Raw genomic sequence first — 71,405 nt, 5'->3', positions numbered from 1 at the left:
TAATCTAATATTTTTTATGAATGCAAGAAAGGGGATTGATTACAACCAATTTCTACGTGGTTATTCATTGTTTTGTAGGATGGCATGTTATGGCCATATAAACTCATGAACATGCTGGTGTATGATTGTTCATGCCAAGCAGCTCATCACAAAAGAAGTGTTTCTGTTGTTGATGTTATAGGTATGCTATATGTAAAATGTGCTGCAAAAGTTTTTTCATTTTAGCTGGGATGGTTCAACACAATTATAATTTTGGATCTTTTTCAATTTTAGGCACCTTTTGTACTGTTGAGGTACACTTTTGCTCATGCTCTCAGAGTTTGTTCAACTTCTGCAATTTGGCCTTTGGGGTGGAACACCTACAAAACCAAAATTGCATTTGCAATTGAGTTTTTGAATTGATTCATTCTGTGCAGATGGAATGCCAGGCATCAATAAAAGCATTTGTCAGTCATTTGAAGAGTTTAATCATAACCACATATTCTCTTCTTATGCAACACCAAAAATGTATCCTGTCATTATAGATGCTTTAGAAGAATATAGGTAACTGCATGTAGGTCACTGATTTATTGCACTGCTGTACTACGTATGAATTGCTGGGAAAGTTGCAGTCATCTTTATAGCCTAAGAATCTCATCTTAAGAGATGTATTTAATTGGAGAAAATCAAAATGCTAAAGTTTATGATGGGAAAGGATTTTTCCTCAAGTATTACTGTCTTGCACTGTATTTTGTTTATGTCATTTGTTTAAGAGTGCATAATTGCTTTCTTTGTGTCATTGTTTTTTTCAGAATTTACAGACATAAACTAAACATGTTGAGCTGTGTTATTCCTGAGCTTGATGAAGGAAATATCTGTCCTACTTGTCCCAAAGTGAGTATATTCGTATTTCTTGTTTAACAATGACATTTTAGTGAAAAGAACATTAGCAATGCTATCTCAAACACCTTTTTGACTGCATCATTTGCATCATTGAACTCAAATACATTGCATGATTTTATCCTTCACCATTTTATTGAAGACTGATGGTGTGATCTTTGAGTCTCTTGATGCTCTATTTATTGGAAATTTTACAAGTTGTTGCTGTGTTTTCATTTTCTGGTAAAATCCCTTTTTGTAGTGTATTCCAAAACTGTGGTAATACATATGCCAGGTTAACAACATTATCTGAGATCCAACATCCAAGTACAATCCGTAAGTATGCCCTGTAATGTGTGGGATTGCTTAGGTATATTGATGGAATATTCTTTGTGGTTGGCTTAGAAAATGATAGCATGCTCTTGAAAAAGGCATAGTTATAGCTTGATATAGCCATCATAATCATTACAACCACGCCACAAACATTGCTACATGTTTGGAATGGATACGCTTTCGAACAATTGTCTGTGCACTTGTGTCCTCCTCTCCCCTAATGAATCCCCATGTGTAATGTTTTTGTCATTAGTATAGCAAAATACCCAATGGTTTCCGGGGTGCAAATCATTTCCAAGGAATGTGTTGCCATTGCTTTTTTTACCAACATTTATGGCACAACAGAATTTTGAAATGAATTCATATTTATCATGGTGTTGGGCTGTTGTGGGTGGTTTTGTTCCATTGAGGTACACATAATATGTATCTGTTTTCTTTTGGTTTAGGTTTGTTGTCAACCAGCATATGTGGTCACTTGACACCCATCTGTCAACACATAACCTGGACATCTCATTGGATGACAATCCTCGTTCTTTCATAATCTCACTGTATGGGGTTCTGTACAAAAGCTTCTGAAAGGCTGTGATTGAAGCAGCTGATGGATGTTCCACCACCCTGTCTGGTTTTTCAATGGTCGTGAAAACCAGGCAATTTCCTCTTCGACTTCTACTTGTATGCTTTTTAAGGTGTGAAATTTCTGCAGATTGATATCTAACCTTCCTTGTGATGTGTTGACAGATGCTCCTTTGCATGTACTTCATGCCTCAACTATTTTTCTCCATTGTTGCAACTGGTCCATACTTGGCATAGATGTTACATGGCAAGGATCAACAACTGAATCATCATCTGTACTGCAATTTACACCTTTGGTAAACCATTTCTCAATCTTTGGCAACAAAGACTCAAAAGCCTGACCTCTAGTTAGCTTGCTCAGTACGGGCTCTATCCTTTTTGAAGCTTTTTTGAGAGACAAAACCTCCAAATAAATTATGTACATATAATTAACAAAACTAGTTTCCACTTCTATATTAGGAATTTTTAAATGGAAGACTTTAATCCTATGTCATGTCAGGGTCTATATTCATGTTGCCTTGCACCCCCATCCCCATTGCACTGCAAAGGTCTGAACTAAATAACCTAAATAACTGCATAAAATTTGCAAGTAGCGCAATGCAGTGGAAGTTCCGGGGTAAGTCAGAATATGTTTATGTTTAGAAGCTTATTATAAATTTAAAATACTATAATAACAACACTGCTGATATTGTTATAATTATTGCCAATTATTTCCAAAATATTGCCAATACGGCAGTTGTCAAGTAGTTTCATGTATTCTGACTTACTCTGCAGCGAAAGTAGTGTTTGCAATTCAGTTAATGTATGTGCATATGCTTAGTGTGATGAAGCAATTAAACTTGCAATACCTTCGTATTGTTATTCCACATACCGCTTTTCACGAATAATAAAGAACTTAAAACGTTAAGATATTTAGCTTTATTATAAAGCAATACAATGGAAGGAGAACAAGAAAGTTGACAATGCGCATACGATGATGTTTCTTTACAAAAAAGTTAAAGTGGGTAAAATCGTATTTCACGACAAGACGATAAAACAATTCGCGCGCGTAACGATGGTGACATTTAATATTTATCTTTCAGTTCACGTTTCACGTGACAAATTTCAATATGACTTCTGTGCTCCGATCTCTCGATTTAGCTGCAAGTCCCAAATCATTGGTGTCTTATCAAAGTGATTATTTTGATGAAGAGAGAAGTAATAATGATAAATCTAAAGAAGGTGAAAAGTCAGTCGAGAGAACTGTCAATATGGATGCTCTAAAATCTAAGTTTTTTTAAACAGCGCGCCAATTGTTGATGCTAAGGTAAAGTGTAATAGTTTTTATCCAAAGTCCTAACTAGGCAACTACCAACACCAAGGTTAAATCTATGAATTGATTTGCTATGCTTTAAAGGAAGGAATTGATAAGACACATCGATCCTTCAATGAAAGATGTTACATTTAATGCAAAGTATGACGAACTCTTTTCTGCTTCGGTACGTTAATATTTTAATCATTGTCACCATTTACATGCACATGGACAAAATCATGATTTTGAAGAAGTCTACTATTTTAGATTGGACCACAAAATCCATTTAAAACGAAGCAGCAAAGAGCACATAAAAATATGTTGTCTGGCTATGTTGAGCCAGCTCATATCAGTAAATTTCAATTTGATAATCAACTAAAAACATTCTCAAGTTACGGTAAGAGCAAAAGCAAGCATAGTTTGAGAAAAAATGTATTTGTTAATGAGTTATGTGTGATCTTTTTGTTTTTAATAAATCACAGGTTATGCATTAGATCTAAGTGATGACACAGCTCACATTGAAGAGAAGTTAGTTACAATATATGTATATAATATTGTTACAATGTGCTTATAGCATAACTATGATATAGCATACATCTTCAACCATAGTCATGTTAGTGCAAGAACACACATCTCTCCAAAATTTTATGTGTTTTACATTGTGGAGATGATTTATTGTAGTGTAGATTGATACTAAAACCCAATACAAATCAACTTTTTCATCGTTTATTAGTTTCCAGACTAACTTTTTATACATAATTCACAATATGTAGAGGGTATTAAACATTCCTACATCAAACGTGTTCCTCAGTGAATGCATCAAGTCTGAAATAGAATAATGTTAAAGTATTATATCACTCAATTACTTTGAAATGATTCAAGCTGATAAATGTTTATTTGAGTGGAATATGATGAATGTGCTTTGTCATGAACTTACCTTAAAAACATAATGTAGTACATGGCTCTTAATTATTAGTAAATAGGCTTGGTAATGTTTTATGTATATATCAATTGTTATCCATTAAGATTTGTTGGGGATGTTGAGAAAGCAAAGGATAGCAAGGGATTGACTGTGTTTGAAGCTACAAAACAGCGGGTGGGATATAAGAGGTAGAGAGATGGTAGGGGAGATCCTGGTGTGATTGATGGATACAAGGGTATGATTACTACAATAATTATAACTTTTGAAAGGTTGTCCTACTATTTCTTCCTCTCTGTTATCCTATTACACCATGGAGCAAGTTTGTTGATGAAGAAACTATTGCTAAACCATCTGAGGTATTTCATTTACCAAAATAAAGAGTTTTATAAAGATATTTTTCAAATGAAACAATTATTTTTCTGGTGATCTTTGAAATCAGCCGATAGTTTGAAATTTCCATGATTCAGCGACAATCATTGATCTCCACGCTAGGAGGTATAAATGTAATTAAAATAAGTTTCTTGACTGGGATTTTTAATGCACTTTAGCTTCTATATTATACCTACGTAGTTATTAATTTATTATGTATTTAACTACGTTTAATTAAGGCTCCTTGAGGATCAATTTTTGCTGAATCATGGAAATTGTAAAAGTCAGATAATTTCAAATATTGTCAAGGTTGAAAAATGAGACATCACCATGAAGTATGTGATAGTCAGTCAACAAACCAGCAAAATCAAAGTGAAGCACCTTTCATGTAGATGGAAAAATGCTCAAAGGTGAAAGAGTGTGAATTTGACCAAAATTTTTTAACGCGCTTGCATTTCATTCATTTTCCTTCCAAATCTCAACAAACAACATAGCATTTCATTGCTAGAACCTAGAACTCTTTTTATAAATATTAAAAACTACAGTTATTTATTCAGTAAGTTACACACATCAGCTAATAAAAGTTGGTTTACCTTTTTTTGAAACACCCTGTATCAAGAACTTAGATCCCCAGACCGTGGGGTTTCCCTTTGGATAAATCAACTTAAATGTATATTTTATTAAATACGTGTATAATTTACGAAAAATAGAAAATAAGAATCAAAGGAAGATATCAGAATTCAGCCCTTTAATAACACCATGACAAGTTGTAGTGTATAGCAAGTCTACCAGTGCTATGAAAATAAATATTTTGTTGTTCAATTACTTTTTCGTTACTCACTACACTACATATGAGATGACACACATAATTAAAGTAAAAGCTCCATTTTTCTTGGCTACATCACTACCTAAAACATACATAAAGATAAATTACATTGTCAGGTGGTCACCAATGCCACATCTATCAAAACGCTTGTCAGCAAAGGATTTTAACTGTGTTTAGTCTTTGCAGAAAGGAATGGATTAGTAGCTCCATTTCAATGAACAAGATGCTTTGTTAGCCCTGGCTTTTGGGTATGTTTTTTTTCTCCTTTAGCTGACCAGCAACAGTTGTATTTTCAATTTCTGTAGGCAAAGGTTTAAATGGAGTGTTTGTTTGGTTCTTTTTGTTGTTTATTAAGAAAAATCTTAACATGTACATTATCTACATGAAAAATTTATAGTGCTTAGCAAGTTTTCTAAAAAGCCCAAACACTGGCTTTGCTGTGTAAATATACAAATTTCTGTTCAATGTGATAAATGGTAAAATATAATTTGTATTTAAAAGAATTGTGTGTGGAGAGAAGGTTAAAGTTTGGTTACTTGATTCAACATTTCTTTCCACTAACAGTTGGAGATTTACACCTTAATTGTTGTGACAATGTTCCTTTTTTCGCTTACATTTAAATGTAGTAAATTTCATTTTTAATTTATATTTGATTTTCTTGGGATCGGAGGTAACTACAAAATTTTCTAGTGTGATTTTGTAGTAAAATCATTTATGTAACTGGGAGAATCAGTTTCAAAGCAATGTAAAGTATAAACTAAAGCAAAAGCAAGACATGAATGTCATAGCAATGAAAATGACTCATTACTGTCAATATCAGTAGTAAAGACACCATTAGAAATTACTCATTTACTGTTCTTATCATTTATAAAGACATTAGCCAAAAATGTCTGGTCATGTCATTCATTCCTGAACATGGATACATACTTTAAAGGAGGATGTTGCAATAGAAATATATTTCTAATATAAACTTTTTATAGTTTGTACACAATTTCTCTAATATTCAAATTATGTTTTGGAAAAAAAATAATAACAAGTTTCTTGCAAAATGAAATACCAACTGTTACACACAATGCCAGAGATTTTCAAGATGCCCTCGGAATAAATGACATAGCAGACTCTATTTTGGGTAGGAGGCACATATTCATATATTCATGTTCTGCTAAATTAAGTTCCTTTGAAATCCTTTTTTTTAACAGATTAATACATGCATATATAAATTTGTGCTTCCCCCCATATTTAATAAGTTTTCTTCGCCACTGCTGGGATTTTTTATATATTAGTAAATCTGGTAGTCGGACAGTTAAATGTGTCATTTTCACTTTTGTCAATTCTATGGCAATGATATCCTGCTTTTTCTTCTTCAGGTTATTTATAACTTTTACTTTACATTGCCTTTATAGTTTGAACTATAATAAAGTATTATTGAATCAATCATTAAATAAATATTTCCTCCAAAGTAAAAAAACAAACATTGTCACGACAATTAAGGTGTTAGTCCCCAAATCAAGTATGATTGAATCAAATAACAATAACTGCATGTCCATTTCAAACAACTACAATTTCCATAAATAGAAAGTATATTTTGTAAATTATATGAATAAATTGAAATAAATATAGAAAAGACTGTATTCATACTTATATAGCAAAGCAAATCTTGTGGGCTTTTCAGCATTTCAAAAAGAGATGTTACATGATCATGGTTGCTGTAGGATCAGTATTTACTCTCATTATACCAGAAAATGACCCAACAGCATTCATTTTAAGGAACTTCACAACTTCTGAATAGCTAGATATTGCAAACTAAACTCATAAATATACTTTGATAGTTCCATACAAGTTTCTTAATAAAAACTGTTCTAGTAAATAAATGACAGTTGAAAACTTGAAAATACAAATGTTTGAATATTGTCAATAATATATTTATACCTTTTATAAATATACAACTGTTGTTATTTGAACTTTTGTTAAAAGAAATCTACAATACAACTGTTTCTAATCATCTTTAGTATAAAGAAGACATACCTAAAATGAAAAGAGAAATTGATTTTCTTCTTCATTGAAAATGAGGTAAAAATTCATTTCCTCTTCTTCTATCTCTTTGTACGTTTTCACAAAAACAGGAGTATTTTATCTTCTAGCAAATAAAAGATAAATAGAAGTTCAAATGCTTCAGTTTCAATATCTATAGTTTGTTTAAAACCAAATGAAGATTGTTGTATATTTTTGCAGTACATGTTCAGGTCCAAATACTTTTGTTTGAAATTCTATCGCTCTAAACTGAAAATACAACTGTCTTTTCTTCCTTTATCTCGTGAAACGTTTCTCAAATACGAAAGACTTTTAGCTGTTAGCAAATAAAAGATAAATATAGAGGTCAAATGCTTCACTTTCAAGTTCTGTCACTCGTTATAAACTTTATTGTGTTGGTTTTTCGTCTTTTTCCTATCACAGTAAATTACAACGTGATTCATTTCTCGTAATATTAACATGGTCAGGTCCAAATGTAATTTTCATCGCTCGTTCATGAAAATCTTTTGCTTTTTCGTACTCTCCCATATTATCGTAAACCAAACCCAGATTGTGGTACGTTATCGCAATATTAGCATTGTCAGGTCCAAATGTCTTCGTTTCAATTTCTATCGTTCGTTTATAAAAATCTTTTGCTTTTTCGTACTCTCCCATATTAAAGTAAACCAAACCCAGATTGTTGTACGTTGTCGCAATATTAACATGGTCAGGTCCAAATGTTTTTGTTTGAATTTCTATCGTTCGTTCATAAAAATCTTTTGCTTTTTCGTACTCTCCCATATTAAAATAAACCGAACCCAGATTGTTGTACGTTGACGCAATATTAACATGGTCTGGTCCAAATGTTTTCGTTTCAATTTCTATCGTTCGTTCATAAAAATCTTTTGCTTTTTCGTACTCTCCCATCATATCGTAAACCGAACCCAGATTGTTGTACGTTGACGCAATATTAACATGGTCAGGTCCAAATGCTTTCGTTTGAATTTCTATCGCTCGTTCATAAAAATGTTTTGCTATTTCGTACTCTCCCATATCTCTGTAAACGAAACCCAGATTGTTATACGTTGTTGCAATATTAACATAGTCAGGTCCAAATGTTTTCGTTTCAATTTCTATCGCTCGTTCATAAAAATCTTTTGCTTTTTCGTACTCTCCCATATCATTGTAAACCAAACCCAGATTGTTGTACGTTGTCGCAATATTAACATGGTCAGGTCCAAATGCTTTCGTGTTAATTTCTATCGCTTGTTCATAAAAATCTTTTGCTTTTTCGTACTCTCCCATATTAAAGTAAACCGAACCCAGATTGTTGTACGTTGTCGCAATATTAACATGGTCAGGTCCAAATGTTACTGCTTGAATTTCCTTAGCTCGTTCATAAAAATCTTTTGCTTTTTCGTACTCTCCCATATTAATGTAAACCGAACCCAGATTGTTGCACGTTGCCGCAATATTAACATGGTCAGGTCGAAATGTTTTTGTTTGAATTTGCATCGCTCGTTCATAACAATCTTTTGCTTTTTCGTACTCTCCCATATCATTGTAAACCGTACCCAGATTGTTGTACGTTGTCGCAATATTAACATGGTCAGGTGCAAATGTTTTTGCTTGAATTTTCATCGCTCGTTCAACAAAATCTTTAGCATTTTCATACTCTCCATTCTTACAAAGCAATACACCCAGCTGGTTGTACGAATATGAAACATGAATATGATCAATACCTAACACTTTAGTTTGAATTTCTGTTATTTCATAAAGTACTTTAGTTGCAAGTTTATAGTTGCAAAATCTTTTCAAAACATCTACAAAATATTTGGCAAATTTCCAATTTCTTTCATCAAGTTTTTGTTTTGATGATTTTACATCGATCAACTTATTTAGGAAATGTTGAAATGATGAATTTGTTATGAATTTAATTAGATGTGGAATTATTTTGATTTCATCTTCTCTGTCTTTAAAATGATTTAGTGCCCAAGCAACTTGACAGGCAAGATCAGCTGCAGACTTTTTAGAATTATTTTCGTTTTGTTTACAGCCAAAGGTCTGCGATGAATAATTTATGATGGCTTCGTGTACAACGCTGTGCAGGCGGATGTCGTTGTTTTCCGTTTGAAGGAATAAAGAACAATGCTTTAATTGAAGACAGACATCTTCTGCAGATATTTGTGGATCAATGCTTTTAATAAATGCTATTATAACATCTTGTGGTAAGGGATCGAAAGATATTATTGAGAAAAGTTTAAAAACATGTTCCAACAAAATGGATTCTTCGGCATTTTTTTGTACTGCTAACATAACAGTTTTCATTCCTAAGTAAGCTGAGTTTATTTTTTGTAATTTGCCATCCATGTTCTGTCGCTCTCCTTTATTCAACTTATCAAAATATTGCTCCCACGTGAATGTCGGATTTGATTTTTTTACACTACCTACGTAGTAAGCAGCGTTTGCCAATACCAAAGGTTGACGATCTAATTTGTCTGATAAATCCTTTAAAAATTTTTCATCTTTCTTATGAATATCAGAAAAGAAAGATAGAAGTTGTCGGCATTCTTCATTGTTCATACCATGACTAACTGAAATGTGTTTATTTAGACTTCCATCTGGTGGTATAGCATCTGTATTTTGGACAGTTACTACAATTTGACCATTTTTCCAGCTATGATCACCAACTTGAGGTAATAATGGATATATTTTATCAAGTTCAACCACGTTATCTACAACAATCCACCATGTTTGCCAAGATTTTAGCTGTTGTGTCAGCAATAATTGAAAATCTTTAATTTTGTCTTCGCTGCTTTTTGCTTCTTTTGAGATATTTTCAATGACAGTTTTATTATTGTTTAAACGTTGATAAAGTTCAGCATAAGTTTTCAAAAGAGAGTCGATATCTTTTCCTTCGAGTGTCATCACAAATGTTGTTTTATTTTCCCAGTCAAACGACTTATACATTTCTTCACAAACTTGTCTAGCTAATTCAGATTTACCACTGCCAGGATTACCAGAAATATAGTAATATGTTAGTTCATTATTGTTAGTACTGCGCAAGTTATTGAGATCTGCTGTGATTTCATTAACTAACTCTGTACGTTTAACGACATCGTGATTTGGTTTGCAAGGAAGTTTTTGAAAAGAATTAAATGTGTTTCGTTGACATTTAATTTCATTAATTTCAGTGAATGAAAATGCTAGATCTTTAAATGACTTTTCAATATCACAAAGCATTTTGTCAAATTCGGTATCAGATTTTCTTCCTGGATTTACATGGGTGAAATCGTTTCTTACATCACGAAGTTTTTCCACAGCAGCTTTAACTTTTGGATCAATTTTTGTTCCAATCGAGTGGGTAAACAATATTGCTTTACATATTGTCGTGCAATCCCATTTACTGCTGTCACCATCTTTAAGTTTTGACATTATTTTTTCATCACGAAATATTTTTTTTGATCTTTCAATATTGAACAACTTCTGACCACTAACGTTTGTATTATCCCATACTCCGTGGGATTTTTTGTAATTAATGTCCCACTCTTGGATAAAAAGATGAACAAGTTTCTTTGTAACAACATCTGAAAGTATTTTCTGAATGTAACAGTTATTCCTTTCTTCTCTTGACTCCATCTACGAATTATAAAAGGATTAAGATAAATATGGATATAGTTTATTAACCATTTATGGACAACTGAAATTTGTTGAATATTATCAGTTCGTAAAGTTTCAGTTGTATATGAAAGTGGTTAATGAAGATGGTAGCTAAAAACAACCCTGTGAATATTTGTGTTTAAAGTTGTCTTGCATTTAGGCATTTCTGTGGAAGTTAGACAAATTATTGAAATCCTTCATAAAAAATCATAACTTGTATGCCTCCATGGTCATTCTACCGTGTCGTCAAGAAAAGTGAAGCAAGTTTAGTTTATAAGTTTTAGTTTATATAAGTTTAAAACTTACGTAACGACTGCGTATAGAAAAATAGACCAGGCAGAGAAAGGTTATCGTCTCCCAACGCGGGAGTTCACTTGAGTAGACCTTTTGCTCAATATGGGGGCGTTGATTTCAAAAAACGATGTCATACGGGCAATTTTGGGGGCTTCAAGCTTCCTTTTCATAAAAATTGTTATTTTAGATTTATTTCCAATAGACGTACACTTTGACATCGTAAGACGTTTAAATATATCAAAAGAACAAAAAAATAGTAAAGAAGGCCCAGAAGAAAAATAGAGAAACGTTTTACCTTGAGATTTGTCTAAATGTTTAATGCATTCTGGTGAACGTCATTTCCTGGCGTACGTCTGCAAAGAATTTTTTTGGAAACGAACTTTACCAGGGGCACCAGAGCCACGGGGGCAGATGGTTGCCCCTTTTCACATCTTGAACAAATAGTAGACATATATCTTATTTTCCGATATGCAAGCTCCCCACTTACAGATTCTTTGACTTTTTCTGATTCGAAGTCTTGATAGCGTGTCTTAAATTCACCTGTAATTTAGCGCGTTATTCATAAAACATTTTGATTAATTTGTAAGGACGAAATAAACATTAATTTTGAAGGCAGAGAATGTAATGTGAAAAATTTACATGTTAAATTAGTAACGTTTTTGTTATGAGGAACATAAAATTTGGCGTTTGTGAGAACGGCAACTACACAGTCGAATTTTGCTGCAGAAATTTTAATTATTTGTGTTAAGTCATGCTCATAAAGTACAAAATACTTTAGGGAAATAGAATGTACATAGTTGGGTTTACCAGTGTATCCGTTCCCATACGGTTAACACACAAAAAAAAACTTTTTGACGTCATACATGACGTCCTTGTGTACCATATATAGATTAGATATAAGATAGAACAACTATTTGACCAATGATAATATTTGTTATTTGTAATGAATACCATATAAATATTGCTTTGTAAAACAATAAAATCAGTTCGTTCAATAAGTAGAAATTTGGAGCAATACCACGTGCTTTACAAGTAAAGAAAGATGCAAATAAAAAGAACAAGACAATTGCTGATACGAGTGGTCAAACTAAAATAGCACCATTCTTTCATTCTCAAGAAATTGGTGGAAAATTGACACACGATAACGAAATATTAGAAAGGAAGGATGCACCCCCATCAATTTGCAGTACTGACTATGCTTTCGAAAATGCTTGCTGACGCCCAAGATTTATGCAAAAACTTGTATGTCCTTGCTGGTGTAAGCCCAAAAATAGGGTTTTACCTTTTCCAAACATCCAGAAGAATTCTCATAAGTTTATATTTGATAAGAACGATAGTTATTATTAATTTGAATAACTGTATAACTTGTTTCCGAAAAATACAGCAAAGTGAATGACTATAGTTTTTGAATGAAAGTCATCTTCGGTTGAATTGAAATTTCTATGCAGTGTGCACATAAAATTATCATGAAAATCTTTAACAATTGATCATTCCATAGTTATATAAATCAAAAATACATCGATAACATTTGCACTAAACACTTATGTTGTAAATATATCTTGTTTAATTACTGTTAACAATGCAGAATATGGTCAACTTAAGATTTTGATAAAAAAGTAATAATTGAAAAAAAAGAAATTGTTTTACTTCTTCACAAAAGCCATGACGTAAAAATAATGCAACAGTACATAAAAACATGTATATAACAACTGGAATTCTCTGACGTGTCATTATTCTGACTCATGTTAATTTTGTAGCTTTGCTATATTGATATAATTTGAAATAAATGGTTGCAGTAAATTGGTATTGATGTGGGAAAGGTCGGTATTTTCACAGTGTAAATCATTCAAAATTTATCTGTGTTTGACAAAACCACCAAACTTAAGTCGATATAAAGTTTGTCTAAATGGCAGTAATTCCAGGACGCTTTAATTTCTACGCAGCCTACAAATATGTCATTGAACTGTCTGAGACAAATTACCCTGCATTTTAGGGAGAGGTCTGTAGCAACAAAATATTGAAGGCTCAAATTTTCGACAATTTTCAGATGGATGATAAAAGTCTTTACAAACTTCTACTTTACCAGACGTCATTTCAATGTAGAGTACATCTGTGGAATCTTATTTCTTAACTGTAAATGGTGTTGAGTCCTCTAAGAAACATGTTAGTAGAGGAAGAGATACTAAAATAGAATAGGATAAACCCATGTGTTTCCTGCCCTTTGTTACATGTCTAGCATGTGAAGAGTTTTTTCTTCATAATTTCACAGCCTTTACGTGGAATCCATAATTGTTTAATTTGTGATTTTTTAATCTCACGCAAATAACACATTTATTAACATTTATTTCTTATAGAACAAATGTAAATGGTTTTAGAGTTCCAATGGATCATAATGAATCATAATGGATCGCCATTTCCACTATTCTGGTCAGGATCACCCTACATTACGGTCAGAATCTTCTTTGTTGCATTATTTATTAGTTTGCTGTCCTTATAGCGATTGTTTTTGAAAACGAATAAAGTTGGAATATGTCGAATTGTTCATCCTGTTCATAAAAAAATCGTGAAGTTTTTTAATTCTGTGGTAAATCTGTAAAAGTTTGCCTTGATTTAACTTTGTTTTTGACATCCTATCATTAAGCAACGGATTTTTTATTGCATTAATTTGTTCAAAGATATTTGCTACGGAGCTAAACCACTGCATATTTATGCATCACGACACAGAAAATAATAACGAATAATTTCCTTTGTAAACATTTTTCACTCCTCCTCCCTCCTCCCTCCCCCCAAATTAACGTTCTCGTTATTGTCTTGGATTGATGAAAATACAAAGTTTGATGCTAATGCTGCTTTTTAGTGTTTATATTTTACTGTAGAAATGAACTCTTCTTATATTTGATACTTGGTTTGCCAATAGTGTCTCTTTATACGTTGGTAGTTGTACACAAAAACATTAAAGGTTCCTACACAAGTGTACCTTCTGTTAAGATATCTATTCTCTGATGTTATCATAAATTATGTTGATTTTATATGAAGTATTCCACATGTCACGTGACCATGAATATGTGCATTTAATATACATGACAAGTTTTTTTAAAATAGACATGTTTCGACATCTCATGATGCCATCTTCAGTATGAGTGAAATATTAGTGATACAGGGTTTATATAAAGTAATATGATACATAAATTACAACAATAAAAGGATATAAGTTAAATTAATGCGGAGCGTCCGAGCGTATTATAAACTAAATATTGTATTGAATTTAAAAACTTGAACATTAAGGTCAGGGTTAGTTTTGTTGATGTCGAGTGCTTCTTTGATTTTAAAGTGCTTCTATGACGAAAACTTAACGTTAAAAAATCATCGATTTTAGCATTCAATAGTTTAAACACATATGAATTATTGCTTTCGTGAAATGTAAGCAAAATTAATAAGATAACGAGGGAGTTATGAACATTTGAAATGTTTAATTTTCCTGTCCGCCATTAAAATCGGCCATTTTGAATATATGCAATCAGCAAAGGTCTGTGACGTCATAGTCTTAACACAGCAAGAAGCGCACATTGGAAAGTATACAAAGTAATACATAAATAGAGCAAACAAATGTCTAATTCATCGAGTTCTAGCTCGCTCTCAGAGTCTTCGATCGAGACAAACGAATCGGTTTCTTCATTGGAAATTGCGACGGCAAATTCGAACGAATCTAATTCGGAAATTTTGCCATTTGCCGATAATATTGAACCGCTTGCTTCGTCCGATGAAATTGCTGAGTACGTAGCTGCAGTCGCAGAAGAACGGCGGGTTGAAGACATGCTGCAAGATCGTTTTGATGCTCGTGTTGATGTTACTTCATAGTAAAGGCTGAAACACACTGGGCAGTCGCTTCAGTCGCGCGTCCAAAGCGAATTGGTGCGCACGCGTCAGTCGCTTGAACGCTTGAAACACACATGCAGGGACCATGGCGACATTTACCGTGGCGTCTATTGAACATGGCGGTGATTTTAGTTTGTTACAGTCACAGATATCACTTAAACTTTTTATTTCGGCCTTTATTATAGCTACTAATATATGAATATTCACTCAGTACAAACTACTATGTTGTGAAAAGAGAACAAGCCAGCTAAAACACTCCAATATTATCATAGTCTATTACGCGTGTATCGTGGACAATCTTATTCTGTGCACTAAGGTTGTGCATTAGGGTTCCAGTTTGTAGCTCCTATTGTACATATTTGATAAGTCATATAAAAACTGAAAGTTTCCAGTGTGAATTCACTATATATTGCCTTCGTTTTCCAAAGTATAATCTATAAATTTCGTATGATGCTTAGGACAGGAAATATGATATGCATTTAGGAAGTTAAAATGTATCTATTGGCCAATCAGTGTAAAGCGACTGAAGCGACCAAAGTCAAAAGTTCAACATGTTGAACTTTCAAAGCGACTAGCTGACGCGACTACGCTACTAGCTTAGTAACCACGCAAAGCGGCAGTTTTAGACGAGAGACTAAAGCGACTGCCTAGTGTGTTTCAGCCTTTAAGGGTTGACAACAAGATTCAACGAACAATGGCCCCATACACACCTTTAATGGCCAAATTGTATGTTTCATATAAAGTTATCATAGGTAACGGCAGCCGATTCAGATCAAAGTAACACTCTAAAGGCTGAAACACACTGTGCAGTCGCTTTAGTCGCGCGACTAAAACTACCAAATTGCGCGGTCACTAAGCTAGTAGTTTTAGTCGCGAGTCTAGTCGCTTTGGAAGTTTAGAATGTTGAACTTTTGACCTTGGTCGCTTCAGTCGCTTGCATGTGATTGGTTATGTACTTGCTGAAAATGTCAATTTACGAAGTTAACGTGAACAAAGATGGCTGGTTACGAAGAAGTGCTCATAAATTCTTTTCGCAATTTTCCAGTATTATTTGATCTTGCGGACAAAAATTATAAAAATAAGCCGATGAGAGTGAATGCGTGGCATCAAATTCTATACGATCTGAGAGCTGTTGGCTTTACAGGAACAGGTAAGGAGCAATTTATTTATCTTTGATATTTTTCAGTGATGCCGTGATAAGAAATGTTGTTTGTTGAAATTTGGATTGTTTGAGATATTGAGCATATTGTTTTATTAATTTTATCAGTTGAGGAGCTCAAGGCAAAAATGAAAAGCCTTAGAGATGTATACGTCAGATACAAAAAGAAAAACGATGCTGCCATAAAATCAGAAGCTCCAGCCTCATCCACACCATCATGGGAGTTTTGGGGTTTGATGACATGGTTGGACGATTACAGAAAGCGCCGACGGTAAGGCATACATATTAACATTAATGTCTCTTGTTATTATTGTGTTACTGTATAGGGCTGAATGGGTTAAGTAGCATTATGATCGTGGGTTTCAAAAGTGTTAATTCTTTATATAGAACATCAACTAACATGTCTGTCACTGTGATTGAAGATGAATCAGTCAAAGAAGTTACAGATGAAAGTAACAGCATTGGTGCATTGACACTCGCAGTAGATGATCTGGAGAGCAGGCAGTTTTCTGAAGCAGTCGATCCGACTTCGCACTTAATCTCATTCCAACCCATATCATCACCATCACCTATTTCATCCATCTCAGCTTCATCATCAAGAGCAGCAACACCATCGGCATCACCTCCACGATCAAACAAAAAGAGAAAGAGAGCTCAAGATGATGGTCCTAACGAATACCAGCTGCAGTTGCTGAGCAGTTTGGAAAAAATTACTCAACAATCAGCATCTCCCCCAACTGAGTCATCAATGGGCGAGTATGAACATTTTGGCAGAAGCATAGCATTACAAATCAGAAAGCTTCCTTCTGATTACCTTAAAGCACTGGCTAAAAAAAGAATCCAGGATGTTCTTTTTGACATTGAATGTAATGAAAAATAATTGTGCTTTATCTATATTACAACAAAAAAGTAAAATAAAATTATATCAATGAGTTCTTTTCACATAATCCTGCTGCCATGAAAGTTGACCAACTTCTGAATTAAAATACATGGCAAACTTTTCTCTAATTTTGGATGCTTCAATACTGTAGTTTCTTTGTTTGTTGCGAGATAATGGTTCAAGCACACGGGTTGTTTTTTTTTTTGCCTCCAAGACCCTTTATAAACATTTCCTGATGGATCCACAGTATCTGTGAAACCAGCTGGACTGTAGGAAACATGGCGTGTTCGGAGGAAATTGTGCAAAATGCAAGTAGCCTTGACAATTTTGGACACATTTTCTGGTTCTGCTATAATGGTTGTTTTAAGTATTCGCCACTTGGATACCATTATACCTGATACAAATATCAATTGAAGAGAATATTGAAAAGTGTTTGATTCAAAACTCCATAAAGAAAATGAGCATATAAATACAAACCAAAGGTGTTTTCTATTGTTCGCCGAGCTCTTGACAATCTGTAGTTGAAAACTCTCTTTGAAGGCAATCCAGTACCCTTCCTGGATAAGGTCGCATCATCCAGGTTTTAAGAGGAAATGCCTCATCTGCAACCACAGTATAGGGAAGGCTTTCATTTGTTCCTGGTAAAGGCTCATCAGCAGGTAGATGCATCTCACCTATCAAATAAAATTTGTAAGGTGAATACTACTTTCAACACTGAATACTTTAAAGAGATATGATACCATTTAAAAAAAGCTGATCCAAATTGTGAATTAGCAAAAACTCCCCCATCACTCCATCTTCCAGCTTCACCAATATCCACAAAGATAAATTTGTACTGGGAATCGCACAAAGCCATTAACACCAAGGAAAAGTGTTTTTTATAATTGAAATACAAAGATCCAGAGTTTCTCGGAGCCTGAATAGCGATGTGTTTTCCATCTAGTGATCTAATGCAGTTTGGAAAATTCCATGTATAAGCAAATCTGAAAACATACAACAAACAATGATTCAGTGGCACCATAAGTCTACAATAAAGTAACTCATGTTTTAACTTTACCCTTCAGATATTTTCTTCCAGTCACTAGGTTGCGAAGGAGCCTTCATGTATGTGGGGACAAGAACTCTCAAAGTGCATTACACGTATCGTAAACAACCTCACGAACTGTGCTAGCCCCACGACGATAAGCAAATGCTATGATTTCCTCATTTGAGTATCTTGCCTACGAAGAGATGGACCAACCAAAGCCAGCAACTCATCAAATATTTGAGGGCTCATACGAAAATACAGATTAAACTGCTCCTCATCGGTTCTTAGTTCTTGAACCAAGTGCAGAAAATCTCCTTGTGCTCTCCTTTGCGTGTTTAATTGACGAACCAGCCACCTTTTCATTTTATCATTTTTTTTCCGTTTTTCAACCTCTTCCAGCTCGTACAATATGCAAACAGATGCTAGTAACTTAGCCTGATGACTAGACGCCATGTTGATAGTCGCTATTTGGTCGCAATGCTCGCTTTTGCATGTGTGTTTCTGACGTTCAAGCGACTAACGCGCGCGCATCAATTCGCTTTAGTCGCGCTACCAAAGCGACTGCACAGTGTGTTTCAGCCTTACGAATGACATCTAAGAGTGCCGATGCTTCAAATAGCAGCTTCGTTAGGTTTAAAGCCAGTTATGTTTAAATCTTCTTTGTTCATGCTGGATACAGACACTTCATTTTGTATTTCCTTTAAAACCTTAGTATAAATGTATATTATATATTCGAAGTTTGCCTGGATATATTATTGCTTCTCTCAAATTGTGTAAATCTATCATATGCAATATATGTAAGTATATAATAGTTCTAACTTGTGCTAACGCCGCTCTCTTGACGTTGTTGGTGTTGGTGATTTCTTCCAAATAGTAGGTACGGCACCAGGTTTGAGCCGTCTGGTCATACCACTCAAATGGAATAAACGCTCAAAACAATCTTCGAGAAGTGATTTGAACAAATCATTAATCGAATTTCGCGCGAACTCGGATTAAAATTTGCGCGCTTCGTCTGAACAAATTTAACCCAAATTCTTCTCAAAGACTCGTCATTTGGGCTTTTATGCAAAGAAATGCCTGTACTTCTAATAGTTTTATTACTGCAATCTTGCCCGAAACAGCGTGTTGGGATGTTAAAAAAATTGAAATATGTAACCTTTTAAATCTCTATTTGTATATAGTGTTATATTGTTAACAGCTGCAAGTTAAGACTATGACGTCACAAGCACCTTCCTTCTTGAAAAATCAAATATGGCGCCTTTTAATGGCGGCTCTTAAAGTTCAAGATTTATCGCTTCGTAACTCGAGCAGCATTAAATATATTGCGATAAAATTTCGCCAGAAGACATTTTTTTACATACACTATTAATCTATGAAAAAAAACGAGAGGCAAAATTTTCGTCATAGTAACACTTTAAGGGTGAATATGGCGTCGGCAGTGTCGATGATTTTGAAGCAAGAGGGTGAATAGTTGGTTTTACATGAGTGAGATTTAAGGTGTCGTTAGACATGAGAGTTTTTGTCCGTTGTGGTATGTTCCCTGATTCTGGTGGATAAATGGCGTGAAGTTTCGCCAATGTATCGGGAATTACATCCCGCGCAATTAAATTCATATACCACCAAAGATTTAATTGAATCAGGGATTGGGTTCTTGAATGAGAAAAAGTTTTTGATTTTGAACGATGTGAAAATTAGTCGAATGTCAATATCTGTACAGAAGCGTTTTATAATGTTTGTAAGTCTGCGTTGTGTGTGTCGTGAGTAATGTCCGATGTATGGTAGTTTGAAGTATAGAGTTGTTATTTTGGAATTTTCATTTGTGTTGGTTGTAATCGTCGTGTCAGGAGTTTCGGTGTCTAGTTTAAGGTTGTTGCTTTGTTTGTTGTCGAGATATCGTTTTACGGTTCTGTTAATAAAGTGTAGTGGCTAAGAGTTTCGTAAAAGAGTGGATGTGATGTTTTTTATGTCTCGTTGAAAGCCATTGTTCGTATTGTTAAGTTTGTATGCTCTGTCGATTAGTGTGCGTATAAGTCCGGTTTTGTATGAAAGCGGTGTGAAACTAAAATAGTTCGTCAGACGTCCTGTAGATGTACTACAGCTGTCATGGGATTTTGTTAGTAAAATGTCAAGAAATGGCAGTTGATCTTGTTGTTCAGTTTCACATGAAAATCTAATAATTGGGTGCTGTGAATGATGAAAAGTCGTCGAGGAAAGGGAAAGAATCTTTAGTGGGGTGGTCATCTGGTATCAGTGGTGTTAGTAGAGAACTAAGATACTTAGCTAAATTATAATTGTACGAGTTAATTGATGAAACTATCGGTCGTAGTGGAGGCGATTGTTCTGGTTCTCGTTTCTTGTGAAGTTTCGGTAAGCCATAGAAGCGTGAGGGCTTAGAACCTCTGGGGAAGATATCATTATAAACTTTGTTGTTAATCGAGTCTTTCTTTAGAAGCTTCCCTAACAGTCGTTGTAGTTTGGCTTCACGTGATAGAGTGACGTCTTCTTTGAGTGGGGTAAACTTTGCTGTATTGTTAATGATTTTAAGGCAGAAGTTACGATACATTTGACGATCCATAATTACGACGCCGTTGCCTTTGTGCGGTTTGAGAATGATAATGTTTGTATTGTTGCGAATGTTTTTAGGATGTGGTGTTTTTTGAAGTCAGCTGGTGTCGGGTGATAAGATGAGATAAACGAGTGAGCGATGTGTACCAGCTCTGTTTTGAGATGTGCGTAGTCTTTTTGATTGCGAATGTTGTGTTTTATAGTTTGGTGGAAACCAGCTGACTTCAAAAAACACCACATCCTTAAAAACATTCGCAACAATACAAACATTATCATTCTCAAACCGCACAAAGGCAACGGCGTTGTAATCATGAATCGTCAAATGTATCGTAACTTCTGCCTTAAAATCATTAACAATACAGCAAAGTTTACCACACTCAAAGAAGACGTCACACTATCACGTGAAGCCAAATTACAACGACTGTTAAGGAAGCTTCTAAAGAAAGACTCGATTAACAACAAAGTTTATAATGATATCTTCCCCAGAGGTTCTCAACCCTCACGCTTCTGTGGCTTACCGAAACTTCACAAGAAAAGAGAACCAGAACAATCGCCTCCACTACGACCGATAGTTTCATCAATCAACGCATACAATTATAATTTAGCTAAGTATCTTAGTTCTCTACTAACACCACTAATACCAGATGACCACTCCACTAAAGATTCTTTCACTTTCCTCGACGACTTCTCATCTTTCACAGCACCCAAACATTAGATTTTCACTTGAAACTGAACAACAAGATCAACTGCCATTTCTCGACATTTTACTAACAAAATCCCATGACAGCTGTACAACATCTACATATCACAAACCAACATACACAGGACGTCTGACGAACTATTTTAGTTTCACACCACTTTCATACAAAACCGGACTTATACGCACACTAATCGACAGAGCATACAAACTTAACAATACGAGCAATGGCTTTCAACGAGACATAAAAAAACATCACATCTACTCTTTTACGAACTCTTTCCCACTTCACATTATTAACAGAACCGTAAAACGATATCTCGACAACAAACAAAGCAACAACCTCAAACTAGACACCGAAACTCCTGACACGACGATCACGACCAACACAAATGAAAATTCCAAAATAAAAACTCTATACTTCAAACTACCATACATCGGACATTACTCACGACACACACAACGCAGACTTACAAACATTATGAAACGCTTCTGTACAGATATTGACATTCGACTAATTTTTACATCATTCAAAATCAAAAAGCTTTTCTCATTCAAAGACCCAATCCCTGATTCAATTAAATCTATGGTGGTATATGAATTTAAATGCGCGGGATGTAGCTAATTCCCGATACATTGGCGAAACTTCACGCCATTTATCCACCAGAATCAGGGAACATACCACAACAACAGACAAAAACTCTCATATCTACCGACACCTTCTTAAATCTCACTCATGCTAAACCAACTATTCACCCTCTTGTTTCAAAATCATCGACACTGCCGACACCTCATACACCCTTAAAATCAAAGAAGCACTCCACATAAAAAAACTAACCCTGACCTTAATGTTCAAGTTTTTAAATTCAATACAATATTTACTTTATAATACGCTAGGATGCTCCCCATTAATTTATTTTATTTCCTTTCCTTGTATCACTTATTATTTCACTAAAGTAAATGGTTTGAACCCGGGAGTATCGTTAAATGTTTTGAAGATGACTACCGCTAAGGTTGTCGAAACGTCAGTCAACAACAACAAAAACAGTCCTTCTCAGGACTTTATTAACCTGGACGATCATCATTTACAAACTTATTATTTCACTCATACTGAAGATGGCATTATGAGACGTCGAAACATAACTATTTTAAAAAAACTTGTCGTGTATATTAAATGCGCATTAGCAATAGTGCTTTTACGAAATTATCCATGAATATCTTATTTCCTCTACTACCTCGTGACCATGCACATGATGTGTATCGATGTAGAACATTACTATTATATAGTAGAAATTTATTTCTTTTATTATTATATAAAGATATAATAATATATCTTATATGTTTTATAAGATATATTTTGATTTGAGCTAGTTCCAAATCTCACCAAAATCAACAAATTTATCTTTATAAAACATTTGCATACGTGTACATAACGCGGAAGTAGAATATTTTACAGAAAAACAAAATAATCGATAAATGGACATGAAACATTAAATCACAAAATCAAAATACAATATAACAACGAAGGGTAAAGTTTAAAATCAACATACCTCAGAAAGATTTCAAGACACAACGAACTACATGATATCTGCGCGGCGTTCTAGTCGAGTTTGTGGAATAATTTAAATGATTTACGTTCCCGGTCACGTGAGATATGTTACCCCTACCCTAGGAAAAAGGCTCCTACAATATACCGGAACAAAAACCCTTTCGTTTTACCAACAAGCAAATCACTCTGAAGATGACTACCGCTAAGGTTGTCGAAACGCCAGTCAACAACAACAAAAACAGTCCTTCTCAGGACTATACCAACCTGGACGATCTACATTTACAAACATGTTACAAACATCAAACAAATCACCCATTCGTCTTATGAGACGTGGCTAAAAGCCGGTAAAGTACGGGTACAAAACGTCGGCAGGTAGTCGTGGGAGATACATACGTTGTACTTTGGTCGTTTAACTTATGTTATTGTGTCATTGGTAATATCGATAATATTTTCTCATTTGTGATTTTCTTGCTGGTAATTTTAAAAGATGCCAAGGTACACCAAATAACGGCCTTATAGCTTTTAGACTTTTCAACATTTATTTTCATTTTATAGATTTTTATGATAATTTTTGTAGGAGCAATAAAAGGTTTAAAGCAACTGTAGCTGTCACATATCATGATGAGGATGGCCATGTTGAGAGAGAGGAGGTGGATTTGTCAGAATTGGTTATTGAGAATCATAGAGGAAGCTGTTCTTTTAACAGTCCTGATAATTGTGGTGCATTGGAAGGCCAGGAAATGGGAATGGAACAAGATAACAGTGATCTTGAAAGTGATGTTCACCATGATTGTGAAGAATCATCTTCTTATTATCAGAAAGTTGAAAGAAAACAAAAATCATGGGAAAATTTGCAACTTTCAATTATAAAGAATACATTTCAGTTTGCTGGCAAAAATTGGAGCAATCTGAAGTGTATTCATTGTGATAAAGAAGCAAAGTTTAGGTGCAGAGATTGTGGTCCAATGGCAAAGTATTGTGAGAACTGTATGTTAAAGATGCACACAACCGTAAATATTTGTCATCATGTTGAAATATTTAAGGTAACCTTTATGAGGTAGATATTATAAATATGTTTACAGTTAACTCTCTCAACACTTGCAACAAAAAATGCAAAAATAAAATGAGAGTTTACATTGTGAAACATGCTACGAAGCACTAATCTAATATTTTTTATGAATGCAAGAAAGGGGATTGCTTACAACTAATTTCTACGAGGTTATTCATTGCTTTGTAGGATGGCATGTTTTGGCCATATAAACTCATGAACATGCTGGTGTATGATTGTTCATGCCAAACAGCTTGTCACAAAAGAAGTGTTTCTGTTGTTGATGTTAAAGGTATGTTATATGTAAAATGTGCTGCAAAAGTTTTTTCATTTTAGCTGTGATGAGTTTGTCCTCTACAGTGACCTTGCTAACAGCTGCGATAGTTTTATCTTCTGTAGTGGTGGACATTTTACAAGTTGTTGCTGTGTTTTCATTTTCTGGTAAAATCCATTTTTGTAGTGTATTCCAAAACTGTGGTAATACATATGCCAGGTTAACAACATTATCTGAGATCCAACATCCAAGTACAATCCGTAAGTATGCGCTGTAATGTGTGGGATTGCTTTGGTATATTGATGGAATATTCTTTGTGGTTGGCTTAGAAAATGATAGCAAGCTCTTGAAAAAGGCATAGTTATAGCTTGATATAGCCATCATAATCATTACAACCACGCCACAAACATTGCTACATGTTTGGAATGGATACGCTTTCGAACAATTGTCTGTGCACTTGTGTCCTCCTCTAACCTGGCATCTGCTAACAAGATCATGTGTCATTGTTACTGAGTAGTTGGCTATGCTGTCGCAAATATTATGTGCCTTGACAAATTTATCTAAACTGTGTAGAAGATTGTTCGGAAATTGCCAGCCTAATGAATCCCCATATGTAATGTTTTTGTCATTAGTGTCTACATAGCAAAGTACCCAATGGTTTCCGGGGTGCAAATCATCTCCAAGAAATGTGTTGCCATTGCTTTTTTTTACCAACATTTATGGCAAAACAGAATTTTGAAATGAATTCATATTTAGCATGGTGTTGGGCTGTTGTGGGTGGTTTTGTTCCATTGAGGTACACATAATATGTATCTGTTTTCTTTTTGTTTAGGTTTGTTGTCAACCAGCACATGTGGTCACTTGACCTGGACATCTCATTGGATGACAATTCTCGTTCTTTCATAATCTCACTATATGGGGTTCTGTACAAAAGCTTCTGAAAGGCTGTAATTGAAGCAGCTGATGGATGTTCCACCACCGTGTCTGGTTTGTTCAATGGTTGTGAAAACCAGGCAATTTCCTCTTCGACTTCTACTTGTATGCTTTTTAAGGTGTGAAATTTCTGCAGATTGGTGATGCAATTGATATCTAACCTTCCTTGTGATGTGTTGATACATGCTCCTGCTTGCTTGATGCCTCAACTATTTTTCTCCATTGTTGCAACTGGTCCATACTTGGCATAGATGTTACATGGCAAGGATCAACAACTGAATCATCATCTGTACTGCAATTTATACCTTTAGTAAACCATTTCTCAATCTTTGGCAACAAAGACTCAAAAGCCTGACCTCTAGTTAGCTTGCTCAGTGGGCTCTATCTTTTTGAAGCTTTTTTGAGAGACAAAACCTCCAAATAAATTATGTACATATAATTAACAAAACTAATTTCCATTTCTATATTATGAATTTTTAATGCAAGACTTTAATCCTATGTCATGTCAGGGCCTATATTCATGTTGCCTTGCACCCTCATCCCCATTGCACTGCAAAGGTCTGAACTAAATAACCTAAATAACTGCATAAAATTTGCAAGTAGTGCAATGCAGTGGAAGTTCCGGGGTAAGTCAGAATATGTTTATGTTTAGTAGCTTATTATAAATTTAAAATACTATAATAACAACACTGCTGATATTGTTATAATTATTACCAATTATTTCCAAAATATTGCCAATACGGCAGTTGTCAAGTAGTTTCATGTATTCTGACTTACTCTGCAGCGAAAGTAGTGTTTGCAATTCAGTTAATGTATGTGCATATGCTTAGTGTGATGAAGCAATTAAACTTGCAATACCTTCGTATTGTTATTCCACATACCGATTTTCACGAATAATAAAGAACTTAAAACGTTAAGATATTTAGCTTTATTATAGAGCAATACAATGGAAAGAGAACAAGAAAGTTGACAATGCGCATACGATGATGTTTTTTTACAAAAAACTTAAAGTGGGTAAAATCGTATTTCGCAGCAAGACGATAAAACAACTCGCGCGAGTAACGATGGTGACATTTAATATTTAGCTTTCAGTTCACGTTTCACGTGACAAATTTCAATATGGTTTCTGTGCTCCGATCTCTCGATTTAGCTGCAAGTCCTAAATCATTGGTGTCTTATCAAAGTGATTCTTCCGATGAAGAGAGAAGTAATAATGATAAATCTAAAGAAGGTGAAAAGTCAATAGAGAGCACTGTCAATATGGATGCCCTAAAACCTAAGTTTCTTTTAAACAGCGCGCCAATTGTTGATGCTAAGGTAAAGTGTAATAGTTTTTATCCAAAGTCCTAACTAGGCAACTACCAACACCAAAGCTAAATCTATAATGCGATTTGTTATCTTTTAAAGGAAGGAATTAATTGGAGAAGACACATCGATCCTTTAATGAAAGAAGTTACATTTAATGCAAAGTATGACGAACTCTTTTCAGCTTCGGTACGTTAATAATTTAATCATTGTCACCATTTACATGCACATGGACAAAATCATGATTTTGAAGAAGTCTACTATTTTAGATTGGACTACAAAATCCATTTAAAACGAAGCAGCAAAGAGCACATAAAAATATGTTGTCTGGCTATGTTGAGCCATCTCATATCAGTAAATTTCAATTTGATAATCAACTAAAAACATTTTCAAGTTACGGTAAGAGCAAAAGCAAGCATAGTTTGAGAAAAAATGTATTTGTTAATGAGTTATGTGTGATCTTTTTGTTTTTATTAAATCACAGGTTATGCATTAGATCCAAGTGATGACACAGCTCACATTGAAGAGAAGTTAGTTACAATATATGTATATAATATTGTTACAATGTGCTTATAACATAACTATGATACAGCATACATCTTCTACGATAGTCATGTTAGTGCAGGAACGCACATCTCTCCAAAATTTTATGTGTTTTACATTGTGGGGATGATTTATTGTAGTGTAGATTGATACTAAAACCCAATGCAAAGCAACTTTTTTATCCTTTACTAGTTTCCGGACTAACTTTTTATACATAATTCACAATATGTAGAGGGTATTAAACACTCGTACATCAAACATGTTCCTCAGTGAATGCATCAAGTCTGAAATAGAATAATGCTGAAGTATTATATCACTCAATTACTTTGAAATGATTCAAGCTGATAAATGTTTATTTGAGTGGAATATGATGAATGTGCTTTGTCATGAACTTACCTTAAAAACATGATGTAGTACATGGCTCTTAATTATTAGTAAATAGGCTTGGTAATGTTTTATGTTTATATCAATTGTTATCCATTAAGGTTTGTTGGGGAAGTTGAGAAAGCAAAGGATAGCAAGGGATTGACTGTGTTTAAAGCTACAAAACAGCAGGCGGGAGATAAGAGGAAGAGAGAGGATAGGGGAGATCCTGGTGTGATTGATGGATACAAGGGTACTATTACTACAATAATGATAACTTTTGAAAGGTTGTCCTACTATCTCTTATTCTCTGTTATCCTAAAGGACCATGGAGTAAGTTTGTTGATGAAGAAACTATTGCTAAACCATATGAGGTATTTCAATTACCCAAATAAAGAGTTTTATAAAGATATTTTTCAACTCAAACAATTATTTTTCTGGCGTTTTCTTGGTAAATACAGGAAGAGTCAGCAATCCTTGAGGAGTATGAATTATCAAAAAAAAACAAATCAAAGAAAGATGATATGAAACCTTCAGAAGAGAAATCCACATTACACAGTAAGTTAAAATTTTCATACTTTCTTGTAGTTTCCTAAACTTTACCAAATGTAATTATTTTTCAGTTAAAGATGCATATGACTATCAAGGAAGATCATATCTTCACATTCCACAAGATCTTGGCATTAATCTCAAGTCAGATACTCCTCCAGAACGATGCTTTCTACCAAAACAACATATTCATACGTGGTATGTAAACAATTCTCCGTTTAGTTCATTTATTCAAAATCAAAAAATGGAAGTTAAAATACCAGAAATGACGTTAAACACGCTATTGAATTTTAGTTGTTCTTGCTTTTGTTTGTTTTCTGTTACTTTACTGTAAAACAAAAACGGAAGAAATATGAAAGTTTACTTGCTAAAATGTAATTAGAAATGCCATAGAACGTCTGACTTAGAGTCATCAATATGCTTTAAATTTTGTAGATTTTAAGGAAAACACGCAATAATTGAATTAAGTTTAAAGACAATTTATGATATAATTCTTGATGGTATTGAGGATGTTCAATTATACATTACAGTATTCATTAGAGAAAGCGTCTCATCCAAATATAAACTTAAAATATGAGCGTTTTTTTAATATGGTGCTTCTCTTTGATTTGAGACGTTTAGGTGATCATTTGATATGTATATAAAATCATATTTATGAGTGTATTATTTATTATAAAGTAATGATTTGTTCTCGTTCTTCGTACGTATGTTTGTAGATATTGTATTGGACTTCCTTAGCACTTGTTTTAAGAAACACGGCTAACCTGACATTTACTTATCATTTGACCCTGAAGATGACTACTGCTAAGGTTGTCGAAACGTCAGTCAACATCAACACCAACAGTTCTTCACAGGACTCTACTAACCTCGACAAAAACGTAACGATACTTCCTGATGCAAATATTCACTTTATACAGCACTTTTTAATATCATTTAAGTATTTGTTTCCCTGTAGTTCATCCTTCTACCGTCGTGATAAAAGAAAGCAGTGGAGATATTCTTACTTATGTATTATTGTAGCTATTATTTTTTCTTTCTCTTAGGTCTGGTCACACTAAAGGTGTTTCTGCAATAAGATTCTTTCCGAAATCTGCTCATCTTCTTCTGTCGTGTAGCATGGATTTTAAAATTAAGGTAAAAAGTCATTTTCTCTGTCTTACATGTCGTTTTTCATATTGAGTTTGGTTGTACATCCTTGAATGTTCCTCCAAAATTATTGGAGATGAGAATTTTTAATAAATTACCATCACGACAAGCAATACATTTGAAACAATACATTTCCTTTCAGAAACTACAAGATGATATTCATGTAAGCGCCATTGGCTCTGTTTTTGCAAAATCTAACATAAGAGGAGGAATTTTACCCAGGTAATGTGGGATATTTCACATTCATTTGGTTACAGGTCACATTTTTATTGATTCAAAAGATTGTTGAAAAAATAACATTTGCTTTTTATTGTATATTTTGCAATGTACATAGCGTTCCTTCTTAAGTCTTTATTCTCCTAAATGGGTCTTGTTATCTTTGGCTATTATATGTTCAAAAAGTTTGATTTATTTTAGAATGTTAGAGGAGATATTATACTCACGTATTATGGTAAAGAAAGCTATGAAAGATTGTAAAGATGATAAAGTAAGTTGGTTTTATTAAATCTTTGTTTTTGAAGCGAACTTTGATGTTTTTATAAGATCCAGTAGCTAAAACGTCATGGACTTTTCATCATGTTCAATAAAGATGCCTTTCCACTCTTCGCTTGTTTTCTCTAATCATTCAATATCATAAATAAATCACATTTTAGACTCTTCTTCAACTTCTTGATGCTCGACGACTTGCTTTAAAGTTGATTCCAAATGTCACTTATGGTTACACATCAGCAAACTTCTCAGGGCGAATGCCATGTGTTGAGGTAACTTTGATCTTGTTATGATAGAAATTTAAACAAAAGATAACTCTCCCCATTCCATCTAAACACATCTTGTGCCGTAAACTTTGTATTCATGATAGAAATTGAAACAAACGATAACTCTCCCCATTCCATTTAAACAGACCTTGTGCCGTAAACTTTGTATTCATGATAGAAATTTAAACAAACGATAGCTCTCCCCATTCCCTCTAAACAGACCGTGCGCCGTAAACTTTGTATTAATTGATTGTATCTATATTATATATATTATATATTTACCAATACACATATATATTTTAGATACAATAAATATATAATATATTTACTACAGATAATTGGTAAATATTTAATATATATAATATAGATACATGTTTATTATTATAATTATCGTGAGCCAGGACTAAGTCACATGCTCAGATTGAAAATCTATCAAGTGCTTATTGTCATACTGGTTTTATTTTACTCTTAAAACCATCTGAATATTCTTTTCTGTTTTTCATCAGATTGCTAACGCCATTGTTCGTAAAGCACGCGAGACTTTAATTCATTTAAATCACTTAAATTGTATAAACCAACAATAACTCGCCCATTCCATTGTAACAGACCGTGCCCCGAAAACATTGTATTTATTAATTGTATCTATATTTTATATTCATTTATGTATTTGTTTTATTATTTATTAATATATATTTTTTACGTAAATATATACAATCAAATACAAAGTTTGGCGGGGTAATGCGAATTTTGCATTATTTTGGCCGCCTATGGCTAAACATTGTTATTTAAACATTCATATTTTTATAGCACAAATGTAAAGGGTTTTGGAGTTCCAGTAATTTATAATGTATCATAATGGATCACCATTTCGCTATAAGGAAACACGCAATAATTGAATTAAGTTTAAAGACAGATGGTATAATTCTTGATGGTATTGAGGAAGTTCAATTATACATTACAGTATTCATTAGACAAAACGTCTCATCCAAATATAAACTTAAAATTAGAGCGTTTTTTTAGTATGGTGCTTCTCTTTGATTTGAGACGTTTAGGTGATCATTTGATATGTTTATAAAATCATATTTATCAGTGTATTATTTGTTATAAAGTAATGATTTGTTCTAGTACTACGTACGTATGTTTGTAGATATTGTATTGGACTTCCTTAGTACTTGTTTTAAGAAACACGGCTAACCTGACATTTACTTGTCATTTGACTTTGAAGATGACAACTGCTAAGATTGTCGAAACGTCAGTCAACATCAACAGCAACAGTTCTTCACAGGACTCTACTAACCTCGACAAAAACTTAACGATACTTCCTGATGCAAATATTCACTTTATACAGCACTTTTTAATAACATTTAAGTATTTGTTTTCCTGTAGTTCATCCTTCTAACGTCGTGATAAAAGAAAGCAATGGAGATATTCTTACTTATGTATTATTGTATTATTTTATCTTTTTCTTAGGTCTGGTCACACTAAAGGTGTTTCTGCAATAAGATTCTTTCCGAAATCTGCTCATCTTCTTCTGTCGTGTAGCATGGATTGTAAAATTAAGGTAAAAAGTCATTTTCTCTGTCTTACATGTCGTTGTTCATTTTGAGTTTGGTTGTACATCGTTGAATGTTCCTCCAACATTACTGGAGGTGAGAATTTTTAATAAATTACCATCACGACAAACAAAACATTTGAAACATTACATTTACTTTCAGAAACTGCAAGATGATCTTCATGTAAGCGCCAACGACTCTGTTTTGGTAAAATTTAACAAAAGACTAGGAGTTTTACCCAGGTAATGTGGATATTTCACATTCATTTGGTTACAGGTCACATTTTTATTGATTCAAAAGATGTTGAAAAAATAACATTTGCATTTTGTTGTTTATTTTGCAATGTACATAGCATTCCTTCTTAAGTCTTTACTCTCCTAAATGGGTCTTGATATCTTTGACTATTATAAAAAACACTTGAGAAAAACGACGATTTTTTTGAGAGCAAACATGTTTCGACATTATCAGAATGCCATCTTCAGTGCAGAATGATTAGTGTTAAGTAATATGATACATAATATGATATGAATAAATTAATTACAATGAGTATTAAGTATTAATAACTATAACATAAGTTCTAAAAATAAGTATTAAGAATTTATAACAAAATTATTATTATAAAGTAAATATAGTGTTGTAGTGGTGAACTTGGATATTTAAATCGGGATTAGTTTCATTAATGTGTAGAGTGAGAAAGTGGATTGATCAGTGTCGATGATTTTAAAACAGGAAGGTGAGAATTTGTTTTTACATGAAGGAGAGGCTTGAAGATGTTTGTAGATAGTGGAGTTTTTGTCTGTGTGAGTATGTTCCTTTATCCTGGTAGATAATTGGCGAGAAGTTTCACCAATATAACGGGAATTACATCCCGCACATGAAAATTGATAAACTACCATAGATTTGGAGAGTTCGGGAAGTGGGTCTTTAAACGAAAATAAAGATTTTATTTTAAAAGGTGTGAAAATAAGTTTAACGTCAATGTCAGTGCAGTAGCGTTTAATGATTTGTGTGAGTTTGCGTTGTGTGTGTCGTGAGTAATCACCTATGTAAGGTAGTTTGAAATAACGTTTATTGTCAGGTTGTTTTATATCGTTAGTGTTAGTTGTGGAGTTAGATGAGTCAGTGCTTTTCTTGAACTAAAGTACATGGAACGCAACCTCAAGCAAATAATTAAAGACATATCTTACGCCAGACACGCGAGATCTTACCCCAGACACGCGTGTTTAATGTTTCGAGATTCTCTTGCGGAGTATTACATGATTGACTACACACGCGTGTCTGGGGTAAAATCACGGCTTAAAAAAGTTATAATGGTTTTGTATTACAGGTAGTGCTCCCTGTATTTTAGTTCAATGGGATATATTAATGCTGTTACCAGTTTTTTGTGATATTTTTTACATGTTTAATTTTTTTATTGTGTAACCAACATATAAATTTTTGCGACAAATATTTGAATAAGGCAAATTACGGTAATCATACGTAGTTTACAACAATTTTGATTAATGTGGCAAATTAGCAAAGATCATTCAATAAGAATAATAGTTTAACTAAGAATTAGTGTAATGTCCTATTTAAATGCTAGTCAAATAAAAGGACTTCATGCAGCAAAGCCATGGAATATGTCACACGAACGTATGATGTAAAGAGACATTGTTATGTATAGTAATATAAAAAATGTCGTGTGATGTTCTGATTTAACAAGTTACTCTTTGTTACCTAATCTTAAAAAAAAATCAGTGACTATTTTGATCAATGCGTATAACCTATTACTTTCAATCATAATTCAGGAGAAAGCACTAAAGTGAGAAGAGATGAAGAGGAGGTAATTTTTTTATTACTGATTTATCAAAGCAGCCTGCTTTCTATAGTAGAGAAATATAAGACGATTTAAATTTTTCAATCGCTCAATTTAACTTTTGCGATAATGTAGGTCTTGTTATGATTTAATTTATATACGTATATATATCACAAGTCTTTTCTACGTTGCTATACGAATCAGTCATTTTCTTCCATAAACTGATATAAAAGTTTCCTATATAATATCGTCATAAACTTTGTATGTTGTTGCAAAAAGGAAACATTCCACTATATGATAAAAGCAAAAAATGTAGAACTTTTACAAACAAATCTGTTTATAAAATAATAAGTGGAAAATATTTGCAAAAAGTGTCATGAAATTATTATTGTACGCGTAGTTTACTATTTCTTTACAGGATCAACAAAAAATCGTTCGTGCAATAGATAATGTTTTTAATTTTTTGTTTGTTCATAATTTATCTTGGAAGACCAAATGCATCGTTTTTGTATCTACTAATTTTCTTATTATTGAAGTTAAACGCGCATAGTTTTAAGTATTATTGCACAAATTGATGCATTAATTATTTTTATATTTTTTACGTAACAGGCCACAAATAATATGCGCCATGTGATGGACATGGACATGACGAATTGTGATGGTAAAAAATCTATTTTAATCATTTTCTCCATTTTTCCTGACAGGCTACAAATAATAAAACGGTCGATATGATTGAAACATTTTGTGAATACGGTAAGTATTGCAAACATGTTCACTTTATAGTTGTAATAAGCAAGCTGTATTGTAGAGTATTTTCTTTATATTTAACATTAAAGTGATGTCATGTTTTCAACGATTAGCTCGTTTCTAGTAATGTGCTATAGTTTTACCGTTTTTTTCCATATAAGTTAATCACTCGTTGTAATAAATTCGAATACATTGACATATTCCGTCATAAAAATCTCTTATCAATTGTAATTTTTTGAATATATATTTATGTTAACTCTCATGACTACGTCTCTGAGTTATTTGTACTCATTTAGTGTTTAGCCACTGATCTGATAATAGATTTTATATAGCTTCCATATGTACCAAAAGTAAAGCCTAATTATGTATGCGGAATTCGTTTCTGTTTACCCACTTGAGATACAATTGCTGTAGAAATATATGGCTGATAACGTTTACAAACAAATATTTTAAAATATTCAAGACATTTCGCGACCTTGTTCTTATGTCAAATATACGTCATAGATGAAACAAGTTATGTAAATCAATTTGACATCAAAATATTCCCGATATGTGAAAAATACCGGCCTTCGTATTCATTTGAAAATTGCTCGTCCAGGAAGACATGAATTTGACCCATCGTTGCCAAGATATGACAATTCACAGCTAGGTTGCTAAGTTCAGAGGCAGTAATGATCTAGAATAATATTCAATGCTTAAAATAATATTGATAATATTATTTTAAGCATTGAATATTAATTTATAACACAATTTTATGTCTGTGTATGAGTGCTGAATGCGGATGTTTTTTAACAATCAGTAATTCAATAACCGAGGAATAATCATTTTCATGTTATTCTTCGGTTGTAATGTGTCGTGTATTTTAGATTTGGAAGAAATGCGAGATAAGTTAGATAAACTTGAAATAACCATTAAATCGACGTCACAAGAAAAGGTCCCTTTTTTTTATTTATTGTTTTACGTTATTTTTGTATGATTCCCATTAAACGTCTTGTTTTTTGTTAAAGGACGATGTATATGAAGAGATGGAAAAATTAAAAATTGAATTAGAACGTGAGACTGCAGAGAAGAATGAGGCATATAAAAGAATACAGGAGCTTGAGGGCAAAGTTAACAGTGCTGCCATTCTTGTAAAGCAATTGTTAATGTTTTATGATGTCATATTTTTGTTTCATGTGGAGATTTTTTTATTTCCTAGCTTGAAGCTCACAAAAAAGTCTTGGAAAAACTTGAAGAGATCGTCGAAAAATCTGGTGGGAAGATTCCTGAACATTGCAACGTTAAGCATTTTGTCAAGAATAGTACAGGTGCCCCACCGGAAATTCCTAATCTTGAAGCACATGCTGGTCCGTCTCCCCCTTCTCCGTTACCTGCATTACTTACTCCTGGAGTACCATCACCTCCTAGCGGACCATCACTACCACCATCTTTATCAGGAGTGCAACCATCACCTCCACCTTTCGGGGGTGCAATACCAGGTGACATTTTTATTTGCGTAAAATAATTTTGATTATTGTGATGTTCTGAACTGAACATCTATCATTTGCTCTCTCTTGTTTTTCTAGGTCCACTACCACCCCTTGGACCCCCAGGTGCCCCTGGCCTACCAGGCGCATTACAGGGAAAAGGAAAGAGAAATGTACCAAAGCCTTCGCGACCTTTGAAATCATTTAATTGGTCAAAACTGCCTGATGTAAGTGAAGTGTTATGTTAGGCATTGACATTGTCAGCGATGTCATTCAGTGACAATGTATATTGCCATGCATGTCTCTTTATGTACAAAATTTTAATTTCTAGACCAAAATAAAAGGAATAGTTTGGACGGTAATCGACGACTCGAAAGTACCAATTTTTGTTCAGTTTCGAATGTTTTCAAAGCAATACTTTCTTGAAGGTTTTCATTCAATTTATTTAATTTTTGCTTGATCAGATTCATGAAATCATGGATTTGAACGACTTTGATCGCATGTTCTCGGCATATCAAAAATCTAAGAATGACCAGGTACATTTTGTGTTCGTTTTACACTTTCTTCAATGGTCTATATCCTTTGTTGAGAGCAATTTTAATTGTTCATTTTAGAAAGACGGTGGTGCAGAAGCTTGTGTGGCTCCGGAAACAAATGGCAAAGAATTGTCATTCGTAGATAGTAGAAAAGCCGAGGTTCCATGATGCTATCAAATATGTTGAGTTGAGAAGTTGTTTTGCATTCAAATTTGCATCGAGATCTTGTTTTGTTTAGAACTGTCAAATTTTGTTATCAAAACTAAATACTTCTAACGAACAGTTAGCGCAAGCTGTTCTCACCATGGATAAAGATGGCGAATTATCTGTAGAAATGCTTGAACAGGTTAAATTTCCCTTCGACTTCTTACATAGGAATTAAGCATTTTTACTAACGAATCTATCTTCATCCTCTTTGTTTAGCTCTTGAAGGTCGTACCCACTCCCCAAGAAAAAAATCTGCTCAATGATCATAGTAAGGAGAAAGAACAGTTTGCCAAAACAGACAGATTTTTATACGAAATGTCCAAGTATGTCGTATATGTGAAGTGACTGCTTTTAATTTCGTGTACGTACCAAACGTACAAATCTTTTTTTTGCTTTTAGAATTAACCGTTACGAACAACGATTGGCAACTTTGTTTTACGTCAAACGTTTCCCAGAACGAATGGGTGATATAAAAACAAAAGTTAAAGGTAAACGATCATAGATTTTCTGGGAGGATTTCCAATCTCCATACTTACATAAATATTAGCAAACGCAATTAGGATTTGTTTTAGATGCAGCAAACTTTCAAAGAAATTATCTCCAATTATGAGGTAGGAGTAAAATAGTTTAAAAAAATAAGTCTGACATGACACGGTGACATCCTCAAAGCACCTTTTGAAATCTTATCCGAACGATAGCAAGCCGTGCATTTCTTAAAAAGATGTAATTTTATTGTTTGAAGTAAATGTCTGTTGTACGTGACTACAATACCTTTATTTCAACAGCTGTGATAGACGCATCTAAGCAAGTGTTCCGCAGCAGAAAATTCCGTGATTTACTGGAAGTTGTATTGGCCTTTGGGAATTATATGAATCGTGGAGCAAGAGGAAACGCTACAGGGTTTAAAATTGCCAGTATCAATAAGATCATGGACACAAAATCGAGTTCGAACAGCAAATTAATCTTTTAGATTACTTGGTCATGCTTTTGGATCAAAAGGTTTGTGTGGAAGAATTTATACTTTACATTCACTTTAGATTCACATTAAAAAAATAGTTTTGATTGTCTCGTCTTGGGTTCTTGCAGTTTCCGGCCGTACTGCAGCTTGAGGAAGAAATGGGAGATGTTAAGACAGCTGCTAATGTCAGGTGAGGATAGAATGGGATCATAAATTATGGATTACCATCATTGATAGGAAAGATTGCTTGCTCCAACGACATTTTTTTCCAGTCTTGTAGAGTTACAAAAAGACGTAAAGAAATTCAAAACAGAACTCAAAACAGTTGAAAAGGTTTGTAATTTGTCCTTAAAAAAATGTAAATGTCTTTAACTTACAACTGCTCCAATTTTTCTTACAGGAGTATGATTATCATGGTAAAAATAAGGATAAATTATCTGGTGATAATTTCGTTCAAGAAACTGGAACTTTTCTCACAGCTGCACAAGCGTCGTTCAATGAACTTGATGATTACTTGAAGGAGATGAAAACAAGAGTGAGAATTTTGATTTATTTTTATCTTCGGCCATGAAAAAGGACACATTAAATATGTTTCTACTTTTAGTACGAGAAATCTGTTTCGGCGTTTGGTGAACAACCGAAGACCATTACCTCGAAAAATTTCTTTGGCATTTTTTACACGTTTTTAGTATCTTTTGCCGTAAGTCTCTTTTTGTTGTTTTAGTTCTGTCCAACGCATGCGCAGTAGATATAAAATAACGATAAATTGACAGAACTAAATCTTAATTTCAGGAGGCGAAGACTGAGAATGAAAACGAAAGAAAAGAAACTAGAGGAGGAAAAAAGCGAAAGATGAAGCTTAGGTTAGAAACAGTGGAAGTGTCCTTTTATACATTGAAGGGAGCTATCATAACGATTTCAGGGTAGACATGGGCGTCATTCCTGCAATAATAGGGGGACCATATTCATATATTCTGTTGTGCCAGGCTGATTTCTTTTGAAAATGAAATTGTTTTGAAAAGAACTTAGACAAGCATAGCAGAATATATGTCACCTATTAAGACAGGACATTGACGCCCATAAGGCAGTGACGCCCATGAGGGTGGATGATTTTGTCATGTGTTTTCTAGCTATAGTCTCTGGCCATAGGTCTGACATACTGTATTTTGTGGCTTACAACCGACGAGTTGGTTTGATTCAATAATTAGGAATGTTAAAGAACAACTTTGAAAACATCACATTTTCATTACATGTTGGTACACGTTGTGACTGTACATGCAGACTTGCGCAGCCCTAAAAAAGGACTTGTAATGTTGGTATTAACTTCCGTTTCAATGTCTTAGTGTTAAACATCGCTGGTCATTTTGACTCTGAAAGACTGCACTAACTACACTAACTCTCGCTTGTCTCACTTGTCTCACTTCCGTTCCACTCATGTTTTCTATATTGTTCCTTATCGTCCCCGACGTACTCGAATGTACAATTGAAACCCAGGTTGGCTCAGCAAACTGAGTCATGAATAAATATCTATTTTTGTAATTTAGGACCTTGAGAAAGTTGCCTTAACTTTGTTAAAAACTGAAATGAAATTCATAAAGGTCTGATGCTTATAAATTCAAATATTTAGAGTAATCTCTGCTTTGTTTATCGTAAAATCATTCCCAAAATTCCCAACGTGAAAAAATCATATTAGTGAGTTGCTTCTTTTTTAAGGAACAAATATTATTTATGCCACTTTAGCAGTCTAAGCTTGTTATTAAAATTACATAAAAAAGGCAGTTACAGTATTTTTCACAATGTACTTGCTTATAGTGTATATGTTTGTAAATATTGAGCATTTTCATTTACATATGTTTACGCAGAACTTTGTTCTTAGGTCTGGAGAGAGTAAATATCGAACAACAACCTCGTTTTTGCTCTAAAAATTGCAAAAATACTGTTTTTCTCCAGATTGTGACTTTGATACCTAAATTAGCGTATATGGTTTGCTTTCATTCAAATACAAAAAGTTACTGGTACCAGTTACATATGAAAGTTATTTTACCTAGAAAATGTGAAAAATCACTGTGGGATTTTTAACATGTGAAAAAACATCTTAAAATCTGTCTTTGTGCAAATAGACAAAGTAAATGTAAGAATTCATTGTGTGTAAAAGATATCGAGCTCAAATCAGCTTGATAAGGGCACTATTTGATCTATAGATTAATTGTACATTTCATCATTTTATTTAGGCAAAAAAGTTATTCCATTATCTTAGGAAGAAAAGTATGTTCAGAATCTTTTTTATCTCTAATTGTCGGAAATTATGTAAATAAGTTATGATTGTTATTTGAGACTAGGAACTTATCGTTAAAGCGGAATAAGGAACTTATGATTGTTGAGTATTTTATAAGGGTCAAATTAAGACGGCATTGTCTTTTGTTGATGCCTGTGAACAAGTAAGGAGCATGAATTGGAATGGATGTATAACTTTGACTAGAAAATTAAATTGATGACATTTGAGAGTTGTTTTTGACTGCGCGCTAGCTTTAGATAGTATACAGTCCCATAGAGAACCGGCGGACGCATAACTGCTTTGTGCTAACGTGCAAAGGAGAAATTTGCTACACCAAGAACTAAGGTACCTATACGTACATCGCTGCTTTTTATCACAGAAAACATATTTCGCAATTGTCAGTACGAATTTTAAAAAACTCAGTCTGCAGTTTATTCAGTTGAAAAAATAGTAAATTGTATATGTGTCCAACTTTACGGATTCAAAACTTTGAAATAAACTGTAGAATCCCAAGATAGAGAACAATGAAAAAGACATCAATTTATTAAAAAGATATTGCCATGTCTTTCATGAGAAGAATTATTGTAAAGAAAAAAGACACATTTTGACAACAAAATTCCCGTTTTCGGTCCATGCCTCACGATATCCCGAGATAATTGAGAACTAGACTTTAAATAAGGAAATAGATAATCGTTGTTTTCCATGAAGCCCATGGATGGTTTGCTCGTGATACATGAGAAAAAGTAAGTATAAAACGTTTAACGTCGTCCTAATAAAGGCACAGTGTCAAAAGAAGTTAGTTGAAACGTTGCTTGATTTATTTAATAAGAAGAAGTTTTGTAAACAAAAAGATAGAACTCAAAAGCAAAAAACCCCCGTTTTCGGTCCATGCTTCCCGATACCTTCTTAAGCGTAAGGCACTAGAACACTGCATGTTAACGTTTCGGTAGGAGATTTCGGCCCCTTCCACGCTATCCTACTTGGGGATGTCAATAGCAAGCTTCCGCCCATCAGACGCCGAGATCACCTGCGATAGGCTTTGCTCGGGTACGCAGGGAGAGTGCGGTCGCGACCCGAAACGTCTGGACCCCTAAGCCACTGCATACATATCGCACCCAGCTTCCACTGCTAGTTGACATATATTAAACATATATTTAGCTTTATATTTATATACATAAATTCAAAGCCTTACGAGAGTTGTGGTATTATTGAAGTCACTACTGCGCATGCCCAGACGATTTCTTCAATAATTTGCGACTAAGTGAGCTAAATGCCACAACTTTAGTGCAAGTACATATGGTTAGTCGTTGCCATGACTATAAACAGTTAGTGGAGTGGACTGCGCATGCGCTAAAGCACTCCGGATGATTTCTTCATTAATTTGTTACTAAGCATGCTATTTAGGTCAAAATCGGTGCTAGTTGATGGAGTGTGGATGCAGTTGGTCGTTGCCATGACCATCTACTTGGGCAGTTGGTCAAGTTGAGTGCACATGCGCAAATGATTCATCTGAAAATATGTGACTGAGCGAGCTAATCCTCGATAGTTGGTGCTGGTACATACAGTTAGTCGTTGCTATGAACATGAACATGAAGAGTTGGTAGAGTTGACTTGGCATACGCGGAGAAGGGTCGCTAGTGTCGGGCCTTTTTTTTTCTCCTCTCGTATGTTGTGCTGCGCATATCGGCAGCAATTTTTCCAGCAAGATATTTAGGGCTCTTCACTTGTTCCCAACTACTGAAGTGGTACGACGTCATTTGATATACTGAAGTATTTTTGATTTTATTGTGAAGAAATGACGTCGTGTAATTGCAGTGGTTGGAAACAAGTGAAAAACCCTAATTATCTTTCCGGAATGATGGGGGACCTGAGAACGCGGTGTACACTTCTAAAGAGTGGCCCTTCTGTTTAATTTTTATCATGTGGTAAGACTCAACATACTATATGCAACTTTAAGTACATATTCTTGGATTCCAACCAACCTCCAGGGAATTATCAAATAATGTGGCTCACCAACGCAGGCAACAATATCATAAAATATTCATTTGCATTGATCCAAACATGGCAGTCTTGACGCAAAATAAGCACCAAGAATATTTCATAAACAAATTCTAAATAGGCAGATTGCGCCAATAACACTGTCGTGGTCTTGTCGAATTTTTCACAGATGGTTTAAAAAATTGTCCTTGGTTAAAGCGGTTTACATGTTCTCAACCGATTTAGCCAATAATTTACTTAAACTAAGACATCGTTTACATTGCACTGGATTGCTACCAAGGAAGGTTTAATTTTCTATGTGTTAAAAGTCGGTGATATGGTCCAATACCCCAGACACAATTAAATAAATTAAATCTATCAACTTAATAAGAATTTAATCCAAACAGTTACCCTTTAAAGCAAATGAAGATGTTGTGATGAGCAAATCCGAAATAGCGCAAACGCAGCTTAAATGAAAGAAGGCAACTGCGTGTCGGAAAAATATAGTGACGACTGTTTGCATTGAAAGACAGTTTAATGAATAAACACTCATATATAAACATTTTATGATTAAACTGTTACAATTTGACTTACAGCTAAAATTATTCAACGTGGAATTATATCCCTCGTAATATTTATTATTTTTTTAACAGTTCATCATCGATTCACACATTATACAGGCAAGCATAAAAAACAATCGCGTCATCCTTAGCCAAATTCTCCAGTCCTTACAAATAATGAAAACTAATGAAACAGATTGAGAAAAGGACAAAATGATAAGGATCTGGAACTTACATTAATGTGCTATTTCTGCACTGGTTTTCAGATGACATAATTTGTTGTGATTTGAGTAAGTTCCTTTGTGGCAGTTAGTCAGTAAAATGCTGTTTTAGTTGGCTGGAAAGTGTTTCAAATCCGATTTTTACAACAATTCGCCAATCGTATCATCCATAAAAACCAATTTATTGATAATCATGATTTATGTATTCATACTGCAGAACAATGAAACACAACAAACTACGACAAAGTATGTCATCTGAAAACAAGTCCTATCGCATTTTTCTCTGTTGTGCATAAACATTGGATTCGTCTACAACAATTTGTGGGGCTCGTCAGTTTATCCTAAAGAGTAATGAAAAGTTTAGATCTTTCCTCTGATTCCGTAGATGAATAATCTGTTTTATTATCCTCAAGTCCATTAGCATCTCTCATAACAAACTCATGTGGCGTAAACATATTTTCGTGTAAGTTTGTGTCCTTTGAAAATTAACGGGAAATTTCATCTTCATTTTGTTGCCTAGATAACAAGGCAAATTCGTCATGTAAGTCTGACTCAAGGCGCCCAACAGAACCCATCCTATCCATCAGGGGCGGATCCAGGCTGGTGCAACTGATGCGAGTGCATCAGTCATAAAATTGAATAATTAATCTTTCACAACATATTATAACTTACAATCGATACGAGCAAAATGCAAGAAATATATCAGATTGGAACGTTTATAGTTTCTAAATGCTTTAAATACCTTAACACTGACAATATATTGACAACAAATGCAGATTGATGATTGAAAATTATTGTTAAAAACCTTCGTCGATTGTTTACATGTGAGTATCATTTTGATTACAGCCGCATATATAGCGCATATATATGAGTGTAACTCCAAGGCTGCAAGTATCAAGAAATATGTTGTGTACCGGTTTGCTAAATCTCATATATTTTAGTCATAAAAATATTAATTATGTAAATTTTAGCCCCCCTCTAAAAAAGACCAAAAGGTGGAGTGTAAGGCAAAGCATCCTTTCCTAATCCTACTCCTTACAATTGTATAGATTTGTGGCTTTGTAGGTATCGTTCGAATTTTAATTGGTTGCAAAAAAGATTGTTTTAATTGCTTACTGAATCTGTTGGCACTAGTACTCTATATAATATTTTATTTGCAACAGTAGATTAAACTAAAAAAATGAAAAGCAAATAGCAGTTGATCTCAAATAGCTCTAATTTACAACGAAATGACAGAAGAAAAAGTCAAAAACGAATTATTTATTCATGAGCTAAATATTCAATAGTGCTAAAATGCAAATATGAAGTATAAATTTTTACCTTGCGCCACCATCTTGAGATTTTAACGAGTCACCAGGCTCTGTATTCTCATCAAGACATCATTATAATACATAGTGAATGCACAAGTGAACCATGGAGAAAATACGCTTTATTTAATATTTTGATGTGACATTGGATAAACACTATTCCAGACATAAGGAAAGTTAAAGATAATTTTTAGTTTTGATTTAAATCTTCTTAAATCATCAAAGAAGATTAAAGAAAAAAATGATTAAAGAATAAATACCATCCCTGAAACAGATTAAATTGCAGCTGTGCGAATTTTGAAAACTACAGTTTCCTAAGAGTCAGAGAGAACGATCAAAATAAAAGGTTCCTTTTCTTAATTATTTTATGTTAAAATATTTATGAGTCTTCTATTGTTTTAGGCTAGAATACATGATGATAGTATATTTATGATTCTTGGTAACTATATTATGCATTTCTTGGTCTGGCAAAAAATTGAATAATGCACGATGAATTGATTAATTGTGTATTTTACAGTGTTTTCAAACTATAATATACCTAAGAAACCTGACCATTAACCTTAAAAAAGAAATTGTCTAACAAATAAAGTAACATTATTTATGATTATAGATGTCATGAAGTATATGTTAGTAATTGGTGCTTGTGTTATTTTATACACAGGGTCTCACTATGTTTTCATGTGACATCAAAGTGCTATGATATACTACCTATATAGTTTTGACTCTCGACTGTGCAGTAAATCCACTTACTATTTTAAACTATTTGGATTTTTATACAAACATCTTCAACCAGCTCCACTGAAAACACCTTATTCATGACATTTTCTCTGATTTATCAAAATATGTGTTTATAACATACACCAAGTACTCTCATCATTTTTATGTAGCTTGAAAGTAAATTTAAATTTGGTATTTATCACTTTCTTTCTTTGAATATTGCAAATACTTCTTTATGTTTAGTACACTGGCTGAATGCATGCTCCATTTCAATGGTAGGGAATGAAATTTTTTCACTCTATCTTTGTTGCCTTACCAGCATTGAATTTTTTCAGAATGCAGAATATTATGCTCACCATCCATTAATTCATAGAATACATAAGGATGGGGCATTTACATGTTTTCAAAATGTATTTGCTTTGTGTTTGTTTGATACTTCCCTTTCAGTATGTGAATAGCACAGGCATATTGCAACAGCTGTGGAAAAAGCTAAGAATAATGCATACAGTTTTATGCATTCATCAATGATGTGTATGTTCTCATTGGTATGTGATACATCCTGCATGATTACATCATACTACCCAATTGGAAATGATTCTTTACCAGACTTGGTATTCTCTTTGAACATTGCTTGTATTATCATGTTCCATGTATACTACTTCTTGCACACAGTTCTACTTCGGTCGAACTGCTTTATAACTGAGGAAATATTAAGATAGTAAGTATCTTTTTCCTCCTTCATCGTTTTTGACAGTAATTTTACAAGACTTATATATATTGTGAGTTCACCAGGCCGTTTACATGGCAAGCTATGAATGACAACTCAAAAGATTTTGTTCTTTAGCAACGTTTCAATCTCCAGTGTCTTCAAGTCAAATGCAGTTTATTGGCCTTTGGATGTTTTAAAACGTTTTCCTGAGCATTTTTCTTTCTTAGATCACGATTCTTGTCTCAACAACTGTTCGAAAGACAAGTCACTTTTAACCAACGATTTATGATGGTGAGATTTTTACAGCAACAAAATAAACTCATGAGAAAGTTATGTTTATCTTAGGTGTTTAAATTAACTATTGTAAGTTTACACAATTTCATTTTCTTTACAGATGAATAAAATTACGCCATTATAAAACGCCTAAATTTCGACATTTATTAATTCAAAAATCATGTGGAATAAAACCATGGAATTTATCTTTATCAAAAAAAACAAATTATAAAAATCCAAATTTTCTTACTGCAGTCAATATTTTCAATTTCATGCCGTGTGCGACATGCACAGTTGTAAGAAATGGCCAATCTTGCTTCTGTGCTTGCCGTCGTCGACTTGAAACTGGGGATGTTTCTCAGAAAGCCTGAAAATTAGCTAGATACGATGGTTAATATCGTCCATTCTTTTTCTTCCGAAACAAGCTTAACTGTTTTCAGTTTGTTGGTCCAAATGTCTAAAAGGAAATGAAAAAAATAGTAATTTATCTTTTTGTGAAACGACAATCCTTTCACATTATAATGTTTTTGTCTGACTTTAGTCTTTACGTCTACTTTTGTGTCTACCTTTTTGTTTCCATTAGTCTTCGTCTTTTTGTCAATCTTTCGTGTATCTTTTTGTATATCTTTTTGCCTTTATTTGTGTTACCTTTTTGTCTATGTTTTTGTTTACTATTGGGTCTACACCAGTTTCTATACCTTTGCGTCTCTCTTTTGTTATATATTCGCTTTATAAAATGAAGAGTTATATCACAGAAAGAAGAAAGTCTCTCAGGAAGCCCACAGGTTTCTATTCTGGGTCCTTCATTATTCCTAATATATTTCAACGACTTGGCTTATGTGATACAATCCTTTAGTTAGGTTATGAGAACTTACCATATAAAGGAAGTTTATAAATACCTTGGCACAGAAATAGACAGTCTTAATCTGAATTCCATTTTAATAAATGCTGCGTCTTTTATGTTCAAAATAGTGCGCAAAAAAGATGAAAAATGAATGAATCAAAATGCCATACATACTTAAAAAGTTGCATCAAATTCCGTTGGCACAAAAGTTGTACTTTTTTTTACTTCAAACTTCCCCTTTCGAGAAATCAAGTTAAATCTATATTTTATTATAAACGTGTATAATTTACGGAAAATAAAAAAAAGCATCAAAGGAAAATATTAGAATTCAGATCTTTAATAACACCTTGACAACTCGTAGTGTATAGCAAGTCTACCAGTGTTATGAAAATAAATATTTTATTGTTCAATTACTTTTTCGTTACTCACTACACTACATATAAAATGACAACAGTAAATATGAGCCACACACATAATTAGAGTAAAAGCCCCATTTTTTTTGGCTACATCACTACCTAAAACATATATAAAGATAAATTATATTGTCAGGTAGTCACCAATGCCAGATCTATCAAAACGCTTGTCAGCAAAGGATTTTTATTGTGTTTAGTCTTTACAGAAAGGAATGGATTTGTGGCTCCATTTCAAGGAACAAGATGCTTTGTTAGCCCAGGCTTTTGTGTATGTTTTCTTTCTCCTTTAGCTGACCAGCAACAGTTGTATTTTCAATTTCTGTAGGCAAAGGTTTAAATGGAGTGTTTCTTTGGTTCTTTTTGTTGTTTAAAAAGAAAAGTCTTAACATGTACATTATTTACATGTAAAGTTCATAATGCTTAGTAAGTTTTCTAAAAAGCCCAAACACTGGCTTTGCTGTGTAAATATACAAATTTCTGTTCACTGTGATAAATGGTAAAATATAATTTGAATTTAAAAGAATTGTGTGTGGAGAGAAGGTCAATAATTTTTAGTTACTTGATTCAATATTTCTTTCTATTTACGGTTGCTGATTTAACCCTTAATTGTTGTGACAATGTTCTTCTTTTGCTTACATTTAAATGTAGTAAATATTATTTTTGATTTATATTAGGTTTTCTTGGGATCAGAGATAACCACAACATTTTGTATTTTGATTTTGTGGTAAAATCATTTATGTAGCTAGGAGAATGAGTTTCAAAGCAATGTAAAGTATAAACTATAGCAAAAGCAAGACATGAATGTCATAGCAATGAAAATGACTCAGTACTGTCCATATCAGTAGTAAAGACACCAGTAGAAATGACTCACTTCTGAACATGGATACATACTTTAAAGGAGAGTGTTTCCCTAGAATTATATTCCTAATATAAACTTTTTATAGTTTGTACACAATTTCTCTAATGTTCAAATAATGTTTTGGAAAAAAAATAAGAAGTTCCTTGCAAAATGAAATACTAACCGTTACACACAATGCCAGAGCTCTTTAATATGCCCTGGGAATAAATGGCATAGCAGACTCTTTATTTTGGGTAGGAAGCACGTATTCATAAATTCATGTTCTGCCACATTAAGTTCCTTTGAAATCCATTGTTTTCAACAGATTAAGACATGCATGTATGAATTTGTGCCTCCCCCCAATTAACAAGTATCCTGGGCCACTGCTGGGATTTTTTATATATTAGTAAATCTGGTAGTCTAAAATCTGGCAGTCGAACAGTTAAATGTGTCATGTTCACTTCTGTGGATGCTATGGCAATGATATCCTGCTTTTTCTTCTTCAGGTTCTTTATTACTTTTACTTTACATTGCCTTTACAGTTTGAACTATAAAAAAGTATTATTGAATCAATCATTAAATAAATTTTCCTCCAAAGTAAAAAAAAACAAACATTGTCCCGACCATTAAGGTTTTAGTCCCCAAATCAAGTATGATTAAATCAAATAACAATAACTGCTTGTCCATTTCAAACAACTACAATTCTCATAATTGCAAATTATATTTTATAAATCATATGAATGAATAGAAATAAATATAGAAAAGACTGTATTCATACTTATATAGCAAAGCAAATCGTGTGGGCTTTTCAGCATTTCAAAAAGGGATGTTACATGATCATGGTTGCTGTAAGATCAGTATTTACTCTCATTATACAAGAAAATGACCCAACATTTATTTTAAGGAACTTCACAACTTCTGAATAGCTAGATATTGCAAACTAAACTCATAAATATACTTTGATTGTTCCATACAAGTTTTTCAATAAAAACTGTTCCATTAAATAAATGATAGTTGAAAACTTGAAAATACAAATGTTTGAATATTGTCAATAATATATTTATATCTTTTATAAAAGTACAACTGTTGTTTTTTGAGCCTTTGTTAAAAGAAATCTACAATACAACTGTTTTTAATCAGCTTTAGTATAAAGAAGACATACCTAAAATGAGAAGAGAAATTCATTTTCTTTTTAATTAAAAATGAGTTACAAATTTATTTCCCTTTTCTTCTATCTCCTTTAAGTTTTCTCAAAGACAGGAGCATTTTAGCTTCTAGCAAGTAAAAGATAAGTAGAAGTCCAAATGCTTCAGTTTCCATATCTTTAGTTTGTTTATAACTAAATAAAGATTGTTGTATATTATTGCAGTACATGTTCAGGTCCAAATGCTTTTGTTTTAATTTCTATCGCTCGTTCATAAAAGTTTTTTGCTTTTTCGTACTCTCCCATATCATTGTAAACTAAACACAGATTGTTGTATATTGTCGCAATATTAACATGTTCAGGTCCTAATGTTTTTGTTTGAATTTCTATCGCTCGTTCATAAAAATCTTTTGCCTTTTCGTACTCTCCCATATCTCTGTAAACCAAACCCAGATTGTTGTACCTTATCGCAATATTAACATGGTCAGGTCCAAATGCTTTCGTTTCAATTTCTATCGCTCGTTGAAAAAAATCTTTTGCTTTTTCGTACTCTCCCATATCATTGTAAACTAAACCCAGATTGTTGTACATTGTCGCAAAATTAACATGGTCACGTCCAAATGCTTTCGTTTGAATTTCTATCGCTCGTTCATGAAAATCTTTTGCTTTTTCGTACTCTCCCATATCTCTGTAAACCGAACCTAGATTGTTGTATGTTGTCCAAATATTAACATGTTCAGGTCCAAATGTTTTCGTTTTAATTTCTATCGCTCGTTCATAAAATCTTTTGCTTTTCGTATATCATTGTAAACTAAACCCAGATTGTTGTACGTTGTCGCAATATTAACATGGTCAGGTCCAAATGTTTTCGTTTGAATTTTCATCGCTCGTTCACAACAATCTTTTGCTTTTTCGTACTCTCCCATATCATTGTAAACCAAACCCAGATTGTTATACGATGTCGCAATATTAACATGGTCAGGTCCAAATGTTTTTGCTTGAATTTTTATCCCTCGTTCATAAAAATCTTTTGCATTTTCGTACTCTCCCATTTTACTGTAAACCGAACCCAGATTATTGTACGCTGTCGCAATATTAACATGGTCAGGTCCGAATGCTTTTGTTTGAATTTCTATCGTTCGTTCATAAAAATCTTTAGCTTTTTCGTACTCTCCCATATTGCTGTAAACTGAACCCAGATTGTTGTACATTGTCGCAATATTAACATGGTCAGGTCCAAATGCTTTCGTTTCAATTTCTATCGCTCGTTCATAAAAATCTTTTGCTTTTTCGCACTCTCCCATATTATTGTAAACCGAACCCAGATTGTTGTACGTTGTCGCAATATTAACATGGTCAGGTCCAAATGTTTTGTTTGAATTTCCATTGCTCGTTCAGAAAATCTTTAGCATTTTCATATTCTCCATTCTTCCAAAGCAATACACCCAGCTCGTTGTACGAATATGAAACATCAATATGATCAACACCTAACACTTTAGTTTGAATTTCTGTTATTTCATAAAGTACTTTAGTTGCAAGTTTATAGTTGCAAAATCTTTTCAAAACATCTACAAAATATTTGGCAAATTTCCAATTTCTTTCATCAAGTTTTTTTTGATGATTTTACATCGATCAACTTATTTAGGAAATGTTGAAATGATGAATTTGTTATGAATTTAATTAGATGTGGAATTATTTTGATTTCATCTTCTCTGTCTTCAAAATGATTTAGTGCCCAAGCAACTTGACAGGCAAGATCAGCTGCAGACTTTTAGAATTATTTTCGTTTTGTTTACAGCCAAAGGTCTGCGATGAATAATTTATGATGGCTTCGTGTACAACGCTGTGCAGGCGGATGTCGTTGTTTTCCGTTTGAAGGAATAAAGAACAATGCTTTAATTGAAGACAGACATCTTCTGCAGATTTTGTGGATCAATGCTTTTAATAAATGTATTATAACATCTTGTGGTAAGGGATCGAAAGATATTATTGAGAAAAGTTTAAAACATGTTCCAACAAGATGGATTCTTCAGCATTTTTTGTACTGCTAACATAACAGTTTTCATTCCTAAGTAAGATGTGTTTATTTTTGAAAATTGCCATCCATGTTCTGTCGCTCTCCTTCATTCAACTTATCAAAATATTGCTCCCACGTGAATGTCGGATTTACACTTTTACACTACCTACGTAGGAAGCAGCATTTGCCAGGAACAACGGTTGACGATCTAATTTGTCTGATAAATCCTTTAAAATTTTTCATCTTTATTATGAATATCAGAAAAGACAGATAGAAGTTCTCGACATTCTTCATTGTTCATACCATGACTAACTGAAATGTGTTTATTTAGATTTCCATCTGGTGGTATAGCATCTGTATTTTGGACAGTTACTATAATTTGTCCATTTTCCCAGCTATGATCACCAACTTGAGGTAATAATGGATAAATTTTATGAAGTTCAACCACGTTATCTACAACAATCCACCATGTTTGCCAAGATTTCAATTGCTGTGTCAGCAATAATTGTAAATCTTTAATTTTGTCTTCGCTGCTTTTGCTTCTTTTCAGAATATTTTCAATGACAGTTTTATCATTGCTTAATCGTTGATAAAGTTCAGCATAAGTTTTCAAAGAGAGTCGATATCTTTTCCTTCGAGTGTCATCACAAATGTCGTATTCTTTTCCCAGTCAAACGAGTTATACATTTCTTCACAAACTTGTCTAGCTAATTGAGATTTACCACTGCCAGGATTACCAGAAATATAGTAATATGTTAGTTCATTATTGTTAGTACTGCGCAAGTTATTGAGATCAGCTGTGATTTGATTAAGTAACTCTGTACGTTTAACCACATCGTGATTTGCTTTGCAAGGAAGTACTTGAAAAGAATAAAATACGTTTCGTTCACTTTTTATTTTGATAATTTCTGTGAACGAAAATCCTAAATCTTGAAATGAGTTTTCAATATCACAAACCATTGTATGAAATTTCGAATCAGAAACTTTTCCTTTATTTTCATGGATAAATTTGTTTCTTACATCACGAAGTTTTTCCACAGCAGCTCTAACTTTATCATTAATGTTTGTTCCAATTGAGTGGGTAAACAATATTGCTTTACATATTGTCGTGCAATCCCACTTACTTGTGTCACCATCTTTAAGTTTTGACAATATTTTTTCATCGCGAAATATTTTTTTTGATCTTTCAATGTTGAACAATTTCTGACCACTGACGTTTGTATTTTCCCATTCTCCAAGAGATTGTTTGTAATGAGTGTTCCATTCTTGGATAAAAAGATCAACAAGTTTCTTTTCAACATCTGTAAGTACTTTCTGCAGAGAGGAGTTATTAATTTCTTCCCTTGACTGCATCTAAGGATCATAAAATTATTAATATTATCGTAAATTGGTTCTTTAATTAGAGTTTATAGACAACTAAAATTGTTGAAGATGAAACATAGCTACGTAATGTTACAGTTTTACTTGTACGTGTAAATGAATATCGAGGATGGCAGCTGAAAACAACGCAATTGGACATTTTAGTTTTCCTGCATTTAGGCATTTGGCTACATTTTGGTAGTGGCGTCGCCAGGATTTTGCGAGTGGGGGCACAAAATTTGCACCACGTCAGTCGCTAGCGAAATGGCCTTAAAATTGCTTCTGCACTGGAAATTTTGAAATATTTATCACAACATGAATAGTTTCAATTTTTTAACTTCCCAGTTTAACCTTGGCGGATTTGTACATTCTTCGTGTTATAACGTTACGTAGATTGATTATTGATTTTAATGAAATGTTTTCATATTATAATACTTCCAGAATTGCAGTATTTTCATGAGCCTTACTCTTAGTCATTGCTATATTTGTATTTTTGTGTCTACAAGTTTGAGTCTACGAGTATACTTGTCCACGATCTCATACAAGTTCTATGATATGGTGTAATGTGGTTTATGATAAGCATCACAATATTACTTGTTCTTCTTTGCCTTCTAGAGACTTGAATTATTATAGAATCATTGTTTAGTTTTTTTTTAGTTTAAAGAAATTAAAGTCTTTACCACTTGGCTAACAACCCAGAAAGGATATATACATTGCAAACTAGTCTGCACAGGCAATGAAATGCTTCCCTTATGAGCTACATCTATGCCATGGGCTTCTTTTTAAATTTTAAAGATGCATATAAAGACTCTTATCTAAATTTCTAATAGAGGGCAATTGGGGGGCACAGCCAATTTTTAGAGGGCACGTGCCCCCTTTAACGCCCCATTTTAGCGACGCCACTGCATGTTAGAATGAAAATGGAGGGACTGAGTTGTATTATCTCTTAGGAAGGTGTTTAATAATTTGTCTAACTGACACACAAACTTCTCTAACTGACTCACGCTTTTGCAGAGTTATACCAATGTCTGGACGACAGAGGTTTGTCTCTTGTGATTCGGAAGGCGAAAGAAAATGGACGTAGAGCTTTAGAATTCCTCAGATAGCACTATAAAGGCAGAGAAAAACCTTGCATTATCGCTCTTTACACGGAACTCACTTCGCTGTAGAAAAGTGACGACGAGACTGTCACAGATTATATATTGCGAGCGGAACGATCAGCAACAGCCTTAAGAGAAGCCTAAGAGATAATAAGTGATGCACTACTCATTGCAATGGTTTTAAAGGGTCTGCCAAGCACGTACGACGTCTTTGCTACCGTAATAGTTCAAAAGGAAAGACAAATGACATTTACGGAATTCAAAAACTCGTTACGAAGTCATAAAGAAAATATCAAACCATTGTCACCAAAAAGTGAGGTAGGTGACAACGTTATGTATGTGAAACCAAAATTTGACACATGTTATTGAATTAGCAGATGCAGTAAAGCCAACATAGTAGTTGGTAAAGGTACTGCTAAAGTCAAATTAGTTGACTTGCATGGAAATGCGCAGGATGTCTTATTAAGTAATGCCTTATATGTTCCATCTGACGATCAAAATATATTCTCAGTAAATGCTGCCGTAGAAAAGGAGGCAAAAGTCAAATTAGATAAACACGATAAGCATGTACAGTGCCCTGATGGCACAACGTTTGAAATAAGACAAAAAGGCAAATTTTACTATATAAATAGCATATCATCTTCGAATAAAAATGCATGTTCTCTTTACGAGTGGCACAAGGTTCTAGGTCACTGCAACTACAAGGATGTTAGGAAACTAGAGAAGGGGGTTAAGGGGATGAAAATCACAGCCTTGAGGGAAGTTGAGTGTAATGGCTTGTACGCAAGGTAAAATGTGTCAGACGAAAAGTAAGCTGGAAGATCAAAAGGCGAGAGGTACTCTTGAGTTTATTCACACGGATCTTGCAGGTCCTATTGATCCGGAAGGAAGAGAAGGGCTTAGATATGCATTGTCGTTTGTGGATGATTATTCAGGATTGAATATGGTCTATTTTCTTAAGCATAAAAGTGATACACCACAAGCATTAAAACAGTTTTTAGCAAATGTTGCACCTTACGGAAATGTGAAACGCATAAGAAGTGATAACGGCACTGAATTTACAAGCGAGAAATTCAAATCGATTGTTAGGGAACAAAATTAGGCATGAAACTAGTGCACCATATTCGCCACACCAGAAAGGCACAGTTAAGAGATCGTGGTTAACTTTATTTTACATGGCTAGGTGTCTATTGCCAGAAAGGGAAGTACCAAAATCTATGTGGACATATGCCGTCATGGCATCTGCTTATATTAGGAATCGTTGTTTTAATTCGAGGTTGGATGGAATTTTATTCGAAGCGTTTACAGGCTCAAAACCAGACTTGAGAAAAATGCACATTTTTGGTCGTGTTTGTTATGGTTTTTCACAAAATTCCAAAAAGTTAGACCCTAGAAGTAAACAAGGTATTTTCGTAGGGTATGATAAAATAATCCAGCATATCTACTATACTACCCTGACATTAACAAGGTAGAGCGTGTAAGATGCGTTAAGTTTATCAGGGAGGGTAGCAGGTAACTGCCAGAACTAGATGATAAAGAACTTGCACCTCAGATAGCAAAATTGCATGAAAGAAAACCCAAAACAACTAACGAAGACATTAGTGCTCCAGAGACATCTAGAGAATCAAGATACCCCACTAGGATAAGAAGTAAGAGTAAATATCTTGACGAGTATGTGACAAAAGAAGTTTCAGGGGAGGATACTGTCTCATATACCGTAGATTATTGCTACAGAGTATCCAACATCTCAACGACCTATTCCCAAGCAATAAGCTCCAATGAAAAAGTAAAATGGCAAAAAGCCATGAATGATAAAATGAAACCGTTAATTGAAAATGATACGTTTGAACTTGTTCTACCCCCACCAAACAGAGACATAATGGGGGGGAAATGGGTATACACCGTAAAAGTAGGGCAACATTTCGTAAAATAGTAGCGAGAGACTTGCCGAGCAGGAATTCGAATTCGTGTAATAAAAATTAATGCCCAACATAAAGTTTTGATTAGAGCCATAGAAATAGACCAAAAAAATTGTAAAATTGAATTTATTGTAACGTTTCGTCTTTACTCAAGACATCTTCAGACAAATAATAAATAGGATGTTAAGACAAGATATTATATTTACAAAAAGGTGTTAAATTACTACTAAAGGACGCGGTGTCAAATGGATTATATGATAAGGAAGTTAGGAAGTAAAATAAAGAGAAATTAAAAGAGATTACATGGAATGGAGTTTCCTTGAACGTTAAGTGAAGGCTTGTATTTATTGATTAGAAGGCTCTCATGAATGGATGTTCATAAGAATCTTTAGAAGAGGACCTTATTTTAAAGTCGTCTAAGTTGGGGGTGTGTCCAGTTGCGTTAATGTGAGCAAAGATGCTTGATCACGCAGGGTGGGAAACTTGGTTGCCTGTAAGAGGGGATATTCCCAAGTGCTCCGAAAATCTTGTGTGTAGATGACGTGTGGTTTGACCCACATACGAGGCGTTGCAGCTTCGACACTTGAACAAGTAGACTACACCAGATCTCAGAGGTTTGGGAATTTTGTCCTTAAAGGGGAAGAAAGAAGAGATACGTTGGGAAGGGCGGAAAACAAATTTAACACAAATTCAATTATACGTGAAGGAAAACCGTTTTTTGTGAGTGACTTTCTGGTAAATTCGAGTTGTGTATGAAAATTTTCGTAAGTAGAACAAAGGTTGAAGATGCGGTGACCACACATGCGGTGACCACACGTCATCTACACACCAGATTTTCGGAGCCCTTGGGATTATCCCCCCTTACAGGCAACCAAGTTTCCCACCCTGCGTTATCAAGCATCTTTCCTCACATTAACGCAACTGGAAACACCCCCAACTTAGACGACTTTAAAATAATTTCCTCTTCTAACGATTCTTATGAACTCTCCATTCATGAGAGCCTTCTAATCAATAAATACAAGCCTTCACTTAACGTGCAAGGAAACTCCATTCGACTTAACCTCTTTTAATTTCTCTTTATTTTACTTCCTAACTTCCTTATCATATAATCCATTTGACACCGCCTCCTTTACTAGTAATTTGGAGTTAGCAGCGAGTTGTGGGATGGTGGTAGTGAATACGTGGTTTATAAAGGAAGAAAGCAAGCTTGTGGCGTATGAATCTGGTGACAGTAGGACGGTGGTGGATTATATACTGGTGAATGAAGAAGAGAGGAAAAACGTGAAGGATGCAAAAGTGATTGCAGGAGAAGAATGTGTGACCCAGCACAAGCTGCTGGTCATGGACTGGAGAATCATGAAGGTGAAGAGGAGAAAGGTTGAGGGTAAAGGCAGGCAAGCTATGGAAGTTACGTTCAGATGAAGGGAAGCAGTGTTTCATGACGAAATTGCGACATTGAATGCTGAGGTGAGACGGTGGAGAACGATGGACGTGCGGAGAAGGGTGTTTAAAGGCAGCGGAGAAGGTATGTTGTAAGAAGTAAAGGCGGTGCAGTAGAAAGAACAGGCATGGTGAAAGTGGGATCAACGAGGTCAGCAAAGTGATTAGCGCAGAAGTTGGCATTTAAAGGTGAAAGTCGCGGACTGAAGCAGATAGGATCGATTACATCCGGTTCAGAAAAGGCACGAAAGCAGGTGGCTAAAGCGATGAAAGGCATCAGAAGAGCTCGTAAAATGCAGGAGAATGGACGAAAAGCGTTGTTTTAGAACGGCAGAAGGACAGAAGGAGGAACGATATTTTGGGTGCTCCGGCGTGCAGAACCGATGGGGTTTGAAGGTGTTATTGGAGACAGGTTAGAGTGTGGAGGGCGTACTGTGACCGTTTGATGAATGTAGAGAATGAGTGGAATGGAGAAGTTAGGCGGATGAAGTTTTGGGGCTGTGGGAAATAGTGACTGTTGATGAGGTGGCGGCAGCTCTACGCAAGATGAAGAAAGGGACCGAAGAGTGAAGTGGAAGTAGCAGAAATGTTGGACAATGAACTATGCGTGAGAGTTGTGTAATGCAGCGAACGAGGTTTTTGAGGGGCTCAAAGATGCCGTGTACATGGAGAAAGAGTCTATGGTCCCGCTGTATAAAAGGAAAAGGAGCAGCGACGGTATGTGGGAATTACAGGACTATTAAGCTGATGGAAATCGTTGAAAGATAGTAGAGAGAGTGTTTGAGAAGGTTGAGGGAAGTTGTTCGGATGGGGAAGAGCAGTATGGATTCATACCGGGGGAGGAACGACGGATGCGTGTTTTTGTGTTGAGCAGCTGCAGGAGAAATTTTGGAGGACAGAAGAAGTTATATGGTGTTTGAGTGGAAGGCGTTTGATAGAGTTCAAAGAAAGGTGATCGAGTACGCGCTGCGTAAGAAGGTGTGAAAGAGAATATGGTTCGGGCAGTTATGGGACTTATGAGGTGTAGAGGCGGTGGTTACGGAGGAAGGTGTTAGATCTGGTGTTTTTGAGGTAAAGTTGGTGTTCATCAAGGTTCATCTTGTCGCCGTTACTGTTTTGCTTGTGTGATGGATGTAGAGGAAATTGAAGAAAGAAGGATGCTGGTGTTTGTTGTATGCAGATTGCATTGTCTTGGTGAGTCAGAAGCAGAAAGTCATGGAATGGTACCGAGTGAAAACGGCAATAGAAGTCAAGGGACTGAAAGTGAATGAGGCAAAGACGAAGGGCATGAGATGCTCGAGGCAGGTGGAGGTGAAGGACAGTGATAAATGAAACGTTACAAAAAATTCAATTTTACAATATTTTTGGTCTATTTCTATGGCTCTAATCAAAACTTTATGTTGGGCATTAATTTTTATTACACGATTCCGTAAAAGCACTATTGCTAATGCGCATTTAATATACACGACAAGTTTTTTTTAAAATAGACATGTTTCGACATCTCATCATGCTATCTTCAGTATGAGTGAAATAATAAGTGATACAAGGTTTATGTAAGAGTAATATGATATTCAATATAATATTTATTTTATAATACGCTCGGACGCTCCCCACTAATATATCTTATTTCCTTTTATTGTTGTAATTTAGGTATCATGTTACTTTTATATAAACCCTGTATCACTTATTATTTCACTCCTTTGAAGATGGCATCATGAGATGTCGAAACATGTCTATTTTAAAAAACTTGTCGTGTATATTAAATGCGCATTAGCAATAGTGCTTTTCTGAAATCCATGAATATCTTATTTCCTCTACTACCTCGTGACCATGCACATGATGTGTATCGATGTAGAACATTACTATTATATAGTAGAAATTTATTTCTTTATTATTATATAAATATATGAAAGTTAACAAATAATTTTCAAAATTGATTCGAGCTAGTTCAAAATCTCACCAAAATCAAACAAACATCTTTATAAAACATTTACATACATTTACCATGAGTAGAATATTTTACAGAAAAACAAAATAATCGATAAATGGACATGAAGCATTAAATCACAAAATCAAAATACAATATAACAACGACAGGTAAAGTTTAAAATCAAAATACCTTCACAAATTCAGAAAGATTACAAGACACAACCAACTACATAATATCTCAAGTGCGGCGTTCTACAATATACCGGAAGAAAAACTCCTTTCGTTTTACCAGCCAAACAAATCACCCTATTCGTCTTATGAGACCGTGGCTAAAAGCCGGTAAAGTACGGGTACAAAACGTCGGCTGGTAGTCGTGGGAGATACATACGTTGTACTTTGGTTGTTTTAACTTATGTTATTGTGTCATTGGTAATATCGATAATATTTTCTGATTTGTGATTTTCTTGCTGGAAATTTTAAAAGATGTAAGTACACAAATGCAACCTATAGCTGTTAGACTTTTCAACATTTATTATCATTTTATAGATTTTATGATAATTTTATAGAGCAATAAAGGTTTAAAGCAACTGTAGCTGTCACATATCATTGATGAGGATGGCCATGTTGAGAGAGAGGAGGTGGATTTGTCAGAATTGGTTTACTGAGGATCATAGGGAAGCTGTTTTTAGTCCTGATAATTGTAGACATTGGAAGGCCATGAACTGGGAGTGGAACAAGATAACAGTGATCTTGAAAGTGATGTTCACCATGATTGTGAAGAATCATTTTCATATTACCAGAAAGTTGAAAGAAAACAAAAAGCATGGGAAAATTTGCAACATTCAATTATGAAGAATACATTTCAGTTTGCTGGCAAAAATTGGAGCAATCTGAAGTGTATTCATTGTGATAATGAAGCAAAGTTTAGATGCAGCGATTGTGGTCCAATGGCAAAGTATTGTGAGAACTCTATATTAAAGATGCACACAACCGTAAATGTTTGTCGTCATGTTGAAGTATTTAAGGTAATCTTTATGAGCTAGATATTATAAAAGTGTTTACAGTTAACTCTCTCAACACTTGCAACAAAAAATGCAAAAATAAAATGAGAGTTTACATTGTCAAACATGCTATGAAGCACTAATCTAATATTTTTTATGAATGCAAGAAAGGGGATTGATTACAACTAATTTCTGCGAGGTTATTCATTGCTTTGTAGGATGGCATGTTTTGGCCATATAAACTCATGAACATGCTGGTGTATGATTGTTCATGCCAAACAGCTGTTGAAATTGAAAATACGTGGAGTCACTACTTTCAGCAGCACGGCAAGATTACTGACTTTTTGAGTAGTTTTATTAACCATGAAAACGTACTTGATGTTGAATATGGTGAAGCGATTTTTACATGGAGATCTTTAGTTGGCATGTTGGTAGATCCAAAAAAGGTTTTCATTGTACATCAACAAGACAAACCCCAGTATTTATTTCATGGGAATGTTGACATGCTTCAAAAGTGATCTGGTGTCGGCTCTCTGGATGACGAAGAAGAAGTGGTTGTATATGAAGAAGTGGATTCTAGAAGACGATCAAACAAGTGAAGACGACTATAAACACCAGCGATGATGTATAACGGGTTGTGCAGGCACTTTAATATCTTGAAAATCCTTTAATTAGAAATCAATTACGTAAAGGCACTTGAAAGAAAGTTGTTAAGAAATCATTTATAATAGCCAACGCATTTTGCTAGAGCTTTGTTAGTAAATACTTGTTGAACAGTCATTTGCATTTTTTGATAGTCATACAATGTAATGTATGATGAAAATTGATGTCATATATACATGGGTAATAGCCATTGAGTTCTATAATAACTGGAGCGGCTATCTCAAGCGCGGCCTTAGATATCAGGTGACGCCAAAAAAATGGCGGATTTCGTCCGTTGCCGCTGAGATTTACCGAAATTGACCGCTTTTCGGAAAATTTCACAATTTCCGCTCTCCTCCTGATGAAAAGAATTGAGGAAAATGTATGTGTGTGTATTTGAATTCGGCAAGCAATTTCTTGATGAAAATCACGATAAAACCACAATTCGTAACAGCAGATCAACCTGGCTTTCAGTTATCCACTCCTCCCGGGAAAGCTATTAACTATAAACTATGTACGAAAGAACTCTTTGTTGGCTGCGTTTGAACGTTTTTAAACGTCGTGTCTAATGTACTACATGTGGACGATGTGGACGATGTGGTCTCTTTCAAGTAAGGAGAAAGTCAAAGCCATGTCAAGCCGACAATTTAAAAAGATGAGTAAAAACAAATTCTGAAGAAACGAGATATCTCGAGATGAAAAATGTGAATGAAAACAAAACGCGAAGTGAACTGTAAAATTTCGTTTATTTCAAAGTCATCCACAGACAGAATGATAATCCAAACCATGCATACACATATATATTTACAATGCATGAATTAAGTAACAAAGCAAGCAATAGAAATAGTTTGATATTTACGAAAGCGGAGTTGGAAGAGCTGTCATATTTTAAAAGGATGAATTGAAACAAGAGACCAGACTGATTGAATGAGTGTATTGTAATTTAAGAGAAGAGTTGTAATTCTTTGCTGCCTTAAGTCCCGTGTTAACAAACCATTTCTTATATATGTGTATGCATGGTTTGGATTATCATTCTGTCTGTGGATGACTTTGAAAAATGAAATTTTAGTTCAGTCTTGTTTTGATTCACATTTTACATCTCAAGATGTCTTGATTCTTCAAATTTGTTCTTTACTTAACTCTTAAAGGTACTCTGATGTATTTATGTCAATGTGGTAATGTATGTTAGTGCAATCAGACTAAGTTACATATTTACCGTAAAAATTTTCTTTTAATGAAGTTTTGAGAAAAAACAATATATAATCTTTTGTATTTCTGCTAAGATGACTAAATGACAAAAAATATTTAAAATTTATTTCCTTGTAAGGTATATTGTACAGTTGCTGCAATTGTTCAGCACGTTTTGACTGAGTAAGGTTTCCTTCCACTACATAGCAGCAGCATGGCCCAATCTTTTGCATATAGCAACGTCGTCCTGTTAAATATTCATAAAGTTGTAGTTCATGACACTTTTTATTTGTTTGTGTCATTAGCTTATTTCACAGTAACAATAATGCATGCAACTTGAAGTTTTCAACCATCTAATCAAAGCTGATGTTTTATCACTATAGATCAATCAAACTTACTTCTTCTCATACGATTAAACTCTATACAAAAAAGTATATAATTGTCAATTGTTGGTCATGAAAGAAATGTTATTTCATTTTTGTCATTACTTTTCTCGCATTCATTCATTTTGTGGCCTTTGTGGCCACAATTATAGCATCTTCCTTCATTAAAAAAAACAATGGCAATTATCAGCCTGGCATCAAAGGCAATTAGTACATGTATACACTATACCACACCTTTAAATGAATTTTTTGCTTTGGCATTGCTTTCTACATAAACCAATTTTTTTGTTAGGTGCTGTTTGATTTGTTATGTGTATGATTAAATTTCAGGTGAAAAGACTCTGGTGAAAAGATTCAGGTGAAAAGATTCAGGTGAAAAGACTCATGGTGAAAGACTCAGGTGAAAAGACTCAGGTGAAAGATTCAGGTGAAAGATTCAGGTGAAAGGCTCAGATGAAAAACCATGGTGAAAGACTCAATTTGAAAAGATTCAGATTGAAAGGCTCAGGTGAAAGACTCAGGTGAAAGATTCAGGTGAAAGATTCAGGTGTGAAAGGCTCGGTGAAGGGCCTCAGATTGAAGATTCAGGTGAAAGGCTCAGATTGAAAGGCTCAGGTGAAAGACTCAGGTGAAAGATTCAGGTGAAAGATTCGGAATTGAAAGAGACTCAGGGTGAAAGGGCTCAGGTGAAAGATTCAGGTGAAAGACTCAGGTGAAAGGGCTCAGGTGAAAGATTCAGGTGAAAGATTCAGGTGAAAGATTCCTTTTGAACCAGGTGAAAGGCTCAGGTGAAAAGGTTCGGTGAAAGATTCAGGTGAAAGATTCAGGTGAATACTCAGGTGAAAGATTCAGGTGAAAAGACTCAGGTGAAAAGATTCAGGTGAGATTCAGGTGAAAGATTCGATTGAAAGGCTCAGGTGAAAAGACTCAGGTGAAAGATTCAGGTGAAAAGATTCAGGTGATTCCAGTGAAAGAGACTCAGGTGAAAGGCTCAGGTGAAAAGATTCAGGTGAAGATTCAGGTTGAAAAGACTCAGGTGAAAGGCTCAGTTGAAAGGCTCCGGTTGAAAGGCTCAGGTGAAAAGACTCAGGTGAAAAGGCTCAGGTGAAAAGGCTCAGGTGAAAAGACAAAAGTACAAAAGTATCATGAGAGAGCTGATGGGCATATATCATATATGAATGAGAACAGTATTGTATACAAAGCACTGTTTACCTTCTTTATTTTTTTGGTTTTCAGAATTGGACACCTCAAATAGTAGTAGATTTTAGTACACATTTGATGCATTGATGTATTGTGTAATAATGCAAAAAACAATCATTAAACAGTATAACCATTTTTGGCTAAATACACACTTGCATTTTCGTCATCTTTCTTTTCACTTCCCTGACCTGTTTTGAATGCAATTGAACTATTTGAGTGATTTTCAGTTTTCAAAACAAAAACAATATTTATACACATTTGATACCAGTGTCCATTGCTTTTTCCTCATCTGTATAATCTAGCATCTGGTATTTTTGTATGCAAAAAACGATAAAGTGTAAATAGATATTTTGCAAGAAGGGATTTAAACCATGTAAATGAATGACTTTTTGTTTACTTCCATGCTGAAAGCTTCTTATGAAGCTTTTCAGATCAGAAATTATTAAATTATTGATCTGTACTAACCTCTTCTTCATCCATGGACCACAAAAGAAAGTTGGCAAATACAATAAAAACAAGAAATAAGCAAAGGAAAATTCAGACAAGTTTTAAAAATATTTATAGTTTGTTAAAAAAAAAGCGGGAAAAAAATGCAAATGACAAACGCTAATGCTGTATTCTGATTGGTTAACAAATCAAACTTTTTTTTAACTATGAAGAACTAAATATTGCATAGAATTTTAAAGTTTTTTATAGTTTGTAAGAGATGATTCCTATGATAATATACATGTAAATTTAGCGTGCACAAATCGTAAATTGCTGTATCAGTAACGTTGAAACAGGGGTGTAAATCCTGGAGAGGGGATTGTATGTGGTGGCTCAGCCTCTCCCCTTCAAAAAGTTAACAGTTTTGTTGAGCAAAGCATGTAATTTTTCGGAAATTAAAACGGCAAATATTAGCGATGACGTTTGGATCAACTCATAACTAAGTAAAAAGGCGATTTTGCTGGTATTAACAAACAAAATTACACTACGTTATTGCTGGGCAAATCAAATTCTGCAACGTTTCCCCTCTCCATTCTCGGGACTCAAGTCACACCCCGAATTCAAGTAACATTCTTCTAAATTTTTTTTTCAAGTTATTCGAAGTTTAACCATTGGCTTTTTACAAGTCAAGAAACTATATAAACAATGTGAACTCGTTGAACTATAAGGAGCAAAAAAATGTTAAAGATAAAATGTTACGCATCATGAACGTTGTTCAAGGACTTCCGCATGCAGATCATCCCGGCAATATTCATAATGTCACCTGTAAGTGAAACACGTGCGTTTAATATTGAGTAGCGTTTATTTTTAAAAGAATCTTAACAATGCATTTATCAATTGACAGACTGGTTTAATTTTGAAAAAAGCACTTACTACAACGCTCGATCTGATTGAAAGTGCTATCAATGTTAGGACCACAAAATAGTTTTCTTATGTCGTTCAATTGGGCTGTTTTGTTGAGTATTTTTCTGTATAAAAAATAGTTCAAAATGAATATTGTGCTATAGGTTCTATGTTCTACTATGTTGTAGAGGAATACTCACATAGAAGACTTGCATTTCGAATTACTTTTCATTCTTTTTAATTGTTTATTTACGTAAACTAGGTTATAATTTCATGTTACATTTTTAAGCCTCGAACACAAATGTGCAGGCACCATTAAATTTCTCCTCGAACACATATTGCTATGCCAGGACGCCTACAGCCTCAAAAATGGAATAGTCAAATGAAAAATTCCATTTCTAGGCACAGGCAAAGCCTCGAAAACACAATAGTGTCCAGGCAACGTTCAATCTACTGATGATTGAACAACACAAGCAGACAGCTTTTACGAATTTTCTGACTATGCAACTTATCGTTTTGCGTTTTGGTCAAGTGATGCATTCTTATTTTCACAAATGCCTCAGCACAACACTTTATCAGTTTATAAGCATGATTATCTGTAACTGTCGACTCTAACACATGCTCATCTAACATGCTAAAACCTTTTTTCTCTACACACACAGATAATACCGTCGCAGCAATTGCACTCGATATGTTTGCTGCATGTGGCGCCACCATGGCAGGAATTCACCATCCTCATTACACATTTCTCTGTTTCCTGACACACTTTCAGAAGATCGTCAGTTGGTATTTTAAACCACCGTTGCTCTTCCATGCCACAAATAGTTCTGGTGCTCTCTTTGATGATGTCAGAGCATCCATACAATCATCACAATGGATCTTCCTTTTCACCATTTTTGCGACATAGCCAGCAATATACGATATTGCTGCCTCCTTGTAGTCTGAAAGCTGAATGTAGTTTGAGGTGTCGCTGTAATCGTGGTCAGTTTGTTCTGGCCCACGCAGTTCTAGATCGTATCTTCTTGCAGTATTTACATCGGAAATATCTGCCGACATTTGTTCACTCTCACACCGATCTTCTAGTCTACTTAGAATTTCGGTACCATCCTGAGCAACACAATTTCCATGACCTCCTTTAATGTTATGTCGCATCAACAGCTGCTTGTACGCTGCTTTGAACTGTCGAGATGTCGGGTTGTTCCAACCTCCTGACGCTCGCACAGCTGAAAAAACAATTCTAAATGATCTTGACTTGTCTTATAAGTAAGCAAATATTTAAGGGAGAATTTTCACTTATAACAAGATCCTCAGCAAGCCCTTGCACTGCTTCAATGCACAACAGAAACCCCAAGAATCCTGTTTTCCTCTTATGGGAAAAATCGACTTTCCATCAGCACCCTTCAGATTTAAGATGTATTGCCTTGCTTCATCCAAGAAGGTTTTATCAGCTTGTAATTCGCTTTCCTTATTGGTGCTTTGTAATTTTAGAAATTGGATTCCTGGAATTCAAAACGTCAAACAAGCGATCAAATACTCGAATGAATTTGACTGTTTTATCACACCCTTTAAACTGTGGAAGTTTGAGCTTACCTTCACAGAACTCTAAAGCATCTGCAACACTCGAGCTGAGTGCTTGCACTGCTAAATTACCTTCATTTTCTGTGGCTTCCAGTTTATGTGAGCTTTCTTTAGTTTGTTGGCAAGTCGCAAGCCTTCTGAGGCTTGCAGTTTTCTAGCTCAACTAGGTATTGCCATCTTACCAAACCATCTTTTCATCCTTCAGAGTTCTCAATTCAGAAATTGCTCCTCTGACAAGCTTGATCATATGACAAGGATCTAAAATGCATGAATTTTCAACATTAAATCAGATGGATGTAAAAATATGCTTGAAAATCATTAAGTGAAAGTTTCACTCCAAGCAACTTCATCATTGCAAGGTGTGGATGGACCATCACACGTTAAACTTCCAACTTTAACACCAACATCATGCAACTGCATCAAACACTCCTTGGTTAGATTTGCTTTTACTTCTGCAGTGAGGCCATCTACCAAGAAGTAACCAACTGGTACTTTCCAGGATGAATCTAGAGCAACAGCCATGTATACCAAAACTTCTGCTTCAGGGAGTGAATCATCATCAATCCCAGTACCAAGGTCAACATAACCACAAACTTTTTGACCATCCCATTCTACGTGTTTGCGGATTGACATTTCATCCAGCATCAATGCACATATGACTTCCTTGCCATCTTTCTTTGCTTCTTGAACCTTCACTTTCAAAGCATTCAAGGCATCTTTGGTGAAACCAGGGTCACCATCCATGGAATTATACCAAGATCGAATTACTCTTGGATGAGGTAAGGCTAAATTAAACTTCTCACGAACATAATCATAAGCCTTAGGCGAGTAAAATTTCAAAGTTAGTGCAAAAGCTTGCAATTCTGGGGTATTGAGCACCTTGTTTACCCTGAGTGTTTGCCACTAAACGACTCAAAATATCTTCAGGAACCCCAGATAGTGAAGCATTAAGAAGTTCAGCTTGATCAGAGCTGATCATTTTATCATCTTTAAGGCAATCAATGATTGACAATAAATCATTACCTTCTTTTTCAGTCTACTTTTTTCTTATTAGACACTTTTAACCTCTTTCTATAAGACTCTGCCCGGTCTATAACATCTTCCAATTGTCTTTTCAGTCTCCTGGGAGACTTAAGACAATGAGTGATCATGAATAGAAAAATGACCACTCACCTTTTCAGTGCTCTCCGTGCATTCAACATCCTGCACCTGTTGAAATAATGTGGGCACGGCACTATCTTCTAGACACACTTTGTTACCTGATATTCTCTTCATGCTATCGGAAAATGATCTGAGCAAACTCTGCTCCACTTAGTTAGAACTGTGAGAGGCGACCATTTCTTTATACTATTTACCCATTCCGAAAAAAGTGCAGGGTGTTTTTCTTCGTCAGGAAAACTATTTGAAATAGATTAGTAAATTTATTGCTTCATGCGTTGATTCAAGAAATAAATAAAAAAAATTGTTGAATTTTGTAAAAAAACCCACTGGAAAACATCAGTGTATGCAGTATTTAAGAGAATGTTTTTTCATAAGGCCTAACAGATTTTGGGGCTTTCAATTGTATAAATGCCGATTCAATCTTTAAGGAACAAACAAAATAAGCGAATAACTCACCTGTGAAAAGCGATGTCCTTCGTGTTGTCAACATTACGACATTCTACGATTGAACATCGATTAGGCATTTTTGAAAAAAATATTGTTTTGGCCTAGAAAAATATTGTTTATTTATCATCCAGCTCGCAATTGCATTTGAAATTTTCAACTGAAGGCGGGAAAATCAATAACATCAATCCGGGGGAGGTCGAGAATATTAATTTTCTGCAAAGCAATCATTTCAGCGGAATTACGTCCGTTGGCCGCCATTTTTTTGGCGACTTCGCCCCAGTGAACTCGACATTTGAATAACTGGAATGATAACCGAAGCCAAAAATTGAAGCCAAAAAAATATTTGTCGTCATCATTCGTCATTACACGTCAGGCTCTAGTCTCTCGCGTGTTCATTTTAATATTTCTTAATCATTTGTCCCTTGGTAATGGTAGAGTTCGGATCTTGATCAGAGCGTAAAAATAACTAAATTTTTGGAATGAAAAGATTCACGGAAAGTGAATCAAAGTGATAAATCGAGAAGCAAGGTGAGGTGAACTTAGTCGATCTGCTCTTACGCTGCGGTTTTCCCTTAAACATATCAAAGTCTTTAAGGTAAATGGTTTGAACCCGGGAGTATCGTTACATGTTTATGAATCTTGAGGTTGTTATTCGACAACCTTAGCAGTAGTCATCTTCAGAGTCAAATAAATCAAAAGAAGATGACTACCGCTAGGTTGTCGAAATCAGTCAACAACAACAAAACAGTCCTTCAGGACTATACCAACCTGGACGATCGCCTTAAACATCAAAATCTTTAAGGATATTCAATTATTGATATCGAGATGACAACCATGTAGTATTTCAAGCACAATAAAAATCGATGAAAAATACAATCGCTCTGTAAAAAGTAAAAATGCGAGTTATAGACTCAATATTTTTTATGAAACTGGATATTCAAGTTTCTTTTTTCTTCGGAAAAACTGATCTTTAAATCCAATGAAATGACAAAAAAAGACAAACACTCCGTTTGAAAATTTACCTTCGGACGAAAGAAAAGTTTATGTTTGAATATTTTCTCGTCATATTTTCTTATTGTATTGCCTTTTTAGCATACAGTGTAATTTTCATTTGGCTTTTCCTCGTTACAAGTTGTGAGTTACAACGAACTCACTGTAGTAAAGTTTCAGCTGTAAAAAATAACCTTTTGCAAGGAGTTGGCCTCGTGTGTTGTTTGTCGTGATGTTGTTTATACGTTTAAGCTTTCGCAATTTGTATTCAAATTTATATTGGCCGTGTATGTTTGGCACTCAGGGGAATGAAACTGACGTACAAACCGCGTGAATATTCGACTTTGAAGGACTGGAACTGACGTACAAACCGCACAAGAGACTAGGACTTTGGCTTCAATTTTATATCTATAAAATGTATTGTCGTTATCATTCCAGATATATATATATATATATGGAGTTCACTGCCTCGCCCCAGTAAAGATAGCCGCTCCAGTTATTATAGAACTCAATGGTAATAGCCGCCCAACGTACGTACGCTGGATAATGAAGGTGTTTAAAACATTGAGCTCTAAAAGACCTGGAGGGGCAAAGGGGCCTGGACCCCGTGGTCAAAAACATGGCGGTAATGGCGGATTTTGGTTGTCAAAACTTCCACTTTGAGAAAAATTTTTAACATTCGCTCCCTCCCGAAACGGATCTCTGTTACTGCTCATAATAATGACAACCACGATACCGTTAAGCATAAAATATTGAAAATAATGCTTCAGGTTTTTGTGAAATAGACACACACATTTAAATGAGGTAAATCTACTGTAAAATAACGTATATTTTGTCAAGTAATGCTTTAGCTATATTAGAAATAAATATCAAACGGCAATCTTTACACTGTCAATGTGTTGTTAAGCTTTAATGCATAATCCCATGCGCATTACTTGTGTTTTATGACTGTTTGTGAACGGCTTGGTGCAACTGTCTTTCTTGAATAGATGGGTAAATCTTAGTTAAAATGTCCAAAAAGGAGTTAGAAAAGTTAGCTTACCCCTACGACTTAAGTCGACTGGAAATATATTATAAGTAGGTATGTAATTTTTTGAGTTTTTTGGTAGGATTGATTCTGGGTGTCTTATAAAGTATTATGATATTCTGATAAATCTACTGAGAACTTATGAGGAAAATATCTTGAACTAGGAGAGCAAAAGAACGAAATTCAGAAATTCTATAATCATGTTGCTGGTTCTGTTTTCAGCCAAGATATTAGAAAATGGATTTTTATTGACAACCATGGATCTACTACTGAACAGAACTACATTAATTTCCCATTGAAAATACTATTTCTTAAATCAAAGTGCATTGGTTTCTCTGACATAACACTTTTCTTATTGCTGCATGAAGGCAAACCTGTTTAAATAATTATAATGTAGGTGAAGATATTTAGCATGTTGTATAATTGTTATTATACAGACATTATTTATAATATTATGGCTTTGTGTAATGTAAGTCAAGAACTTATTAATTCTCAAAAATGCTAACCTTCTTGCACTACTTTTCTTTTGTGTCCTTACAAATTACAGTTACCTATACTAATTTTTCTAGGTTCAAACAACTTGACAAATTTTTGAATTTTACATTATGCCTTTGAATTTTTCTCTTTTGTCTTTTGGTAAAAATATCAGTGAATGACTTAAAATCAAGTTTATCTAAAATAGTATTTTGTACATAGTAACTATACATAATTGCAAAAGTCTCATGTTGAAGACAGATGTCGCTTCTTTTACTAGATTGCTACTCTTATTCTTTTAAATGATATCGTAATTCTTCAAAAGACATAAAAAGTTCTTTGCCATCAATTTTTGCTTCTTCCACATTCAACTTCATTGCAACCAATGCATCTTATGTGAATTTTTAATCACCTGGAATTGAAAAACATGTGGACTTTGTCAGATGATGCAGTACTGTATTTAATGTTTCATGCATGTCATGATAAGCTTTTCTTGAGCAAATATTTCAAGGTAGGAGCAAAATTTGGCACATTATTGAACAAAGTAGTTTTTATCTTGATTTTGATGTACTAACCTGTTTACTACACTATGTAACAAACAATTCATTTACAGAAACACCAGATGGCTGGATTTATTAAACTTTTAGCATAAAGCAAACCTTTACACACCATCATTAGGATTGTCCATAATCTGTCAAATTGTCCAGGCTAGCTGTTTAATACAGGTATTTTTTATTGTACGACATGTACCAAAGAGCTCACTAATTAATCCTGCACTGCATTTGATTTCAATACAGCTCTGTCCTTAATATTTGCTTCATATTTTCAGAAAAATATGAAAAAATCCTCCATTTCAACTCAGTTGAAACAAGGAGTTTTAAGATATGCATATCTCGATAAGAACTGGTTGCTTTGCCTCGTCTAGCAATCGATTAAGTAAAGAACAAATAAGACTGGATAAACATAACTTAAATTACAACTTAGAGTAAAAACATTCACAAAATATATGCCATCACACTTCAAGTATCGACTTAAAACAAAACACTGAACACTTTAAATAGTAAACAATCTTACGTTGCTTACCGGTGTCATGAAATGTTTCCTTTTCTGGCATTACTTCAGCATCCGTATACCAAACAAGTTTGCAGCATGTTTTAAAGATAAAATTTCTAAAGTTTTTGTGCTTGGCATTGATATTTTATATAATCGCAATTGTGGTTGTCAAATCCGGGTGGGCGAAAAAAATTTCATTTCATGAGCCCGCGTCTTTCCGCTGACTTTGACAACCAAAATCCGCCATGTTTTTGACCACGCGGCCGCGCGATAATAATTTATAGTAATTTGGTTGACGTTTCCCCTCCAGGTCTTATAGAACTCAATGGTTTAAAAAGGTTTTTGTTAAATAAATACTTGGTGTAAGGCTTGGCAACTCGATGGAGCACATGGCTTGCTGATTTTGAAATGTTTATTATCTCGAGTGGAATTAAAGATAAAAAGCAACAATGAGCATTACTTCTCTATCAAGATGGTTCACTCATTCGTGAAATATTTCCACAGCTCAACGATACAGGCGACGACAGCGAATATGAACTTGCTAAAACCAAATTATTGAAATATTTTGAGCCTCAAAACAATCTGCAATATGAAGTGTACAAATTTCGCGAAGCCAAACAAGAACAATCAGAAACGTTAGACCAATTTCATACGAGATTGAGGAAATTAGCTCAAACGTGTGCTTTTGATGATGTTGACTTTGAGGTGGAACAACAGATAATCATGGCGGGATCTTCGCGGATACGAAAGAAAGCACTAAGAGATCACGAGTATAAACTCAGGGATATTTTGCTGGACGGCCGTAGAGATGAGCAAAGCACTT

The 71,405-nt window shown here is 34.3% G+C and overlaps 5 protein-coding genes, 6 long non-coding RNA genes and 1 pseudogene across 13 annotated transcripts in view; 7 read left to right on the top strand and 5 right to left on the bottom strand.

Annotated features, from left to right (window-relative positions):
* Window positions 1-397, top strand: part of LOC124457288 — a 1,313-nt gene extending 916 nt beyond the window's left edge. Inside the window, exons 3-4 of the mRNA XM_047007564.1 lie at window positions 79-181; window positions 318-397. Coding sequence (XP_046863520.1) covers window positions 79-181; window positions 318-397 — 183 coding nt within the window. The remainder of the gene's footprint in view (window positions 1-78; window positions 182-317) is intronic.
* Window positions 398-2,879: 2,482 nt separating this feature from the next.
* On the top strand, window positions 2,880-4,167 carry LOC124458455 (pre-mRNA-processing factor 17-like). Of its 2 annotated transcripts, none has more exons than XM_047008477.1 (4): window positions 2,880-3,070; window positions 3,161-3,242; window positions 3,323-3,452; window positions 4,082-4,167. In XM_047008477.1, exons 1-4 carry the CDS (start codon window positions 3,063-3,065, stop codon window positions 4,123-4,125), a joined length of 264 nt encoding a protein of 87 aa, XP_046864433.1. In that variant the 5' UTR covers window positions 2,880-3,062; the 3' UTR covers window positions 4,126-4,167. The 2 variants fall into 2 exon arrangements, with proteins under 2 accessions (XP_046864433.1, XP_046864432.1); XM_047008476.1 differs by lacking the exon at window positions 4,082-4,167 and adding an exon at window positions 3,538-3,854.
* A 949-nt stretch (window positions 4,168-5,116) lies between these two features.
* LOC124458459 lies at window positions 5,117-7,759 on the bottom strand. The gene is made up of 2 exons (XR_006953197.1): window positions 7,198-7,759; window positions 5,117-5,254 (listed from the first exon to the last, which is right to left on the bottom strand). It is a non-coding gene; the product is annotated as an uncharacterized LOC124458459 (long non-coding RNA).
* An 8,249-nt stretch (window positions 7,760-16,008) lies between these two features.
* Window positions 16,009-17,051, top strand: LOC124457287. The gene is made up of 3 exons (XM_047007562.1): window positions 16,009-16,162; window positions 16,280-16,442; window positions 16,559-17,051. The coding sequence occupies exons 1-3, from the start codon at window positions 16,009-16,011 to the stop codon at window positions 17,049-17,051; spliced, it is 810 nt and encodes a 269-aa protein (XP_046863518.1).
* A 9,195-nt stretch (window positions 17,052-26,246) lies between these two features.
* LOC124458453 (pre-mRNA-processing factor 17-like) lies at window positions 26,247-31,600 on the top strand. The gene is made up of 14 exons (XM_047008473.1): window positions 26,247-26,461; window positions 26,552-26,638; window positions 26,719-26,848; window positions 26,934-26,979; window positions 27,478-27,608; window positions 27,680-27,729; window positions 27,817-27,913; window positions 27,979-28,102; window positions 28,948-29,038; window positions 29,193-29,272; window positions 29,468-29,537; window positions 29,704-29,811; window positions 31,276-31,366; window positions 31,521-31,600. The coding sequence occupies exons 1-13, from the start codon at window positions 26,264-26,266 to the stop codon at window positions 31,288-31,290; spliced, it is 1,227 nt and encodes a 408-aa protein (XP_046864429.1). The 5' UTR covers window positions 26,247-26,263; the 3' UTR covers window positions 31,291-31,366; window positions 31,521-31,600.
* On the top strand, window positions 31,546-37,994 carry LOC124457286 (annotated as a pseudogene).
* Window positions 37,995-45,094: 7,100 nt separating this feature from the next.
* LOC124458466 lies at window positions 45,095-45,355 on the top strand. The gene is made up of 2 exons (XR_006953204.1): window positions 45,095-45,124; window positions 45,228-45,355. It is a non-coding gene; the product is annotated as an uncharacterized LOC124458466 (long non-coding RNA).
* Window positions 45,356-48,074: 2,719 nt separating this feature from the next.
* Window positions 48,075-58,358, bottom strand: LOC124458460. The gene is made up of 3 exons (XR_006953198.1): window positions 58,300-58,358; window positions 51,487-51,715; window positions 48,075-48,475 (listed from the first exon to the last, which is right to left on the bottom strand). It is a non-coding gene; the product is annotated as an uncharacterized LOC124458460 (long non-coding RNA).
* On the bottom strand, window positions 48,509-50,248 carry LOC124458454 (kinesin light chain 1-like). 2 transcript variants are annotated; one of them, XM_047008475.1, is made up of 2 exons: window positions 49,541-50,248; window positions 48,509-49,046 (listed from the first exon to the last, which is right to left on the bottom strand). In XM_047008475.1, exons 1-2 carry the CDS (start codon window positions 49,647-49,649, stop codon window positions 48,562-48,564), a joined length of 594 nt encoding a protein of 197 aa, XP_046864431.1. In that variant the 5' UTR covers window positions 49,650-50,248; the 3' UTR covers window positions 48,509-48,561. The 2 variants fall into 2 exon arrangements, with proteins under 2 accessions (XP_046864431.1, XP_046864430.1); XM_047008474.1 differs by lacking the exon at window positions 49,541-50,248 and adding an exon at window positions 49,163-49,318.
* A 2,979-nt stretch (window positions 58,359-61,337) lies between the features above and the next one.
* On the bottom strand, window positions 61,338-61,591 carry LOC124458465. The gene is made up of 3 exons (XR_006953203.1): window positions 61,558-61,591; window positions 61,429-61,482; window positions 61,338-61,359 (listed from the first exon to the last, which is right to left on the bottom strand). It is a non-coding gene; the product is annotated as an uncharacterized LOC124458465 (long non-coding RNA).
* A 64-nt stretch (window positions 61,592-61,655) lies between these two features.
* Window positions 61,656-62,672, top strand: LOC124458463. The gene is made up of 2 exons (XR_006953201.1): window positions 61,656-61,737; window positions 62,400-62,672. It is a non-coding gene; the product is annotated as an uncharacterized LOC124458463 (long non-coding RNA).
* A 913-nt stretch (window positions 62,673-63,585) lies between these two features.
* On the bottom strand, window positions 63,586-63,967 carry LOC124458461. Its single transcript, XR_006953199.1, has 2 exons — window positions 63,883-63,967; window positions 63,586-63,772 (listed from the first exon to the last, which is right to left on the bottom strand). It is a non-coding gene; the product is annotated as an uncharacterized LOC124458461 (long non-coding RNA).
* Window positions 63,968-71,405: the final 7,438 nt, after the last annotated feature.

Source organism: Xenia sp. Carnegie-2017, unplaced genomic scaffold (assembly GCF_021976095.1).
Source record: "Xenia sp. Carnegie-2017 unplaced genomic scaffold, XeniaSp_v1 HiC_scaffold_6, whole genome shotgun sequence".
NCBI classification, from domain to species: domain Eukaryota; kingdom Metazoa; phylum Cnidaria; class Anthozoa; order Malacalcyonacea; family Xeniidae; genus Xenia; species Xenia sp. Carnegie-2017.
Note: the sequence above shows the minus strand (reverse complement) of the source record. Positions and strands in the feature narration are given on the sequence as shown.

Excerpts from the sequence above, each read along its gene's own strand:
- LOC124458455 (XM_047008476.1), top strand. Across the intron at positions 3,243-3,322 it reads ACGAACTCTTTTCTGCTTCG|ATTGGACCACAAAATCCATT; the intron begins GTACGTTAATAT and ends CTACTATTTTAG. Across the intron at positions 3,453-3,537 it reads AAAAACATTCTCAAGTTACG|GTTATGCATTAGATCTAAGT; the intron begins GTAAGAGCAAAA and ends AATAAATCACAG.
- LOC124457287 (XM_047007562.1), top strand. The coding sequence starts at position 16,009 with ATGGCTGGTTACGAAGAAGTGCTCATAAATTCTTTTCGCAATTTTCCA. Across the intron at positions 16,163-16,279 it reads TGTTGGCTTTACAGGAACAG|TTGAGGAGCTCAAGGCAAAA; the intron begins GTAAGGAGCAAT and ends TAATTTTATCAG. Across the intron at positions 16,443-16,558 it reads GATTACAGAAAGCGCCGACG|AACATCAACTAACATGTCTG; the intron begins GTAAGGCATACA and ends TTCTTTATATAG.
- LOC124458453 (XM_047008473.1), top strand. The coding sequence starts at position 26,264 with ATGGTTTCTGTGCTCCGATCTCTCGATTTAGCTGCAAGTCCTAAATCA. Across the intron at positions 27,914-27,978 it reads AGAGAAATCCACATTACACA|TTAAAGATGCATATGACTAT; the intron begins GTAAGTTAAAAT and ends ATTATTTTTCAG. Across the intron at positions 29,039-29,192 it reads GCATGGATTTTAAAATTAAG|AAACTACAAGATGATATTCA; the intron begins GTAAAAAGTCAT and ends ATTTCCTTTCAG.
- LOC124458454 (XM_047008475.1), bottom strand. The coding sequence starts at position 49,649 with ATGGGAGAGTGCGAAAAAGCAAAAGATTTTTATGAACGAGCGATAGAA. Across the intron at positions 49,047-49,540 it reads GACAATGTACAACAATCTGG|GTTCGGTTTACAGAGATATG; the intron begins GTTCAGTTTACA and ends ACAACAATCTAG.